The 64,535-nt window shown below is 42.4% G+C and overlaps 1 protein-coding gene across 1 annotated transcript; it reads right to left on the bottom strand.

Moving 5' to 3' along the window:
• Nucleotides 1–18,917: 18,917 nt before the first annotated feature.
• Nucleotides 18,918–32,401, bottom strand: LOC141112903 (vomeronasal type-2 receptor 26-like). The gene is made up of 5 exons (XM_073606007.1): nt 32,390–32,401; nt 32,051–32,278; nt 25,885–26,008; nt 20,958–21,584; nt 18,918–19,246 (listed from the first exon to the last, which is right to left on the bottom strand). Exons 1-5 carry the CDS (start codon nt 32,399–32,401, stop codon nt 18,918–18,920), a joined length of 1,320 nt encoding a protein of 439 aa, XP_073462108.1.
• Nucleotides 32,402–64,535: the final 32,134 nt, after the last annotated feature.

The raw sequence follows: 64,535 nt of genomic DNA, 5'->3' as shown, positions 1-64,535 counted from the left end.
GAGCTGCATAAAGGCGAGAAATCCACCCGTAGGATTGACCCGAATATATTGAACAGAGATCCATGCAGTATGGCGCTGTTAAGCACGGGGGTCAACAGTTAGTGACATGACAGACCCAAGTCCATTGATGTTTTTACATAGGAAGACATGTAATATCGCTCACCATTTAGGCGTCTTGATCTGAATGTCTTGTGGTCCGCGGAGTAGCCGTGCTGACACCGTCTCCTGGCTTGTCAGTGAACCATGCTGATAGCCTTACACTTCCGGCAGTACTGATTCCTCCAGACTACGCTTACGGTAGATCGCCAGGTACAAGGGTAGTCAGCTGGGCTATGGCAATCAGCTAAGTAGGCGGTATTGTAGACAGCCACATGAGGAAGCAGCGGAGAAGCAGGATCGCTGTTTAAATTTAGCGGTATTGGTCCGTCCAGGGGTGGAGATGGACTGAGGTGGTTCCGGGCTATTTGGTGGGCATCCAGAGGTCCCAGCCACCACACAGGTGATGGCGTGATGCTTACGCGTTTCACCTGGTCACAGGTTTCCTCAGAGCATACGTGCTGGGTCAGGATACGTGCTTTAAATAGTCCCACTAAGGATATCAATTACTAATCAAGGACACTCACACCTGGACACCATTCATTACGTCATTCACCACTAGTGCAGAATTAAAAACCATATATAAATGCAGTTAGTTAACGGACCTGATGGATATATTGAGAAAGCAATAATAAATATATAATTTTTCTCAAAAAATGGAAAGCATTCACTTCTGCTTAGCAGTGGCAGCTCACCAAGGGGATATGTGTACAGTTAACCTGTATATGGTAGTAAATGCATATAAGGTACTTTTGATAAGCAACCACAACTCCCCCTGGGGGATGCATGCCTAATTAGCCCATATAAGGTATGCTGATGTATACCCCTAATAGTGAATCTGTACAGTATGCCAATGTGATCTCGAAACCCCATAACCATATTAGGGGAGTATATACAGAGGCAGCCTATACAAACCCTATACAGGGGCAAAAAAACTTCTCAGGAAACAAGAGTAGGGAAAATAAATTTCCACGCAAAGGTCCATCTCATTAGCGTTCCAGAAATGCAGAAAAACTGCATTCATTATTCAAGCCCGAAGGCTGTAGGCTTTTTAAGTAGAAGATCCACATCTTCTCTTTTTGATATAAAATCCTATCATAGTCCCCCCTTCTAGAAGGCAAATTCAGTTTATAAATACCCTTGCATTTAAGGCCACTTGGATCACCGCCGTGGGCCTTCAGAAAGTGCAATGCAAGGGGATGGTCATCTTCTTTGTTGATGATACTTAGGACATGTTCACCAGTTCTGGTCTTAAGTTGTCTCTTAGTCTTGCCAACATAAATTAGTCCGCATGGACAAGTCAACATATAGATTACACGTGTTGTAGCACAATTAATAAAATTCTTAATCTTAAATTGGTTTTGGCCGTCGGAACTGGTGAACATGTCGGTCCTATCAACATACTTACAAATATGGCACCTGCCACACGGATACATGCCTCTCAGGGGGGGGAGGCTGGTAAGCCAGTCTCGTCTTGGAGGTCTACTATACTCAGAATGGACAAGGCAATCTTTTAAGTTCCTTGCCCGTCTGGCTGTCAAGAGTGGTCTATCGCCTACTATATCACCTAAGATTGGGGCCTCAGAGAGTATATGCCAGTGATGGCTCAATACCTTTCTGGTTTGTTCCCATTGTGCCCCATACCTGGTGATAATCCTAATTGGGGACGAATTTGCATTACCTGGCTTGTTCTTTTTGTTTCCAATCAGAAGGGACTGTCTATCAGACTGTATAGCTCTTTTTTTGGCCTTTCTTATAGATTCATGGGAGTATCCACGGTCCCGAAATCTCCCATATAGGTCCTGTACCTCAGAGTAGAAATCACTCTCACCCGAGCAGTTCCTTCTAGCCCTAAGGAACTGTCCCACGGGGATGCCCTGTATGAGGGACTTAGGATGATGGCTTGATGCCAGGAGCAATGTGTTGGCTGCAGTATCTTTTCTGAATGTCCTGGTCTGGAGTTTGCCTCCCTCAATACTGATGGAGAGGTCGAGGAAGGACAGGGTTTCGGAACTATAGGTATAAGTTAGTCTGATGTTCCTGTCGTTTTCATTTAGTTCTTCCATGAAATTAACTAGGTCAGCTGTTGTGCCCTTCCATAGCATAATCACATCGTCGATGTACCTTAGCCACAGTAAACAGTGGCCAAGGTACATCAGCGAGGGATACACACAGTCAAGCTCCCACATCCCCAGATGCAGGCACGCATATGATGGGGCCCATGGGGCTCCCATCGAGGTGCCTTTGATCTGTCTATAGTAGACCCCCAAGAACTGGAAGCAGTTGTTATCCAACATAAATTGTAGGAGGTCTATGATAAACTCATTTTGGGTGGCTAGAAGTGGGAATTTATGGTCCAAAAAGTGTTGTGTCGCTTTGATCCCCCAAACATGGGGAATTGATGTATACAGCGACTCAACATCAATTCCGACAAGGAGTACCTCCTCCGGTACCACAATATCATTCAGTTTTCCCAAGACATCCCTTGTGTCTTGTACAAATGAGGGTAACTCAACCACTAATTCTTTTATAAGGGCATCTACATATTTGCCTATTCTTCTAAGATACCCATGTTCTTTACGAGTAATGAGGCGCTCCTCCAAAGCCATATTGAGCTTAAAATTAAGATTAGCAACAATCTGAGAAAAGGGGTTTATAGAAAGGGAGTGATAAAGGTGGCAACACTGTACTCCTATCCAGCACTATGTATGAGAGACAAGCTCTGTCCCTCTTGCGGGATGAAACTACATATCGGAGGCTTTCTATAAACCCCTTTTCTCAGATTGTTGCTAATCTTAATTTTAAGCTCAATATGGCTTTGGAGGAGCGCCTCATTACTCGTAAAGAACATGGGTATCTTAGTGTTCAGGAATTTAATATCCCCACCTTTTACACAATACCCAAACTCCACAAATCTATGACCGACCCCCCAGGGAGACCCATAGTTTCTGCTATACAGGGCCCCCTTGAAAGAATAGGCAAATATGTAGATGCCCTTATAAAAGAATTAGTGGTTGAGTTACCCTCATTTGTACAAGACACAAGGGATGTCTTGGGAAAACTGAATGATATTGTGGTACCGGAGGAGGTACTCCTTGTCGGAATTGATGTTGAGTCGCTGTATACATCAATTCCCCATGTTTGGGGGATCAAAGCGACACAACACTTTTTGGACCATAAATTCCCACTTCTAGCCACCCAAAATGAGTTTATCATAGACCTCCTACAATTTATGTTGGATAACAACTGCTTCCAGTTCTTGGGGGTCTACTATAGACAGATCAGAGGCACCTCGATGGGAGCCCCATGGGCCCCATCATATGCGTGCCTGCATCTGGGGATGTGGGAGCTTGACTGTGTGTATCCCTCGCTGATGTACCTTGGCCACTGTTTACTGTGGCTAAGGTACATCGACGATGTGATTATGCTATGGAAGGGCACAACAGCTGACCTAGTTAATTTCATGGAAGAACTAAATGAAAACGACAGGAACATCAGACTAACTTATACCTATAGTTCCGAAACCCTGTCCTTCCTCGACCTCTCCATCAGTATTGAGGGAGGCAAACTCCAGACCAGGACATTCAGAAAAGATACTGCAGCCAACACATTGCTCCTGGCATCAAGCCATCATCCTAAGTCCCTCATACAGGGCATCCCCGTGGGACAGTTCCTTAGGGCTAGAAGGAACTGCTCGGGTGAGAGTGATTTCTACTCTGAGGTACAGGACCTATATGGGAGATTTCAGGACCGTGGATACTCCCATGAATCTATAAGAAAGGCCAAAAAAAGAGCTATACAGTCTGATAGACAGTCCCTTCTGATTGGAAACAAAAAGAACAAGCCAGGTAATGCAAATTCGTCCCCAATTAGGATTATCACCAGGTATGGGGCACAATGGGAACAAACCAGAAAGGTATTGAGCCATCACTGGCATATACTCTCTGAGGCCCCAATCTTAGGTGATATAGTAGGCGATAGACCACTCTTGACAGCCAGACGGGCAAGGAACTTAAAAGATTGCCTTGTCCATTCTGAGTATAGTAGACCTCCAAGACGAGACTGGCTTACCAGCCTCCCCCCCCTGAGAGGCATGTATCCGTGTGGCAGGTGCCATATTTGTAAGTATGTTGATAGGACCGACATGTTCACCAGTTCCGACGGCCAAAACCAATTTAAGATTAAGAATTTTATTAATTGTGCTACAACACGTGTAATCTATATGTTGACTTGTCCATGCGGACTAATTTATGTTGGCAAGACTAAGAGACAACTTAAGACCAGAACTGGTGAACATGTCCTAAGTATCATCAACAAAGAAGATGACCATCCCCTTGCATTGCACTTTCTGAAGGCCCACGGCGGTGATCCAAGTGGCCTTAAATGCAAGGGTATTTATAAACTGAATTTGCCTTCTAGAAGGGGGGACTATGATAGGATTTTATATCAAAAAGAGAAGATGTGGATCTTCTACTTAAAAAGCCTACAGCCTTCGGGCTTGAATAATGAATGCAGTTTTTCTGCATTTCTGGAACGCTAATGAGATGGACCTTTGCGTGGAAATTTATTTTCCCTACTCTTGTTTCCTGAGAAGTTTTTTTGCCCCTGTATAGGGTTTGTATAGGCTGCCTCTGTATATACTCCCCTAATATGGTTATGGGGTTTCGAGATCACATTGGCATACTGTACAGATTCACTATTAGGGGTATACATCAGCATACCTTATATGGGCTAATTAGGCATGCATCCCCCAGGGGGAGTTGTGGTTGCTTATCAAAAGTACCTTATATGCATTTACTACCATATACAGGTTAACTGTACACATATCCCCTTGGTGAGCTGCCACTGCTAAGCAGAAGTGAATGCTTTCCATTTTTTGAGAAAAATTATATATTTATTATTGCTTTCTCAATATATCCATCAGGTCCGTTAACTAACTGCATTTATATATGGTTTTTAATTCTGCACTAGTGGTGAATGACGTAATGAATGGTGTCCAGGTGTGAGTGTCCTTGATTAGTAATTGATATCCTTAGTGGGACTATTTAAAGCACGTATCCTGACCCAGCACGTATGCTCTGAGGAAACCTGTGACCAGGTGAAACGCGTAAGCATCACGCCATCACCTGTGTGGTGGCTGGGACCTCTGGATGCCCACCAAATAGCCCGGAACCACCTCAGTCCATCTCCACCCCTGGACGGACCAATACCGCTAAATTTAAACAGCGATCCTGCTTCTCCGCTGCTTCCTCATGTGGCTGTCTACAATACCGCCTACTTAGCTGATTGCCATAGCCCAGCTGACTACCCTTGTACCTGGCGATCTACCGTAAGCGTAGTCTGGAGGAATCAGTACTGCCGGAAGTGTAAGGCTATCAGCATGGTTCACTGACAAGCCAGGAGACGGTGTCAGCACGGCTACTCCGCGGACCACAAGACATTCAGATCAAGACGCCTAAATGGTGAGCGATATTACATGTCTTCCTATGTAAAAACATCAATGGACTTGGGTCTGTCATGTCACTAACTGTTGACCCCCGTGCTTAACAGCGCCATACTGCATGGATCTCTGTTCAATATATTCGGGTCAATCCTACGGGTGGATTTCTCGCCTTTATGCAGCTCTGATACAGTCAATTGTCCTGCGTATATGCCCATGGTACTCTACTTTTATCACTTTATATATCTGAGCAACATTTGAACAATATTTACTCAATAAGACCCGGGTCAAGGACTTTTTGTCTGTATGTGTATGCAAGACGAGTGATTGATGGAGGTGTGTATGTAGGGTAAGGTGGCCACCCAATGTCCCATGTAAGACGTCAGTCTTATTTTTAATTCTAGCTGGAGGGAGGATTATTTTCATCTTTAATTTCTGTATTATTGTTAATTTGTTTATATATGAACTTTTCTACCTGAGGGTTTCTAATAAAGATAGTTAAGCTTAATATCAGTGTGTCCTCATTGAAGAAACTGCTTTTTTGGAATCTTTTCCGACTTTTTTCTTTTGTATATGCTGTTGGTTAAGTTCAGAGGACAATTACCCTGTTTTATGTGGTTTTTTTCACGATCTATAGTCTGTGGTAATGATATACGCAGGTGTATATATCTGAGCAGGTAATCGGTAAGCCGCCAGTAAAGCTCACGCACACCTGCGCTTGATTGGCAACGTCAGTGGTCTTTTTTTCTTTTGTTTAAATCAGAAGCCCTACCCATCAATATTCCATCACAGGAGACCCAACATTTACAACACTGTTTCCCCTACCATTGGAAGACAACATCACTGAAATATCTGGGAGTACAGATAACTCCCTCTTATTCCACCCTATACCGAGCCAATTATCCTCCTCTCTTTAAAACCATTAGGGACCTTCTACTAAAATGGAAGGCTCATCATATCTCCCTGCTAGGGAGGATAGCGTCTGTTAAGATGGTTATCTTGCCGAAGCTGCTGTATTTATTCCAAACTCTCCCCATCCCAATACCACTAGCGGAGTTGAAAAAACTCCAAGCGGATTTAACACGATTGTTTGGAATTACAAAAGACACAGAATCTCACAATCAGTCATGACAGCGGCGCAATCAGACGGCGGATTATCATTCCCTGACCTAACTAAATACTACCAAGCCACCCAATTGTGAACCCTGGCCTCTTGGTTCACCCAACGCTCATATAATAAGTGGACAGAAATAGAAAAACTATGGATGGCCCCAGTCCATCCAAACAGCATGCTGTGGAATGCGGAGGTGAAGGTGGGGTCCACTCAACTTTTGGGCCCCATGCTCCACATTAGTACACTTTGGCGTAAATTATCATGGCTTTATAAGCTACGCTCAGAAAGCTCACTCCTCACATCGTTCCTCTACAACCCCAAGCTGCCTGCAGGTCTTACTCACCAGATGTCTTATCCGTGGGCGATGAGGAATCTGTTCCACTTTGGTCATTTGGTGCACCCATGCACGTGCAGACTGCTGTCCTTCACGGAACTCCAGAAAAAATTTGATTTACCGAGGCAAGTGTTCTATGAATACTTGCAGATTAGGCACTACGCTCAATCAATCGCCCCGAATCTACAGTTCTCGACCCCATCGCCCTTTGAGGGACCAGATACTGAACTCTTATAACTTTACAGACCATGGCAAACATCCGTACATGACCCGCTGGGAGAGATTCTTGGGGGAGGAGATCCCGGAATCTACCTGGAAGACGATTTGGACCCAGGCGGCTAAAAGCTCATTATGCACACTGTACAAAGAGAATGCCTACAAAGTTCTTTTCTTCTGGTATATGACGCCTGATGTTCTCCACACCATTTTCCCATCTAGTTCGGATAGATGTTGGCGGTGCATGAAGGACAGGGGGACCTTATATCACATCTACTGGTCATGTCCCAAAATAGCTCCTTTCTGGACGGAAACGCAATTATTGTTGAATCGCCTACTGGGCGTCCAGGTCCCCAAAGTCCCGAAATTGTTTCTTCTTGGTGTGTCTGGGTTACGTATATCCCGACACTCCAGGAAACTGCTAGGTCATGTTCTCACAGCAGCGAGATGCCTGGTAGCCCTCTATTGGAAGAAACAGATTCCACCCTCCCAAACAGACCTCTATACCAGAATAAAGGACATAGAGCTAATGGAGAAAATGACAGCCAGGATACAAAACAGATTGGAGGCTCAGGACATGGTCTGGGAGGAATGGCACAGGCGGGAGGACCCGCCCTAGGCCTGCGGCCAGACCCCCCCCCATCTCCCCTTCCCCCTCTCATCGCTCTTTCCTTCTTTCCTCCTTTATCTTCTTTCTTTCTGTAAAATGCTAAAACATATTCAGTCCAATGATGTTCCTTGCTGGTTGACAGTCTTAGATGATATGGAATGTATTATACCACTACTGTGTCTGGATGACTATCATCAGAAGCTCAATGTTTATTGGATGGACTGTCTACCAATTGCACTTAATTATAAACGACACTACTGTTCTATGCATATATATGTCTTTATGCTTAATAAAAATTGTTATTTGAAAAAAAAAAAAAATTAGACTTGAGAAACTTAACATTAATAAATCACCGGGACCAGATGGCTTGCATCCGAGGGTACTTAGGGAACTCAGTCAGGTGATTGCCAGACCAATGTTCCTAATTTTTACAGACAGTCTATTGACTGGAATGGTACCAGTTGATTGGAGAAAAGCCAATGTAGCACCAATATTTAAAAAGGGCCCAAAAAACATCCCTGGGAATTACAGACCAATTAGCCTAACATCAATAGTAAATAAACTCTAGGAGGGGATGATAAGGGACTATATACAAGATTTTAGTAATAAGAATGATATCATTAGCAGTAATCAGCATGGATTCATGAAGAATCGTTCTTGCCAAACCAATCTACTAACCTTCTATGAGGAGGTGAGTTGCCATCTAGATAAAGGAAGGCCCGTAGACGTGGTGTATCTGGATTTTGCAAAAGCATTTGACACAGTTCCCCATAAACGTTTACTGTACAAAATAAGGTGCGTTGGCATGGACCATAGGGTGAGTACATGGATTGAAAACTGGCTACAAGGGCGTGTTCAGAGGGTGGTGATAAATGGGGAGTACTCAGAATGGTCAGGGGTGGGTAGTGGGGTTCCCCAGGGTTCTGTGCTGGGACCAATCCTATTTAATTTGTTCATAAACGACCTGGAGGATGGGGTAAACAGTTCAATCTCTGTATTTGCGGATGATACTAAGCTAAGCAGGGCAATAACTTCTCCGCAGGATGTGGAAATCTTGCAAAAAGACCTGAACAAATTAATGGGGTGGGCGACTACATGGCAAATGAGGTTCATTGTAGAAAAATGCAAAATAATGCATTTGGGTGGCAAAAATATGAATGCAATCTATACACTGGGGGGAGAACCTCTGGGGGAATCTAGGATGGAAAAGGACCTGGGGGTCCTAGTAGATGATAGGCTCAGCAATGGCATGCAATGCCAAGCTGCTGCTAATAAAGCAAACAGAATATTGGCATGCATTAAAAGGGGATCAACTCCAGAGATAAAACGATAATTCTCCCGCTCTACAAGACTCTGGTCCGGCCGCACCTGGAGTATGCTGTCCAGTTCTGGGCACCAGTCCTCAGGAGGGATGTACTGGAAATGGAGCGAGTACAAAGAAGGGCAACAAAGCTAATAAAGGGTCTGGAGGATCTTAGTTATGAGGAAAGGTTGCGAGCACTGAACTTATTCTCTCTGGAGAAGAGACGCTTGAGAGGGGATATGATTTCAATTTACAAATACTGTACTGGTGACCCCACAATAGGGATAAAACTTTTTCGCAGAAGAGAGTTTAATAAGACTCGTGGCCACTCATTACAATTAGAAGAAAAGAGGTTTAACCTTAAACTACGTAGAGGGTTCTTTACTGTAAGAGCGGCAAGGATGTGGAATTCCCTTCCACAGGCGGTGGTCTCAGCGGGGAGCATTGATAGCTTCAAGAAACTATTAGATAATCACCTGAATGACCGCAACATACAGGGATATGTAATGTAATACTGACACATAATCACACACATAGGTTGGACTTGATGGACTTGTGTCTTTTTTCAACCTCACCTACTATGTAACTATGTAACTATGAGTGGGCACCCCCCCACCTGAAACATACCAGGCCATATGCCATAAACATGGGGGAAACCTCCTGACAAAGCACCTTGTCCCCACTAGGGATGAGCTTCAAGTTTGAGTCGAACTCATGTTCGACTCGAACATTGGCTGTTCGCAAGTTCGCTGAACAGCGAACAATTTGGGGTGTTCGCGGCAAATTCGAATGCCGCGGAACACCCTTTAAAAGTCTATGGGAGAAATCAAAAGTGCTAATTTTAAAGGCTTATATGCAAGTTATTGTCATAAAAAGTGTTTGGGGACCTGGGTCCTGCCCCAGGGGACATGGATCAATGCAAAGAAAAGTTTTAAAAACGGCCGTTTTTTCAGGAGCAGTGATTTTAATAATGCTTAAAGTCAAACAATAAAAGTATAATATCCCTTTAAATTTCGTAGCTGGGGGGTGTCTATAGTATGCCTGTAAAGGGGCGCATGTTTCCCGTGTTTAGAACAGTATGACAGCAAAATGACATTTCGAAGGAAAAAACCCATTTAAAACTACTCGCGGCTATTGCATTGCCGACAATACACATAGAAGTTCATTGATAAAAACGGCATGGGAATTCCCCACAGGGCAACCCCGAACCAAAATTTAAAAAAAAAATGACATGGGAGTCCCCCTAAATTCCATACAAGGCCCTTCAGGTCTGGTATGGATTTTAAGGGGAACCCCGCGCCAAAAAAAAAAAAAAAAAACGGTGTGGGGTCCCCCCAAAAATCCATACCAGACCCTTATCCGAGCACGCAACCTGGCAGGTCGCAGGAAAAGAGGGGGGACGAGAGTGCGCCCCCCTCCTGAACCGTACCAGGCCGCGTGCCCTCAACATTGGGAGGGTGCTTTGGGGTAGCCCCCCAAAACACCTTGTCCCCATGTTGATGAGGACAAGGGCCTCATCCCCACAACCCTGGCCGGTGGTTGTGGGGGTCTGCAGGCGGGGGGCTTATCGGAATCTGGAAGCCCCCTTTAACAAGGGGACCCCCAGATCCTGGCCCCCCCGTGTGAAATGGTAAGGGGGTACTTACCCCTACCATTTCACTAAAAAACTGTCAAAAATGTTAAAAATTACAAGAGACAGTTTTTGACAATTCCTTTATTTAAATGCTTCTTCTTTCTTCTATCTTCCTTCATCTTCTGGTTCTTCTGGTTCTTCCTCCGGCGTTCACGTCCAGCATCTCCTCCGCGGCGTCTTCTATCTTCTTCTCCTCGGGCCGCTCCACACCCATGGCATGGGGGGAGGCTCCCGCTCTTCTCTTCATCTTCTTCTTCTTCTCTTCTTCCTTCTTCTCTTCTTCATTTTCTTCTCCGGGCCGCTCCGCACCCATGCTGGCATGGAGGGAGGCTCCTGCTGTGTGACGGCATCTCCTCATCTGACGGTTCTTAAATAACGGGGGGTGGGGCCACCCGGTAACCCCGCCCCCCTCTGATCCACGGGACATGACAGGACTTCCCTGTGGCATTCCACGTGACGTCACAGGGAAGTCCCGTCAAGTCACCGTGCGTCAGAGGGGGGCGGGGTCACCGGGTGGCCACGCCCCCCATTATTTAAGAACCGTCAGAAGAAGAGACGCCGTCACACAGCGGGAGCCTCCCTCCATGCCAGCATGGGTGAAGAGCGGCCTGGAGAAGAAAATGAAGAAGAGAAGAAGAGAAGAAGGAAGAAGAGAAGAAGATGAAGAGAAGAGCGGGAGCCTCCCCCCATGCCATGGGTGCGGAGCAGCCTGAGGAGAAGAATATAGAAGACGCCGCAGAGGAGATGCTGGACAAGAACGCCGGAGGAAGAACCAGAAGAGCCAGAAGAAGAAGATGAAGGAAGATATAAGAAAGAAGAAGCATTTAAACAAAGGAATTGTCAAAAACTGTCTCTTGTCATTTTTAACATTTTTGACAGTTTTTTAGTGAAATGGTAGAGGTAAGTACCCCCTTACCATTTCACACAGGGGGGGCCGGAATCTGGGGGTCCCCTTGTTAAAGGGGGCTTCCAGATTCCGATAAGCCCCCCGCCCGCAGACCCCCACAACCACCGGCCAGGGTTGTGGGGATGAGGCCCTTGTCCTCATCAACATGGGGACAAGGTGTTTTGGGGGCTACCCCAAAGCACCCTCCCAATGTTGAGGGCATGTGGCCTGGTACGGTTCAGGAGGGGGGGTGCCGCACTCTCGTCCCCCTCTCTTTTCCTGCGGCCTGCCAGGTTGCGTGCTCGGATAAGGGTCTGGTATGGATCTTTGGGGGGACCCCACGCCGTTTTTTTTTTTTTTTTTGGCGCGGGGTTCCCCTTAAAATCCATACCAGACCTGAAGGGTCTGGTATGGAATTTAGGGGGAACCCCACGTCATTTTTTTTTTTTTAATTTTGGCCGGGGTTCCCCTTAATATCCATACCAGACCTAAAGGGCCTGGTATGGAATTTAGGGGGACTCCCACGTCATTTTTTTTTTAAATTTTGGTTCGGGGTTCCCCTGTGGGGAATTCCCATGCCGTTTTTATCAATGAACTTCTATGTGTATTGTCGGCAATGCAATAGCCACGAGTAGTTTTAAATGGGTTTTTTCCTTCGAAATGTCATTTTGCTATCAGACTGTTCTAAACATGGGAAACATGCGCCCTTTTACAGGCATACTATAGACACCCCCCAGCTACGAAATTTAAAGGGATATTACACTTTTATTGTTTGACTTGAAGCATTATTAAAATCACTGCTCCTGAAAAAACGGCCGTTTTTAAAACTTTTTTTTGCATTGATCCATGTCCCCTGGGGCAGGACCCAGGTCCCCAAACACTTTTTATGACAATAACTTGCATATAATCCTTTAAAATTAGCACTTTTGATTATTCATGTTCATGTCCCATAGACTTTAACGGTGTTCGCGTGTTCGAACGAACTTTTTTCCTGTTCGCATGTTCTGGTGCAAACCGAACAGGGGGGGTGTTCGGCTCATCCCTAGTCCCCACATTGATGAGTTGAAGCTGTCTCTTCTCCACAACACCGGCATACTGCAGAGTCGCTGATCGAATATAATCTTCTCAAAGTCTTACCATTCTCCAAAAAATACAGCCCTGAGGAAGAGGGAAGCAATTCCCCCAAAAAACACATTGACTTTACTTGTTTTCTTTTATCTTCAATAGACAACTATAAAACTCATCAAGTGAGACTTTTTTTTGGACATCGGGCATTCCTCTTCAATCACCCAAGTGTAAACCGTGCTAATGTAATTCCTCCATTGTCATTATGAGAAAGGTAGCAGCCCTAGACCCCACCTACAATTGGGATACAACCCATTGGAAGCAATTACTTCTCTACCCTCCACACAGTAACTTGCCGCAATTAGCCTTGAGCGGCACCAGTCCAGCGCTGTCTTGCACTCAAACTTGATACTTAATATGACAGGGATACCTTGCCTTCTCCACAACCCTGGCACGATGGTTGTAAGGGTCTGAGGATCCTTTGTTAGGTTCCCCACCAAAATCATGAAGCCTGGTAGAGCAGGAAAGGGGGAGTATGAGCGTATGCCTCTCCTTCCTGAACCATACCAGGCCACATACCCTCAGCATGACAGGGATACTCTGCCAGGGGGAAACCCTCCTAGCAAAGAACCTTGTCTCCATTTTGTTGAGTACACATTCCGCGTGGGGATATGCAGGATGTGACACTGATCAGAATTTGGCACAGTTTTTGACAAGTCCTTATTTAAAAAAAAAAAATATATATATATATCTCATGACATATTTCAATTGAAAATCACATTGCCCAGCGATGCAGATCCTCATTATAAAATTCACTGACTCATCTGATCCTATCACTCACTCATTGTGAATGAAAACTCCTGGGCCCTGCTACAGATTGTAAACCAAGGGGCGGGTTCCCCGAGGTGATGTCATTGACTAAATATGGGCATGACCCCACAGCTTTGTTTGCACGCGGCACGCTCTGTGATCAGCTGAGTCCACGAGACTGGACAGATCATAGATCGGAGTAGGGGGCCAATCCTGACTCCTTACCACATGATCAGCTGTCGTAACTGGCTGTTAGCGTGAGGAGAAAAAAAAGCCAAAGAAAAAATTCCAATAATTTAATAGTTAGTTATTATTAGTTAGTTAGTTATTATTTAGAATTTTTGGATTTTCACATTTTCGTTCTTTCAAATTTTCTGATTTTCATTCTTATTTGAGGATTTTAGAATTTTTGGATTTTCAAATTTAAAAAATTTCGAATTTCCGAATTTTCAGATTTTCTGATTTTCTAATTTTCTAATTTCCGAATTTTCAGATTTTGAAATTCAAATTTTCATCGAAGTTATGAATATATTCAAAATAACGAATTTCGATCATAACAAATGACTCGAAAAACGAAAAAGAAAAATGAATGAAATAAAAACGAACACATTTGTCGTCAATCAATCACGACGCCCACCGATCCTGAAAAAAAAAGCAAAAAAAACCCCGCTGTTGCCTCTTGGGAGGCCTCTGGCCGTCTTCCTCCTCTCCGCTTTGACAGTACTTATATAGGCAAAGGGCATGACCACCCAGCTACATCACTCGGTGGCACCCCCCATATGCCTTCATGAGGGGGCTGTGCCACCTGGTGACGTAACTGGGTGGCCCCGCTCCTTGCCTACATAAGAACTGGCAATGCGGGGAGACTGCTGGATTGCCTCCCTGGAGGCAAAAGCGCTTTTATTTTTTTTCTATTTTTTGGGTCGGCGGGTGTCGTGACTGACAATGGTTGTACATCAAGGGACAGTATTTTTTTACTTTTCAATAAAGGACTTATTAAACCCCCCCATGTTGAGGGCATGTGGCCTGGTATGGTTCAGGAGGGTGGTCACTCACTCGTCAGAATGCGGCAATAAATTGCAGCGATGAGCAAGTTTAAATGACTTTTTGTTCCTTAACAAATGTCAGTATTGCTGCAGCAGGTTCTACACATTGTACAGATGTGCCACTTTAAAGGAACAATATTTAAAGGAGTTTTTCATTTTTATTGTTTTACTTTAACCGCTTGCCGACCACCGCTTGTACATATACATCAGCAGAATGGCACGGCTGCACAAATGGGCGTACCTGTACGTCCCTTTGAATTTGCCGCCGTGTGGTTGGGTGCACGCTGCTGGCACTCGACGTCCACAGGGATACCCGCGATCATCTCACGGAGCTGAAGAACAGGGAAATGCTGATGTAAACAAGCATTTCCCCGTTCTGCCTAGTGACACTGTCACTGATCACAGCTCCCTGTAATCAGGAGCGGTGATCAGTGATGTGTCACACACAGCCCCTCCCTCCAATGGTTAGAATCACTCCCTAGGACACACTTAACCTCTACACTGCCAGTGTCATTTACACAGAAATCAATGCATTTGTATAGCACTGATTGCTGTATAAATGACAATGGTCCCAAAAATGTGTCAAAAATGTTGACAGAATGGCATGAAGAGGACGAACGGAGAGATGCTAATGTAAACAAGCATCTCCCTGTTCTGCCTGGTGACAGTGTCACTGATCTCTGCTCCTTGTGATCGGGAGCAGAGATCAGTGATGTGTCACATGTAGCCATGCCCCCCACAGTTAGTAACACTCCCCAGGACATACTTAACCCCTCCCTAGGCCCCTAGTGGTTAACCCCTTCACTGCCAGTGTCATTTACACAGGAATCAGTGCATTTGAATAGCACTGATTGCTGTATAAATGACAATGGTCCCAAAAATGTGTCAAAAATGTCCGATGTGCCTGCCATAATGTTGCAGTCCCGATAAAAATCACAGATCCCTGCCATTACTTGTAAAAAAATAAATAAAAATGCCATAAAACTAGCCCCTATTTTGTAGATGCTATAACTTTTGCGCAAACCAATCAATAAACGCTTATTGCGATTTTTTTACCAAAAATATGTAGAAGAATTCGTATCGGCCTAAACTGAGGGAAAAAATGTTTTTTATATACTTTTTTGGGGATATTTATTATAACAAAAAGCAAAAAATATTGCTTTTTTTTCAAAATTGTCGCTCTTTGTTTGTTTATAGCGCAAAAAATAAAAACCTCAGAGGTGATAAAATACCACCAAAAGAAATCTTTATTTGTGGGGAAAAAAGGACGTCAGTTTTGTTTGAGAGCCACATAGCACCACCGCGCAATTGTCAGTTAAAGCGACGCAGTGCCAAATCGCAAAAAGTACTCTGGTCTTTGGCCAGCCAAATGGTCCGGGGCTTAAGTGGTTAAACATCAAAAAATCACTGCACCTTTAAAAACGAAAGATTGTTTTAAAAAAATATATTTTGCATTGATACATGTCCCCCGGGGCAGTACCCGGGTCCCCATACACTTTATTATGCCAATAACTTGCCTATAAGCCTTTAAAATGAGGACTTTAGATTTTTCATATTCGTGTCCCATAGACTTTAATAGGGTTCGCATGTTCGCTAGAACTTTTTGCCTGTTCTCAGTGTTCTGGTGCGAACCGAATCGGGAGGGAGTGTTCGGCCCATTCCTATTAGGCATGACCAAAAATTGTAATAATTAACATGTCCCCTTTTTGATATATTTTTTCACAGGACCCTTATGGTCTTAAGAAATAATAATAATATCCCTCATATTAAATGGTTCCCCATCCCCAGTAAGTATCTCCACATGCAGTGTTTTCTATATATATTTTCTCCACATACTCCATTCCCCATTTTATTTGTGTAATTGTTTAATTGTCTTTATTTTACTGGTTCCAATCATGTTTTATTCATTTTATTATTAATTTTAACCTCTGTATATACTGTGATCCACCCATGACATTTTCCTATATACCATATGGCACTCGTATTTGTATCATGCCTGCTCGCTTGCCAGCGGTGTGTCTAGTAAGGACGGCGGCTGCCCTCCCCCATTGGCCCGCATGCCTGCCCAGCTCTATTTAGCCACATCAAAGATGTCCGATGGCACTGACTGATGAAGGAGCACACATGCTCTGAACGCATGCATAGACTCAGCCTCCCTCACACAGAGAATTCCTGCTGACGGCTTCCTCCTGCATCTCCTCCATCCAGCCTGGGACACCCGAAACCACCAGCGCCGCCGGGTACGATGACACCGCGCCCTCCAGCTGCCACCCCATATCTCTGCTATTACTTGGCTGACAGTAATGCCCTGTTAACACGACTGGACATTGATCAGACATTCCGACAACAAAATCCATGGATTTTTTCCGACGGGTGTTGGCTCAAACTTGTCTTCCATACACACGGTCGCACAAAATTGTTGGAAAATCCAATTGGTCTGAACGCGGTGACGTAAAACATGTATGTCGGGACTGTAAATGGGGCAGTAGCCAATAACTTTAGTCTCTTAATTTATTCTGAGCATGCGTGGCACTTTGTGTGTCGGATTTGTGTACACATGATCGGAATTTAACCAATCGGATTTTGTTGTTGGAAAATTTTATAGCCTGCTCTCAGACTTTGTGTGCCAGAAATTCCAACAGAAAAAGCCTGATGGAGCCCACACACGATCGTAATTTCCGACAACACAATCCGATCGCACTTTTTCTGTCGGAAAATCCGACCATGTGTACAGGGCATTACAGTGTGCCTAGAATCACCATTGTCTAATAAGTGCATTACCTTTAAATAAACTTGTTTTTTTTATATTGCTACACTTGGAATGGTGCTGCTCCATTCTCCTTGTGTCTCAGTACCTACAGAGTTTCTTCTGCCCTTCAGTGGGCTGCCTTTCCATTGTGTGCACAAGTGTGTCAGTGGCTGGTGCTCCATCGGTAGGGATGCCTGCAGACGCACCAGACCCCCCTCGTCGCTCCTGCCCCCACCGCGCACCATACCCATACCCCCCCGGTCACCAGCCCATTCACCCTGTGCTGACAGGTGGAGGCTTCCCCCCTCAGTCTCCTCCATGTCCTGGCTCTGATGGTCTGGTGCGACTCCTCAGCCGTACATCTCCTCCCTCCTCCTCCCCTTCCTCCTCATAGGCCTTCTCCTTTTGGCTAATTGGGAAACGGGTCTCATGACCCACTTCCTGATTGGCCGGAAGGAGAATCAGTGTGATAATAGCGAATATTCATTCGCTATTGGCACACAACTGTGTGGGCTTGGAGTGCCCCAAGCCCACCCTTTTTTGAAGCCCATTAGAGCCTTTGGCTCTAATAACATGCTTCAAACCCCCCCTGGAATCCATGCGTCCGGCGCCCTGCATGAAGATAAGGAGGCCAGATGTATGTATGGGCCAATGCGCCCCCAGGACATATGGACTTTTAGAATATATGAACTTTCCCTCCTCCCCCCACCCTGTATCTGGATTGATCTGTCCGATTGTGGGTGTAGCAATGTGCTGACATCACCATCTCTCTTTTCATGTCCCAACGATCGGGTTTGTTTAGATGTGTGCTGACCGACACACTAATCCTAAGGCTTTTAGATGTCAGCTCATTGTGTATTGCGGTGAGTGAGATCCCTAATAAACCTAAAGGATAATTGAAACTATGTGGAGCCATTTTGGTTTCTTTTTCAGTGACAACCCTCTATCCATTTCCATTTGATACCATCCAGAGTGTGGAGTGATCCTAAAGTGTGGAGAAAGGCCCTGGCTGGGTTTAAGCCGCAGGCGTTCATTGACCCCTGTGACAAGGGGTCCACTAGAGCTGTTAAGCCTTTCCATAGTTGGTGGTGGATTCACTGGGCTATTTGGTGATGGACACGGATATGAAACTATTCACTTTGTCACGTTAATCTGGACTATTTTTCACATTTATCATTTGTTTGGTACACATATGGACTTTAATTTAATTTGATTTGTATAGCGCAATTTGTTACCTATTTCTATTGTGATATTCATACCATACCCCCCCCAATAGAGGTGTCCTCTCATCAGCCATAGCGCTCCAAATACCATTGTTTTTTGGATTGATCTATCTACTACTTCTTTACTCTTCTTTGTGTTTCTTGCTGTAAGGCTGGGTTCACACTGCCGCATGGAGCGACTCACAGCAGGGGTCCGATGCATCCCTGTTCACCGCTTCAGATCCGATCTTTGGCTGAATTTGGACCTGAAACGGACCAGAAAACACATGGGACTCCTGTGCAATTCACACCGGAGCTGCTCCCTAGAGAGCCGGTCACAATCTCTTGACATGCGAATTGGATGCAGGGAAGCCAGCAACCATTTCCCAATAGAGTGAACACAGCCTAAAAAGTTATTTGCATCTGTTGTCAAGCAAATGCTTCCTTGAATTTAAGTTGGGCTGACAAAGAATTTTGTAACATTTTGGAAAAAAGATACAAACAAGCAGTCCAGCATTTGAGGTCAGGATGGCAAAAATCTCCACAGCCACCATACATTTCCCTTTGGTGCTCAGATAGGCCGGGATCATGGCAATCCAGACACTGCAGAACACCAGCATGCTGAAGGTGATGTATTTGGCTTCATTAAAACTGTCCGGTAATGTCCTGGCTATAAACGCTGTAATAAAACTGAAAGCAGCCAGGATCCCCATATAACCCAGAACAGAGTAGAACCCGATAACTGACCCTTCATTACACTGAATGATGATATTTGTTTCCCAGTTTTTAATGGTTCTACTGCTAACCCTGGGCCTTTCCAGGGAAGGCATCTTGTTTCACCCGCATGATTCTGCTGATGCATTGCATAGAATATGGGAATAATGTTTTGATGCAAATATTTTCTAAAATGTTTTCTCTAGAATTATTTTTCCTCCATGTTGCATATTTCCCAACTTTGTATGCAAACTCCTCAATACAAATACTGAACAAGAAAATCAGTGAAGATATCTGTTTTACAGCTTTTAACTGTGAACAAGTTTATTAACTTAAAAAGTTAAAACAAACACTACAAATGGTATGCATGCCTGTGGTGCAACATTGCAAAAGGAAAATATTCTACTTGGCGCATCATTCATTGTGTTCAAGCCTTAAAGTCAACCTTCCATGAAACAAAAGGTCAACTTTACTGACAGACCCAAAACACTTATTTGCTAGAAAAATGCAATTTGTTTTTGACAAGTGGTCAGTGGCAGCCCATCCATTAGGGGCACACGGGCGCCACCCCCCCTTTCCATGTGCCCCTAATCTACATGCAGGGTGCCGGCGCATGGATTACAATGGGGAGGGGGGTTTGAAGCACGTGATTAGAGCCAGAGCCTCTAAAAGGCTCCAACAAAAGGGTGGGCTTGCGGCGCAGAGCACTGAGCCTGAGCCCACCCAGTTGTGTGATGATAGCGAATCATCATTCGCCATTGTCACACTGATCCTCCTCCCGGCCAATCAGGAAGCGGGCCCTGAGAGCTGTCCCTTGATTGGCTGAAAGGACAGGCAATCCTATTGGATGCCTAAGTGGAGGAGGGAGGAGATGTATGGCGGAAGACTCCATGATGCAGATGAGGAGGGGACGCAATAGAAGCCTCCACCTACCACCTGCTGCCCATCGCCCATAGGAGCGTGGCCCGCCCGCAACCTACATGGGGTAAGTGTGGGGCTGGATGACTGCAAGACCCCCCAGAGGAGTGCAGGAAATCCACCGACAGTGGGGGGTGGTTGTCTTCCCCCCCCCAAAAAAAACAACAACTGCCAATGCAAGTGGTTTTAGCCAAAATGTGATTAGGGGGGTGGTAGACCATCGGTAAAGCAGACATTCGATTCTCCTGGAAGCCCCACATTAAGTTTAATATGTAGGTACAACTCTTAAATATCACTATAAGGCTGGGTTCACACTGCCGCATGGAGCGACTCACAGCAGGGGTCCGATGCATCCCTGTTCACCGCTTCAGATTCGATCCTTGGCTGAATTTGGACCTGAAACGGACCAGAAAACACATGGGACTCCTGTGCAATTCACACCGGAGCTGCTCCCTAGAGATCTCATCACAATCTCTTGACATGTGAATTGGATGCAGGGAAGCCAGCAACCATTTCCCAATAGAGTGAACACAGCCTAAAAAGTTATTTGCATCTGTTGTCAAGCAAATGCTTCCTTGAATTTAAGTTGGGCTGACAAAGAATTTTGTAACATTTTGGAAAAAAGATAGAAACAAGCAGTCCAGCATTTGAGGTCAGGATGGCAAAAATCTCCACAGCCACCATATATTTCCCTTTGGTGCTCAGATAGGCCGGGATCATGGCAATCCAGACACTGCAGAACACCAGCATGCTGAAGGTGATGTATTTGGCTTCATTAAAACTGTCCGGTAATGTCCTGGCTAAAAACGCTGTAATAAAACTGAAAGCAGCCAGGATCCCCATATAACCCAGGACAGAGTAGAACCCGATAACTGACCCTTCATTACACTGAACGATGATCTTTGTTTGATATGATCTTTTGTCCAACTCCTGGAACGGGGGAGAGATCGACAACCATGCAATACAGATTAAAGCTTGCAATGATGAGCAGATGAAGACAACAAAATTGGGCAGCTTTACTCCAACCCATTTTTTCCACACACTGCCCGGTTTGGTGGCTTTAAAAGCAAGCCAAACCATTGCAGTCTTGCCCAACACAGAGGAGACCGCTATGGTAAAAAGAAATCCAAAAGATGTTTGGCGTAGCCAGCAGGTTGTATCCATGGGATGACCCAGAAACAAGAACACACAGAGGAAACCCAACATGATGGAGACCAGGAGGACAAAGCTGAGGCTCTTGTTATTGGCTCTGACAATGGGGGTATCTCCATATGAAATAAATACAGTCATTGTCAAAAAAGTTAAAATGCAAAGGAATAAAGAGATAACCATGAAAAATAAAGATAGATTATCAGTATAAGACAAAAACTCTATCAGCTTGGGATTACATTCAGTTTTGTTCTCATTTGGCCATTCGTGGTCCAGACACCTCATGCAGTTGTCACTTCCTGAAAAATAAAACAATTGTGGAATTTTAGAACATGTTTGAATTTAGTTTTTAATTTACACAGAATAAAAAGTATTTTGGACAAAAACTATAGAAGTCCACACAATGTTCTCATATGGAAAAAGCCAACGTAATATAAATATTAACCAATTGACCTCTGGAAGATTTACCCCCCCCCCCCCTTCATGACCAGGCCATTTTTTGCGAAACGGCACTGTTTTATTTTCCTTGTCAAAAGAAGTTTATTGAGTATACAATGTTATAAAGATACATAAAGTAAGTTTACAAGGATCTATAAAGTAAGCTCATTGTTTTACAGTAGGGTTTATATAGGTAAATATCGTGAAATTTCAAATATTAAACATTGGGTTCACGTAAACCTAAATTAAAGATATATATCATTTCCTTAGTTACTTTTGTAGGTATTTAAATGATTTATACCTACTATACATATTGTTTACAAGTAGAGTGTATATAGGTCAAATAAATTCTGATAATGAGCTTTAATCGTAAGGTGGAGAAAAGGAAAGAGAAAGAAGAAAAAGGGTTGAAAGGTAGAGGTATGGTCCACAAGGTTGTCCCGCTCGTCAGTTTATTATTCTTTTTAGTTCTCTTTGAAGCCTTAGAATGGGTGTCTCTGTAAGTCATTTAATCTGTTACCATGGCAACAGGACAGAGTCATTGAAGTTTGACAGGAACTGTTGTTTTATCCAAGGATGCCAAAGTTTTTCAAATTTTGGAATTTGATTTTGATCGATGGCTACCATCTTAGCATGGGACAATGTAGGAGATTTCCATGCCTTGGCCACTGTTTGTTTTGCAGCCGTTATTGGTTGGATCATAAGTTTGAATTGAGAGAGTGTTAACCATTCCGGTTTTAGATTAAGTAAAGTTAAATATGGATCTGGTTGTATTATTTTTTTAAATATTTTAGATGCAATCACGAAGACTTCCTTCCAGAAGGTTTGGATTACTGGGCACGTCCACCATATGTGTAAATGTGTGCCTATTTCTGGGCATCCTCGAAAACAAAGAGCTGAGGTATTAGGTGAATATTTTGCCACTCTAGCGGGTACAAGGTACCAGCGAGTTAGGACTTTATAATTTGTCTCCAGTGCTAAGATGTTGGGTGAAGATGACTTAGATGTGAGCCATATGTTAGACCAGTCCGTGTCTTCTAAAGTTCGTCCCAGGTCCTCCTCCCACCTCTGAACGTAAGAGGGTCTATTAAGATTTGCTACTCCATATAATCGATTATAAAGTGATGAAATTGTACCTTTAGCAAATGGATCTTTTGTACAGATTGATTCAAAAATGGATAATTGGGATAATGGTGTATCCCCCTTTAGGAATGGTGTATAGAAATTTTTGATTTGGAGATATCTAAATATCTCAGAGTTTGGTAGATCATATTTTTCTCTAAGCGATGGGAATGAAAGGAATGATTTAGATGCTATGAAGTCATTTAGTGTCTGAATGCCTGATGTTGTCCAAGCTTTAAAAGAATTTGGGTAGATCAGCACTGTTTTATTTTAACTGATAGTTGTCATGCAATGCCAAATGAAAATGATGTCCCTTGTTTCCCACAAATAGGGCTTTATTTTGGCGGTATTTTTTTACCTCTGCATTTTTTATTTTTTGTGCTATAAACAAAAAATACCAACAATTTTGAAAAAAAAAAGAAACAATATTTTTTACTTTCTGCTTTAAAACATATCCAATTAAAAAAAATATAAAAATAAAATTTCTTCCTAATTTTAGGCCAATATGTATTCTGCTACATGTTTTTGCTAAAAAAAAAAAAAAAAAATTACCAATAAGCGTATATTGATTGGTTTACACGTCTACAAACTATGTATATATTTCAGGAATTTTTATTTATTTATTCTTTTTTATACTAGTAATGATCAGCGACTTATATCTGTACTGATATATATATATATGTACCACTGGGGTGGACAATCGGACACTAACTGATACTTTTGACACTTTGCGGGAACCAGCAACACTAATACAGTGATCGGTGCTATAAATATGCATGGTCACTGTACTAATGACATTGGCTATGTACATAGGCAGAACCCCGTTCTTTGTGGTTTACCAATGATCGACGAGTGCCGGAGGACATCGAGTGCCCGGCACCCACAAATCGGCTTCTGCTGTAAATAATCACAGCAGAAGAGCCCCCTGCAGGCGGAAGTGCAGGATCACGTACAGTATATAAGTAAAACTGCTATAGGGCAGTCAGCAAGTGGTTAGGAACTCCAGAGGAGTCATTGTATTCTTTCTATAAGGTTTCTGGAACTGCCCATAGGGAAGTGCTGCATGCATGACAGTTTGGTGGTGTGTATGTGACATCATCAAAGTATAATAAAGGTATATCTTTTTAAAGTGTAAGAGACTCTTCAGGGTTCTATTAATAGAGGATGAATGATGTTTAGAAAGAATAATTGTTAAATATGGTGTACAATAGACATGTGCAGTTAATTTTGTTCTGCATTTTCAGTTTTCGGAAATTCAGATGTATCCAATTTATTTAATTACAATAGTACCAGATTTAATGAATCCAAAATAACAAAAAAAAACATTTTTAAGGAACTTCTAATTCAAAATGATGTGAATAGTTTTCAAATTCAAAAAGTTTTCAAATTCAAATAGTTTTAAATTTGTTTTACATTTTCCAAAGAGACTACAATAGAAAAACATATATAGAATAGAAAAGAATAGAATGGAATAGAAAAAAAAATGGCATAAAATAGAAAAAATATATCCATCTTCTGAAATGTGAATTTCAAATAGAATAAATTTGAATTTGAATACATACATAATTAAAGAAAATAATAGACTATAATGAAATAGAAAAGAATAGAATTTAAAAATAGAAAGAATATAACCATTTCCCAAAATTCAAATAGAATCCATTCAAATTCTAATAGAATAGAGAAGAATAGATTAGAATAGAAAATTAAACGGAATAGTATAGAAAAAAACATCAGAATAGAATAGAATAGAACGACTAGAACCATACACGGAAATTCGAATAGAAAAGAATAGAATAGAATAAAATAGAATAGAATAGAAAAGAAAAGAATAAAATAGAAAATAATATAATACAATAAACAAATAGAAAAATACGAGAATTAAAAAACAATAGAATAGAATAAATATGATCATTTCCCAAAATTCTAATTTGAATTGATTCTTTCTGAATTTTGGGAAATTATTATATTCTTTCTATTCCATACTATTCTATTGTTTTTTTATTCCATTCTTTTGTATTCTATTCTTTTCTATTCAAATGTCAGAAGATGGTTATATTCTTTGTATTTTATTCTATTCTTTTTTTTATTATGTCCTATTCTGTTCTTTTTTTTTTCTATTCTATTCTGTTCTTTTTTACTCTATTATATTGTATTATTTTATTTTCTGTTATATTCTTTTCTATTCTATTACATCTTTTTCTATTCTATTCCTTTATCTTCTTTTCCATTTTATTCTCTTTGGAAATTGGAAAACAAATCAATAACTATTTCAATTTGAATTTGGAAAATTGGAATCGATTTGAACACGAATAAACAAAATGAATGGCGAAAACGGATTAAATAAATTTAATGAAACAAATTTATGTAAATAATGAACCGAAACAAAACAATTTTTTTCTGCACATGTCTGGTTTACAATGTGAAAGATTATCAAACAAAAAAAACTAACAAAAAAAAAGCAAACACAACTGATCTTATGGCAATATGCAGCTATATTTAATATTTATATTGCATTAATACAAAATTGACTTTGTTTCCAGTGCCTGCTATGGGTTTCCTTGCATTGCTTTTACCACCAACAGAAGTCTTATGCCGCGTACACACGGTCAGAATTTCCGACAACAAATGATCGATGTGAGCTTGTTGTCGGAAAATCTGACCGCGTGTATGCTCCATCGGACATTTGCTGTCAGAATTTCTGACAACAAATGTTTGGGAGCTGGTTCTCAAATTTTTCGACAACAAGCCTTGTTGTCGGAAATTCCGAGCGTGTGTACACAATTCCAACGCACAAAATTCCACACATGCTCGGAATCAAGCAGAAGAGCCGCACTGGCTATTGAACTTCATTTTTCTTGGCTCGTCGTACGTGTTGTACGTCACCGTGTTCTTGACGTTCGCAATTTCCGACAACATTTGTTTGACTGTGTGTTTGCAAGACAAGTTTGAGCCAACATCTGTCGGAACAAAATCCACGATTTTGTTGTCGGAATGTCTGATCGTCTGTATGTGGCATTAGAATGTAAAACTAAAACCCACCTGTTTTATTGGACATCTCTCCTTCTGAGCATGGGACACAACCATGACAACATTCATGTACATCTGAGCTCAGCACTTCTCTGTTTCCAGGTAAACAGTCCTCAGAACACTGCGATCTCGGGATCTAGACAAAAATAATTTTTTGTTAAACTACTTTCAGAAAAGATTTTAACTTGTCAACAACAAGTTGACAAGTTAAGGACCAAGTCTATTTTTCACACTTGTTATTGACAAGTTAAAATCTTTTTTTCTTGCTAGAAAGAAAATTACTTAGAACCCCCAAACCCTATAGTCTTTCTTTTTCAGACATCCTAGAGAATAAAATGGAGATTGTTGCAATACTTTATGTCACACCGTATTTGCGCAGCGGTCTTACAAACGCAATTGTTTTGGAAAAAATACACATTTTTGAATAAACAGTAAAGTTAGCCCAATTTTTTTCTATATTGTGAAAGATATTGTTACGCCGAGTAAATTGATACCCAACATGTCAGGCTTCAAAATTGCGCCCGGCATGGCAACAAACTTTGGCACTTAAAAATCTCCATAGGCGATGTTTGAAAAATTCTGCAGGTTACCAGTTCTGACTGGTGTGTGACAAACCCCTGTCCTCAACAGGACTATGTCCACTGTAAATGCTTCCTTTGTCCAGAACCAGCACTATCCAAGACCCTTTAGCCCACCCAGTCACCAACCGTAACAGTGTAGGGTGAAAAGCATCAGACTCTTTATTCAAACACATGTATCAACAGATATACAACTCAGGGACACTCCCCCCTCCCTTGGATTGAGGGCGGGGTAAACTGTCCAATAACAATAGACACATAGGTCAGGTGTATTCAAACTATTTTTCTACATGGGGATTATGGGTGGAATATTGTAGTTAAATATACATAGGAACATATTTAACCTATTTCTGATAAGAATATGCATAAAATTATTTTATCTACATGGGGATTATGTGTGGAATATTGTAGTTAAACATACCTAGGAAAATATTTAACCAATTTCTGATAAGAATATTTAACCCATCAGAAATATGATAAATAGGTTAAATATGTTCCTATGTTTGTTTAACTACAATATTCCACCCATAATCCCCATGTAGTAAAATAAATATATGCATATTCTTATGAGAAATTGGTTAAATATGTTCCTAGGTATGTTTAACTACAATATTCCACCTATAATCTCCATGTAGAAAAATAATTATATGCATATTCATAACAGAAATAGGTTTAATATGTTCCCATGTATGTTTAACTACAATATTCCACCCATAATCCCCATGTAGAAAAATAATTATATGCATATTCTTATCAGAAATGGGTTAAATATGTTTATATGTATGTTTAAATGTAATATTCCACCCATAATCCCCATGTAGCAAAATAATTATATGCATATTCATAACAGAAATAGGTTAAATATGTTTATATGTATGTTTAACTACAATATTCCACCCATAATCCTCATGTAGCAAAATAATTATATGCATATTATTATCAAAAATTGGTTAAATATGTTCATATGTATATTTAACTACAATATTCCATCCTTAATACCCATGTAGAAAAATAATTATATGCATATTCTTATCAGAAATGGGTTAAATATGTTCATATGTATGTTTAACTACAATATTCCACCCATAATCCCCATGTAGAAGAAGAAATATATGCATATTCTTATCAGAAATAGGTTAAAATTATTCCTAGGTATGTTTAATTACAATATTCCAACCATAATCACCATGTAGAAAAATAATTATATGCATATTCTTATCAGAAATGGGTTAAGTATGTTTAACTACAATATTCCACCCATAATCCCCAAGTAGAAAAATAATTATATGCATATTATTATCAGAAATAGGTTAAATGTGTTCCTAGGTATGTTTAACTGTAATATTCTACCCATAATCCCCATGTAAAAAAAATAATTATCTGCATATTCTTATCAGAAATAGGTTAAATATATCCCTAGGTATGTTTAACTACACTATTCCACCCATAATTCACATGTAGAAAAAAATATATGCATATTCTTATCAGAAATAGGTTAAATATGTTCCCATGTATATTTAACTATAATATTCCACCCATAATCCCCATGAAGAAAAATAATTATACGCATATTCTTTTTAGAAATAGGTTAAAAATGTTCCTACGTATGTTTAACTACTGTATTCCACCCATAATTCCCAGGTAGAAAAATAATTATATGCTTATTCTTATGAGAAATAGGTTAAATATATCCCTAGGTATGTTTAACTATAATATTCCACCCATAATCCCCATGTAGAAAAGTAATTATATGCATATTCATATTAGAAATAGGTTAAATAAGTTCCTAGGTAAGTTTAACTACAATATTCCACCCATAATCCCCATGTAGAAAAGTAATTATATGCATATTCATATTAGAAATAGGTTAAATAAGTTCCTAGGTAAGTTTAACTACAATATTCCACCCATAATCCCCATGTAGAAAAATAATGATATGCATATTCTTATCAGAAATGGGTTAACTATTTTCATATGTATGTTTAACTACAATATTCCACCCATAATCCCCAAGTAGAAAAATAATGATATGCATATTATTATCAGAAATAGGTTAAATGTGTTCCTAGGTATGTTTAACTGTAATATTCCACCCATAATCCCCATGAAGAAAAATAATTATATGCATATTCTTATCAGAAATGGGTTAAATATGTTCATATGTACATTTAACTGTAATATTCCACCCATAATCCCCATGTAGAAAATCAGTTATATATATATTCTTATGAGAAATAGGTTAAATATGTTTCTATGTATGTTTAACTACACTATTTCACCCATAATCCCCATGTATAAAAAAATATATGTATATTCTTATCAGAAAAAGGTCAAATATGTTCCTATGTATATTTAAGTGTAATATTCCACCCATAATCCCATTTAGAAAAATAATTATATGGATATTCTTTTTAGAAATAGCTTAAAAATGTTCCTACGTATGTTTAACTACAGTATTCCACCCATAATCCCCATGTAGAGAAATAATTATATGCAATGCATATTCTTATCAGAAATAGGTTAAATATATCCCTAGGTTAAAACCCTTTCATGACTAAGCCTATTTTTGAAATTTGGTGTTTACAAGTTAAAATCCGTATTTTTTGCTAGAAAATTACTTAGAACCCCCAAACATTATATATATTTTTTTAGCAGAGAATCTAGAGAATAAAATGGCGATTGTTGCAATATTTTTTATCACACGGTATTTGTGCAGCGGTGTTTTAAACGCAAATTTTTGGAAAAGTGACACTTTCATGAATTTTAAAAAATCCAAACAGTAAAGTTACCCCAATTTTTTTGTATAATGTGAAAGATGATGTTACGCCGAGTAAATAGATACCAAACATGTCACCCTTTATAATTGCACGCACTCGTGGAATGGCGATGAACTATGGTACCTTTGAATTTCCATAGGCGACGCTTTAAAAATTTTTTACGGTTACCAGGTTTGAGCTACAGAGGAGGTCTAGGGCTAGAATTATTGCCTTCGCTCTGACGATCGCGGTGATACCTCACATTTGTGGTTTGAACACCGTTTACATATGCGGGCGCGACTTCCGTATGCGTTTTCTTCGCTGCGCGAGCTCGCGGGGACAGGGGCACTTTAAAAATTTTTTTTTTTTTTTTTAATTTATTTTATTTATTTTTGTACTTTATAAATTGTGTTTAAATGTTTTTTTTTTTTTTACTTTTATTGCTGTCACAAGCAATGTAAACATCCCTTGTGACAGTAATATGTGTTGACAGGTACTCTTTATGGAGGGATGGGGGGTCTAAAAGACCCCCCATCCCTCCTTTACACTTCAAAGTATTCAGATCGCCAAAAACGGCGATTCTGAATACTGTGTACTTTTTTAAATTCGGCGCCATTGGCAGCCGAGTAAACGGGAAGTGACGTCATGACGTCGCTTCCGCGTTTACAACAGGAAGGCTGGAACGAAGCCACTCACAGCTTCGTTCCAGCCCGCCCCCAGCCGCCGAAGGCAGCCGAACGGACACCGGGTCTCCCGATCGCACGGGAGGCCCGGTAACAGTGGCGGGAGGCGGCGGGAGGGGGGGGATGTCCCCTCCCGCTCCTCCGGTATAACAGCCGAGCGGCTTTTAGCCGCATCGGTTGTTATACACGGGTAGCCGATCGCCCGCTGTAAACAACGGCACCGGGATGATGCCTGCAGCTGCGGGCATCATCCCGGTATAACCCCGGAAAGCCGAGTATGCATATCTGCGTACGGTCGGCGGGAAGGGGTTAAATACATTCCTAGGTATGTTTAACTACAATATTAAACCCATAATCCACCTATAGATAAAAATCATATGCATATTCATATCAGAAATGGGGTAAATATGTTTCTATGTATGTTTAACTACAATATTCCACCCATAATCCCCATGTAGAAAAATAATTATATGCATATTCTTATCAGAAATAGGTTAAATATATCCCTAGGTATGTTTAACTACAATATTCCACCCATAATCCCCATGTAGAAAAGTAATTATATGCATATTCTTATCAAAAATTGGTTAAATATATTCCTATGTATGTTTAACTACAATTCTCCACCCATAATCCCCATGTAGAAAATTAATTATATGCATATTCTTATCAGAAATTGGTTAAATATGTTCCTATGTATGTTTAACTGTAATATTCCACCCATAATCCCCATGTAGAAAAATAATTATATGCATGATCAGAATATGAGTTAGCCCCTTCCCGACCAGCCGCTGCAGTGGTACTGCGGCAGGTTGGCTCCCCTGGGTGAATTGATGATACCTAACGTTGGTTCGCTTTTTGACCTCTAGGGGGCGCGCGCATTCCACTGAAGGCACGCGCGCTGTGGCCGCATTTCACCACCGGAGCCGATGCGATTGCCCAGCAGGCACGATGACCGCCCGGCACCCGCGATCGCTCATGAGCGAAAACCCCGGATCTGTGTGTGTAAACACAGATCCCATGTCTCTCAGGAGAGAGGAGATAGATTGTGTGTTTATACTACGTATGAACACCAATTTCATTCTCCTCCTAGTCAGTTCCATCCCCCTACAGTTAGAACACACCTAGGGAACATAGTTAACCCCTTGATCACCCCCTAGTGTAAACCCCTTCCCTGCCAGTGCCATTTATACAGTAATCAGTGCATTTTTATAGCACTGATCGCCGTATAATTGTCACTGGTACCAAAAATGTGTCAAAAGTGTGCGATCTGTCCACCGCAATATTGCATTCCTGATAAAAATCGCTGATTACTAGTAAAAAAAAAAATAATAATAAAAATGCCAAAAATCTATACCCTATTTTGTAGACGCTATAACTTTTGTGCAAACCAATCAATATATTCTTATTGCGATTTTTTTACCAAAAATATGTAGAAGAATACATATCGGCCTAAACTGAGGAAAAAGTTTGTTTTTTTTAAATAAAAATTGGGATTTTTATTATAGCAAAACGTAAAAGATATTGTGTTTTTTTCAAAATTGTCGCTCTTCTTTTGTTTATAGTGCAAAAAAATAAAAACAGCATATATGATCAAATACCACCAACAGAAAGCTCTATTTGTGGGACGTCAATTTTGTTTGGGTACAACGTCGCACAACCACGCAATTGTCCGTTAAATTGACGCAGTGCTTATTCGAAAAAAAAAAATGGCCTGGTCATTGAGCAGCCAAACCTTTCAGGGCTGAAGTGGTTAAATATGTTCCTATTTATGTTTAACTGTAATATTCCACCCATAATCCCCATGTAGAAAATTAATTATATGCATATTCTTATCAGAAATTGGTTAAATATGTTCCTATGTATGTTTAACTGTAATATTCCACCCATAATCCCCATGTAGAAAAATAATTATATGCATATTCTTATCAGAAATAAGTTAAATATGTTCATTGTTAGGTGTTAACATGATATTCCACCCATAGCCCCCATGAAAAATAATACTTCTACCCATATTCCCATCAAATACAGGTCAGATTTGTGGGAAAAAATTACATCAATTTTGTTTGGGTACAACATTGCACAACCGCACAATTGTCAGTTAAAGCGACACAGTGCCGTATCACAAAAAAGGGCTTGGTCAGGAAGTGGTTAATCTTACCTCTTTTTGGTCATTCTTCCATTTTATTAAACTTGCATTGATAAAAATGCTCTGCTCTCTGGAAATAGATTGCTCAAATAATCCAACATCATTAGTGAGAATAGTTTTGTTGACTAATAAATGGTTTTGGATAACATATTGTGTAATAAATTCTCCATCTTCATTAAAGTATTGATGTGAAGTGTTTTCAGAAAAGTAGTATGAAGCTTGTATATATCGGTGCAACTTCTGCAGGAGAACAAAATTTGATTGAAATTATAATGCAGTTTTAGAGGACCCTTGTTGAGCCATGGACCTCGTGTTTCTGGAGGGCTGGACTTATTCCATGAGGTCACTAACTATGCTGTTCATACCTCGAGTACCACCTTACAGTATGTACGAAGGTTGCCAAGCTACTCTAAAATCCACCCAACCTAACATTCCAATTTTTTGTGAACAACAATAGGTTTGGTAGAGTTCCTCATGATATTCTTCCACTGGACAATGTATACTTATTCCCACTTAAAGTGCAGCTCCGGTCATTTTTTTTTTTTTTTTAAAGATAGTCGAAGCTTATGCCATTCAAATTGTCATAAGCTACATATGCAATTGTTTGTGTTCCTTGTAAATGCAATATGACTCACTGTCTCCTCTCGATTCTGTAGGCATCCATCATCAGTGTGTGCATCTGAAACTGGGTCAGACTTTCTCCCGGGATACAGTGCATGGCTACCCAGCATGCACCTCCTAATCACGCGCCTGCACAGTGTGAAGAAAGCGAGGTGCACTCGGTAAGGTGTGGAAGATCCCAGTTGACCGATAGCTACAGGGATATGTGTGTCATCAATCCCAAATGGGTGGGAGGATATGACGGACCTCGCTGCGGCAAGGTAATACGGAAGTGCAACGCTTCAGGATGTCTAAGGTATATAAACATTAGAATAAAACATTCCCAAACGTTGATGGCATAATGCCTGGGGCCAATAGGGTTCAATATTGAGTTGGCCCACCCTTTACAGCTATAACAGCTTCAACTCTTCTGGGAAGTCTGTCCACAAGGTTTAGGAGTGTGTCTATGGGAATGTTTGACCATTCTTCCAGAAGTGCATTTGTGAGGTCAGGCACTGATCTGGCTCGCAGTCTCCGCTCTAATTTATCCCAAATGTATGCTATTGGGTTGAGGTCAGGACTCTGTGCAGGCCAGTCAAGTTCCTCCACCCCAAACTTGCTCATCCATGTCTTTATGGACCTTGCTTTGTGCACTGGTGCGCAGTCATGTTGGAGCAGGTAGGGACCATCCCAAAACTGTAACCAAAAAGTTGGGAACATGAAATTCTCCAAAATGTCTTGGTATGCTGATGCCTTAAGAGTTCACCTCACTGGAACTAAGGGGCCAAGACCAACACCTGAATATCAACCCCCACACCATAATCCCCCCTCCACCAAATGATTTGGACCAGTGCACAAAGCAAGGTCCATAAAGACATGGGTGAGCGAGTTTGGGGTTGAGGAACTTGACTGGCCTGCACGGAGTCCTGACCTCAACCTGATAGAACACCTTTGGGATGAATTAGACTAGAGACTGCGATCCAGGCCTTCTCGTCCAACATCAGTGCCTGACCTCACAAATGCGCTTCTGGAAGAATGGTCAAACATTCACGTGCGTGTAAAGGCAGGTGTCCCAATACTTTTGGCGATATAAGTGCCTTGCAAAAGTATTCACCCCCTTGGCATTTTTCGTGTTTTGTTGCCTCACAACCTGGAATTAACATGGATTGTTTGAGGATTTGCATCATTTAACTTACAGAACATGCCCACAACTTTGAAGATTTTTTTAATTGTGAAGCAAACAACAAATAGGACAAAATAACAGAAAAAGTCAATGTGCATAACTATTCACCCCCTAAAGTCAATACTTTGTAGAGCCATCTTTTGCGGCTATCACAGCTCCAAGTCTCTATGAGCTTGCCACATCTTAACATTGGGATTTTTGCCCATTCCTTCTTGCAAAACTGCTCCAGCTCCTTCAAGTTGGATGGTTTGCACTTGTGAACAGCAATCTTTAAGTCTGACCACAGATTTACTATTGGATTGAGGTCTGGGCTTTGACTAGGCCATTCCAATTAATTTACATGTTTCCCCTTAAGCCACTCAAGTGTTGCTTTAGCAGTGTGTTTGGGATCATTGTCCTGCTGGAAGGTGGACCTCCGTCCTAGCCTCAAATCACACACAGAGTGGTACAGGTTTTGCTTAAAAATATCCCTGTACAGTCAGCGCATGCGCGGTAGCTTCCAAGATGGCCTCTAGCCTCTGAAGCTCCGCTCCACTCCGGCCCTGTTCGTTCCTCCAGCGCTGACAGAGCGATAACCGCAACCAAATAACGGCATCCCCGGGTGCACAACACCCCCAGGAATCGATCGATGCTGACGGGTACGGCCAAACAAAGCTTATCGAGCCAGATGACGGCCATGCCTGGGCCGCTCAGCTATGTCAAGATGGCCGCCGCTCCTCCGAGACACAGCGTGGCCGCAGCAGCAGAGGAGTCTATCGCTGACCAGGACTGTGATCCACCGCAATCACCAGGTATGGGGGGCTCCCCACTACCGCAGGCCCATTCACCTGCATCCACTGAATCCCTCCTTTTCAGCCTGCAAGCAGGCCTTCCATCCACTCCCATGATGGATTCACATACAGGCCTTTTGCTGTCTGTCAGTGAGGCACAGGAAGCCTCACCCATCCCCACTGACTTTCCTTCCATGATGGAGGCCTTTGCTCAGCTTCTTTCCAAAAGCCTAGCACAAAATGCAGCACAAATTACTTCCTCCATACATGCTGACATGCAGCAGTTTGGGCTCAGGCTAGACAATATGGAGAAAAAAGCAGATCAAGCTGGGGCTAGGATCAATCAGAATACTGCAGGGCTGCAAGACATGCATGATCAACTTGAGACAGCTTTCGCAAAGATCGATGATTTGGAGAACAGATCAAGACGATATAACTTCAGAGTTAGGGGGGTCCCGGAAGCTGAAAAAGAGGTTCATTCTGTCATCAAAGCCCTCATTAAAGATCTAGAGATCCCTGAGATTCCGGAGCACCGTCTAAAGCTCGATAGGGCCCACAGAGCTCTGCAACCTCCCCGGAAAGATGGACTACCAAGGGACATAATAGTGAAGCCCCACTACTACTCTGTTAAGGAGGAAGTCATGAGGAAAGCTAGAAATCTGAATGACTTAACGGTTCTTGGCCACAAAATTCAGATCTTTGCAGATCTTTCCCCCTACACGGTACAGAAGAGGAGGGCCCTAAAACCATTACTGCAGCTCCTACAAGAGAAAGAGATTCCTTACAGATGGTCTTTCCCATTGCGGGTTAACTTCACATATAAGAGCAGAAATTGCAGCTTCTCCTCCTTCGTGAACAGCGAAAGGCTTCTTCTCCAGTTGGGCCTCATTCCGCAAGATCCTACTGTGACACAATCAAGCAGGGGTAACTCTTCCTCCACTAAAAGACCCCCTCCAGCAAGCCCTCTCCAACCATCCTGGCTCAAACAAAGCACCAAGAGGTCAAAAGAAAACTTCCCCACGTGACTCTTTATCCTTTTTTTTTTGGATCAAAGATTCCCAAGGGTGACTGACGCCTGACTTTGGACCCATTGAAGAACGTTTTTGCTCCTTTTTGTTCCACTGGTCACGGGACATCTCATGGCTGGGTTTTGGCCCCCCTTTTTAGGGCCCTTTTTATTTTTGTTTTGTTCACCATGAGGTTGCATGGATAGTTAACCATACAGGGAATGGTTTTGGTTACTCAGTTTCTTTTTCAATGTGTCCGGGAAGGGCGGGGAGGAGGGGGGGTTTGTCAGGGGTCCCCTGAGGAGGTTGCCTTGCCCCTGGGGTTCCCTGGGGGGGCGGTCCTGTTCCGTGGCCTCCCACCCTCTCCCGAGCTACGATGGGCTTAGCCTTCTATTTTATATATAAGGGTGCAAGTTTACACCTCTGCTTGAAGGTTATCTCTGTAACTTAAGGTACTAACGGTTATTTTACATAGAGTTCTTACTCTCACTATACGCTCTGTCATTGGTTTATTATAGACCTGACTATGGTCTTCAGTTAGCTTTAACGAGGAACTGGGGCCGAAGAGGTCCCAGTGTGCTGTTCCCAGACCCCAGGAGTACCTCGGTTCCCCTGGGATCTACATTGACCTCCCTGTTTGGGGGAGGCACAGGCCTCAGTGGCCGCAAGGGTAGGAACGACAGTCCTTCCTACTCTTTGGGCTGGGTGGGTTTGGTGTTTCCAACTTCCTCAGTACACTTAGCTGATATGTTGAATATTTCATTGTTATTCTTCACTCACTTCAAATCTTTAATTGCATTTTTCCTTTTTCCTCTCTTTGCTCTTCCTTCCCCCTCCCTTTCTTTCCTTATGCTCTCCAGTATGGGTTCTTCTGAAATCAAGGAACTTCTCTGGCTCCTCATCCCAGGCTCCAGTGGACATCATGCTTCTCTAACAAGGCTTCGGTACGATTTACGCTCATCAGGAGAAGGTAAGCGGTGTTTTGGAGTGATAGCTTCCTCCCCTCTGGACTATGGCTAGCTTTAAGGATCCGAAACTTCCTCTTAGAATTATATCACACAACATACAGGGCTTAAATTCCCCAATTAAACGTAGAAAGATCTTTCAGTCCTATCACACTATGCATACTGACGTCCTGTTACTACAAGAGATGCATTTCCCAGTGAGTTACAAGCCGTCCTTTCTTCACCAGCACTATCCCCAAATTCTTCTTGGCCTCAGCGGAAAACAAAACCAAGGGGGTGGCAATTTGCTTCGCCAAGCATCTAAATGTTTCACAGCCAGAGAAGATAGTCGACCCCCAAGGGCGCTTTCTATTAGTATCGGGCTACATCGATGGCGAACTCTATACGTTCGTGTCTTATTACGCACCAAACAGAGGACAAAGAAAGTACTTTGACCTGCTGCTAAAAAAACTACAAGCGCACCTCAAAGGTACTGTATTTATAGGCGGGGACTCGAACATTGCCTTCGACTCCGCACTTGTTAGACTTGCTAACGGGGCATCTAAACCTAAACGCCCATCCAAACAGAGCACCAGAATAGCAGCTCTCCTATTTGATGAAGGTCTGGTCGATATCTGGAGGGAAACAAATCCACATAAAAAAGATTATACTCACTTTTCGGCTCCCCACAACTCTTTCGCCAGGATAGACCACATCTTTACCCGTGTGTGCACTATCCCACTTGTCCTTAGCTCTAAGACTGTTAATTCCCCTTTGTCAGACCAGGCCATGGTCCTGGTTTTGGCCCAGAAAGTAGGTCCCTCTAAGGGCCCTCCCTGCTGGAGATTACAGGAGTCCCTCCTCAGTGATCCTATAAACTGTCTGGATATAGCTAAGGCCATAAAAGATTACTTTCAAACTAACCAAACGGCAGATATCTCCCCCTCCACCGTATGGGCAGCCCACAAATCGGTTATTAGGGGACACATTATTAGCTTATCATCACATCTTAAAGTGGCCCACAAAGCAGACATTATCAAACTCACCTCAGAATACAGAGCAGCTGCCAGGGCCCACAAGAGGCTACCCACCTCTGACTCTCTAGAGACCCTTGACAAATCTAGGACCACTCTTAACCTAGCTCTGACCTCAGCTGCTGAGAAACACTTAAGATGGACAGGGGCAAAGTTTTATTATCAAACAGACCGGATGGGTTCCAGACTTGCAGCCAAACTCAACCCCAAACAACGCTCTTTAGCATTCCCCAAGATCAAGACACTATCTAGAGACTTGACTCAAAATCCCAAAAAGATTATGGAAGCTTTCTCTCAATTTTATGCTAACCTGTATAAACCCTCTGAGTCCCCTTCACAACCACAACAGGACCGTTTCCTCAAAGATTTGCCTCTTCCTTCCTTGTCTAAAGAACATAGGGACATATTGGAGGATTCGATTTCAGTAGAGGAGGTGTTGGATACGATCAGTTCTCTTAAAACTGGTTCAGCCCCGGGTCCAGATGGCCTTTCCACCAGATATTATAAAAAATTTGCCCCCAATCTAGCACCACACCTAACTAGATTTTTCAACTCCCTCAGGGATGGAGCCCTCCTGGGACCTGATCTTAATTCTGCATTTATCTCGGTTATCCCGATGCCGGGGAAAGATTCAAGCGAGCTTGGTAACTACAGGCCTATTTCAATCATAAATAATGATATCAAAATTCTGACTAAAATTTTAGCTAACAGGCTGGCGTGCTTTATTTCTAAATATATTCATAATGATCAGGTGGGCTTCATCCCTGGCAGACAGGGACCAGATCAAATACGTAGAACCATAGATGTCATCTCCCTGCTGGGGTCTGACTGGGATGGGGGCTCTAAACAGCAGGGCTTTCTCCTCTCCATAGATTTACATAAAGCTTTTGACTCTGTTGATTGGGAATACTTGTCTGATATATTGCAACAGTGGGGATTTGGCCCCTTTTTTCTGAACTACATCAAATCCCTTTACTCGACTCCAACTGCTCAGGTTCATCTTATGGGGAGGTGCTCAGAACAGTTTCCTATTGGCAGGGGGACCAGACAGGGCTGCCCACTCTCTCCTCTCCTATTCGCGATAGTAATTGAGTCACTGGCTGTGGCAATCAGATCAAATCCAGATGTTAAGGGAGTTAAATGTGGAGACAAAGAACATAAATGTGCGCTCTATGCGGATGATCTTCTCCTCTATATTACTTCCCCTCTCACCACCACCCCTTTGATCTATAAGATTCTCAAAGACTTTAGCACAATTTCGGGCCTCAGGGTTAACATGTCCAAATCCATCGCGTTGAACATTTCAGTCCCACAGAATCTACTCACTCAGCTCTCCACTAACTTCTCTTTCCCCTGGGCGCCTACGGAAATTCCCTATTTAGGAATCAAGATAACTTCAGACATTCAAGGGCTGTTCAGTGCAAATTATCCACCTATGTTTAGTAAATGTAGAGGAGACTTGGATGGGTGGGGGAGGTGTGGTCTGTCCTGGTTGGGCAGAATTCATGCCGTCAAAATGACTCTTCTTCCACGCCTGCTATATCTCTTTCGCTCCCTCCCGATTCCGATTAAGAAAAAGACCCTTCTCAAATTCCAATCTGAGATCATCCGCTTTATCTGGAACCATAAGTTGTACAGATGCCCTTCCAGTTTACTTTACCATTTAAAAAGCCAGGGTGGTCTCGGTCTACCGGACCTATGGCATTATTATCAGGCGGCTCAACTTTCCCAAATATCGATGGCCCTCGTTAAAGGCCCTAAACCAAGTTGGCTTTCGATGGAAAGATGGGCCACCCCATGGAACACTATAGACTACCTTCTCTGGTGTGATCCTAAGGTTAGGCCAGCAATTTTGTCCCTCACCCTCTCCCATTCTATAGCCATGTGTACAAAGCTCTCCCCACATTGTAACCTTATTTCACCTATCAGACCGCTAGAGCACCTTTTTCATAACCCAGAGTTCCAGCCGGGAATGGTAATTAAGGCCTTTAAATGGTGGACGGATAAAGGATTATATAGGATTGGTCATTTCCTCTCCCCAAATGGTCCAATCACGTTGACTCATTGTCGGAACGAATTAGACATGCCAGAATCTGAGTACTTTAGATTTTCCCAAATCAGCCATTTTCTACACTCAATCTGGAAACTCCACCAAAAGAATTCCGTATTGACTCCCTTTGAAAATTGGTGCTCCAACACTGAAGTCCAGAGGGGAGGAATATCATTAATTTACACCCCTTTAAAATCCTCCTCAGATAAGCCTGGTTATGCTCGGGCCTGGGAGGAGGACTTAGACAATTCATGGATGTTGCAGGACTGGTTTTGCAGGTTCGAAAGATCCTTTAAAGGTATACTAAACATCTCTTTAATAGAATCCAGCGCTAAAGTAATAACACGGTGGTATTATGTTCCTGCTCGCATCTCGGTCATCTTTCCGGGGTCATCCCTCCTTTGTTTTAGGGGATGCGAGCTGGAAGGTACTATGTTGCACATATGGTTGTCCTGTCCTCGAATCAGATCATTTTGGAGGAAAGTTTTTTGCACAATCAGTACTGTCTTGCAGCACACGATCGCTCCTGACCCCTCAGTTGCATTGCTTAATGGAAGGGTTAGGAATGTTCCTAAATCTTCACAGAAATTAATGTTCTTTATCCTATTAGGAGCTAAAATCTCTCTAGCAAAGTCCTGGAAGAAACCTAGCGTCTCGTTTAAGGGCTTTAAGAGGAAGGTGTCGTGGATTATGGCGCAGGAACAAATTGTAGCAAAAATAAATGACAAAAATGTAATGTTCTTTGCCATCTGAGAGCCTTGGGACAATTTTTGTAAGGTTCCCTTGTTCCCGTCCACACCACAAGCTCCTTAGACAGTTGGGTACTCATACTAAGCTCCTTCCCCCCCTCCCCCCTTTTTCTACACTCTACCCTTTTCACTCCTCTTACTCTTCTCTTGCCTGAGACTCTCTTGTCTCTTCTACAGGATGACTACTGAAAAGTCTTGATATACTTTTGAACGTCAGTAGGCGGTCCTCCTTTTTTTTCTGGTTTTTTGATTTCTCACATTATTAAATCTTTTTTTGTTTATTTTACGCTCTCATTTTTATTTCTTTTCTTTTGAAACAGACTTACTGGTTGGCACTAAATGTAAAGGCATGACAGCAGCCAGGCAGCTGGAGTGCACACACCACAGTCTGGTTATAGAATGAAGGGGGCTAGAGACATAGTCAGAGGTTGGTTATTGTGATGAGCCGAGGGGTCGGTGGCCTCTGTCCGGGGTTTGTCTGGCATTTCCACAGTATGATCCCATTGGGGTGGTATGCCGGTCGGCCCCAGGTATGAGGTTAGACTCACATCTATGTGGCTTGTCTCATAGATACTGCCACTTACCAGGACTCTATTATGCCCTACTAAGCTTCTATTTCATTTATAAACTTATGCTTCATGTATGGCCTTATTGTATCTGTCCCCGTTTGGGGAAGTTTACTATACTCATCTCTTGATATTAGTCTGTAATTGATTAATAAGTATACGGTTTGTAAGCTGATTTTGTTTCTGTTCTGGATGACATGTTCTTTTTACTTACAAAATAAAATTATTTACAAGTAAAAATATCCCCTAGTTTGTAGACACGATAACTTTTTCACAAACCAATCAATATACGCTTATTGGGATTTTTTTTAACAAAAATATGTAGTCGAATACATATTGGCCTAAATTGATGAAGAAAAAAAAAATATCCCTGTATTTAGCACCATCCATCTTTCCCTCAACTCTGACCAGTTTCCCAGTCCCTACTGCTGAAAAACATCCCCACAGCATGATGCTGGCACCACCATGCTTCACTGTGGGGATGGTGTTCTTTGGGTGATGTGATGTGTTGGGTTTGCGCCAGACATAGCGTTTTCTTTGATGGCCAAAAAGTTCAATTTTAGTCTCATCAGACCAGAGCACCTTCCTCCATACATTTTGGGAGTCTCCCACATGATTTTTCGCAAACTCAATACATGTCATTTTGTTTTTTGCTGAAAGTAATGGCTTTCTTTTGGCCAACTCTATGGAGCGTACGGCTTATTGTGGTCCTATGTACAGATACTCCAGTCTCTGCTGTGGAACTCTGCAGCTCCTCCAGGGTTACCTTAGGTCTCTGTGCTGCCTCTCTGATTAATGCCCTCCTTGCTCGGTCCTTGAGTTTTGGTGTGCGGCCGTCTCTTGGAGGGTTTGCTGTTGTGCCATGTTCTTTCTATTTGGTTATGATAGATTTGATGGTGCTCCTAGGGATCATCAAAGATTTGGAGATTTTTTATAACCTAACCTTGACTTGTACTTCTCAACAACATTGTCCCTTACTTGTTTGGAGAGTTCCTTGGTCTTCATGGCAGTGTTTGGTTAGTGGTGCCTCTTGCTTAGGTGTTGCAGCCTCTGGGGCCTTTCAAAAAGGTGTGTATATGTAATGACAGATCATGTGACACTTACATTGCACACAGGTGGACATCATTTCACTAATTATTTAACTTGTGAAGGTAATTGGTTGCACCAGAGCTTTTTATGGGCTTCATAACAAAAGGGGTGAATACATACACATGTGCCAATCATTAGTTTTTTTATTTCTGAAAAATAGTTTTCTGTATATATTTTTCTAATTTTACTTCACCAACTTAGACTATTGTGTTCTGATCCATCACATATAATTCAGATTAAAAAACATTGAACTAAAGGCTGTAATGTAACAAAATAGGTAAAAAGCCAAGGGGGGTGAATACTTTTGCAAGGAAGACACTGTAGTGTATATATTCAGCTTTCAAAAAATCAGCAGTACAGTACCTTCAATCATACAGCCAGGTACTGTGCTGTAGGGGAAGGCAGAGAACACAGCACACAGGAAGACACTTCTTCCTCATTTGCTTTCACTTTGCAGTGTCTTCACTGTCTGACGGAGCTCCCAATGCCGATACATGATGGGGAGTTTTGTCTGACAGCCTCTCTCTACTAGTTGTATGGGCCCCCCAGAGCAGAGTCATTGCGACCCATGCAACCCCTGTAGCTACACCACTGTGTGGCTGTGATTAGGAATACTGACTGGTGACAGTATGTTAAAAAAAATCTAAATATTTTTTTATTCAATTATTTTAAAAACTTTTATTTAACATTTTTTTCTTGTTTTTTACTTTTTTTTACATACTCTCATCAGAGTAGTTCAGTGTCACCATAGTAACACTGTACTACTCTGGGGGGATGATCAAGCTTTTTTTTTTTACACTTTGATTACTGTTACAATGGTGATCATAGTAACAGTAATATTTTCAACTGTCATGAATGGGTTAAATGTCAGCTGTGATTACTAGGGATCTGTGATTGGCTACAGCTAATCACATGGTACATGGTGCTGTGATTGGCCCAGGTACCATATGATAGCTGTGTGCCGATCACATCATCACTCTGCAGGAAACACAGCTGTTAAGAATGAAATTCATGCACAATAGCTTTGTTGGCATTGTGATCAGGTGATCGCATAGTGATTCCGGGACTGGGATCCACAACCTGCTGTGTCCAGGGAAGTAGCATGCTGCATGCCCCTTACCCAGAAAAGGGCTGGTTGATGTACATGTACGTGATCCAGGCTTTCCGTAAATGTATAGTGGGCTGCTGGCAAGTGGTTAATTAATAAATAAATCACAAAAAAAAATACAATTGCCCCTGATGTGAATCCAACATTAAACACATTGCCCAACTATGTAGACACATCATCCCTGATGACCTGCCAGACAATATGTCCCGTGCAAAAATGATCCTCTCCTGTTGATACTCCAATCACAAATGACAGCTCCCTGGCCACCTGCTGAATGTCAACCAACTGGCCAAGTGTCCAAGCATGGTCATGACCATATTTGGTCAATGACATCACTCGGGATACCCTTCCAATTGACATTCAGTGGCTGGCCTAGGAGCTGTCATATGCAACAAGAGAAGCGGAAGGATTATTGGTGGGTCATCAGGGCATCATTTATTGTGATCAATGTTGGGTCTACATAGCTGGACAGTATACATGGCATTGAATTTACATTGAGGGATGATGCTTTTTATTTTTGTATTTTTTTAATTCAGGATTTTTCACATTATCTCTGTGTTTATTTACCATTTTACTTTTTTTCATGAATGATAAACAAGGGGTACTATGCACTCCTTACTCACATAGGGGGTCCCAAAATTTTAAATTCCCCCATCTTAAAGGGGCATCCAGATTTCTATAAGTCTCCTCCGCAGACCCTCACATCTACCTTGCCTTTTCTCCCAATAACATGGGGACTGGGTGCACTTCCAGGGGAGCTTAGCAAGGTACCCATGCAATGTTGATAGCATGCAATTCGGTATGGCTCAAGAGGGAGTGGAGGCTGCAAGCTCACTGCCCCTCCCTTCCCTGGACACCCAGGCAGCGTGCTAAAGTTGGTCTGGTATGACATTGTCAGGGGGGGTATTGTGATCAATACCTGGAAGTGTTATATCTAGGCATGTGCAATTCATTTAGCTCCGAATGAATCGAAATTATGAACATTTTTTCGTTATTTGGAAATTCAGATGTATCTGAATTTCTGAATTACAATAGTAATGAATGTAAATTAATCCAAAATAATTAGACAAAATTCAGCCAAAATTCAAATTCGAATTGAATCGAATCTAAAAATGAATTTGAAATAGAATTTGAAAACAAGAATAGAATAAAATAGAATAGAAAATAAAGGAATAACATAGAAAAGAATAGAATACAGTAAAACAGAACATAATAGAGAAAAATATAACAATATAAAAAAATATAATAGAAAATAAGGAAATAGAATGTAAAAAGAATAGGATAGAAAAACAATAGAATAAAAAGAATATAACAGACTTCCAAAATTTGAATTTTGAATTGAATACATTTGAATAGAAAAGACTATATGTTCTGCACACATCTAGTTAGACTTGTTCATTACTTAAGCACTTGCCGACCAGCCACCGTCGTTATACGGCGGCAGTTTGGCTCTCCTGCGTGAATCACCGTAGCTGTACGGCGGATTGCACAGGCGCAATTGCGGGCGGCACGTGCTCGTGTCCGCTGTGCGCTGTGAGAGCATGCCCACCGGTTGGGTGGACTCGATGTCCTCTGAGGGCCCGCGATCGCCTAGTAGAGATGCTTTGTAAGCACGGCGGATCCCCATTCTGACAGGGGACATGTCAGAGATCTACTGTTCCCAATCATCGGAAACAGTGATCTCTATCATGTTGCTGCCAGGCGATCCCCCCTACAGTTAGAACACACCCAGGGAACACATTTAACCCCTTGATTGCCCACTAGTGTTAACCCCTTCCCTGCCAGTGTTATTTTTTTCATTGATCAGTGCATTTTTATAGCACTGATCAATGTAATAATGTCACTGGTCCCCAAAAAGTGTAATTTGAGGTCAGATTTGTCTGCCACAATGTCGCACTCCCACTAAAAATCTCAGATCGCTGCCATTACCAGTAAAAACTATAAAAGAAATAAAAGTGCCTAAATCTATCCCATAGTTTGTAGATGCTATAACTTTTGTGAAAACCAATCAATATACACCTATTGCGATTTTTTTAAACGAAAAATATGTAGAAGAGTGTTCCGTATTTATTGGCGTATAACACGCACCGGCTTATAACACGCACCTTAACTTTAAGAGGGAAGTTTCAGAAAAAAAACCTTACATTTTAAAATAAGGGTCAGTGCTCTGCAGCCTCACCAGTGCTCATCAATGCAGCCTGATCTATGCCCATCTGCAGCCTCTAATGTGCCCATTATTGCAGCCTGTTTAGTGCCCATCTGCAGCCTCTAATGTGCCCATTATTGCAGCCTGTTTAGTGCCCATCTGCAGCCTCTAGCATGCCCATCTGCAGCCTCTAGCATGCCCATCATTGCAGCCTGTTTAGTGCCCATCTGCAGCCTCTAGCATGCCCATCATTGCAGCCTGTTTAGTACACATCTGTAGACTCGCCTTTGCCGATGATTGCAGCCGCGCCAGTGCTGGATGACAAAGATCCGCCTATCTCCTGTGTATCCGGTGCTCAGTCACCGCCCGGCTCATATGATGGACAGAACAGTGGTCCAATGCCAGGCCAGGGGTGCGGGACTGTGTGTGATTGAGCGCCAGACACACAGGAGATTGCGGCTGTGTGTAATCCAGTGGCGCTCGTCCCCTACTTACACTCCAAGGCAGCAGGGATTGGCATATAACACGCACACACGATTTTCCCCTGATTTTAAGGGGGAAAAAGTGCATGTTATATGCCGATAAATACTGTATAGTGGCCTAAACTGATGAATACATTTGTTTTTTTATATTTATTTTTTGGATATGTATTATAGCAAAAAAGTAAAAAAAATTTTTTTTTTTCAAAATTGTCGGTTTTTGTTTGTTTATAGGGCAAAAAATAAAAACCGCAGAGGTGATCAATTACCCCCAAAAGAAAGCTCTATTTGAAGGAAAAAAAGGATATAAATTTTGTTTGGGTACAGCGTCGCACGCCTGCGCAATTGTCAGTTAAAGCGGCACAGCGCCATATCGCGAAAAAATGGCCTGGTCATTAAGGTGGCACATTCTTCCAGGCCTAGTTAACATGCATGGTTAAGGACATTAAAATATATTAATAAATGAAATGTATTGCAGTTTACCAGTCCTTGGATGTGGTGGCTGCATTAGTTTTTATTTTCAGCAAGAACAAAAAAAAAAACCTGTTGATCTTGCCAGAAATGTGATGTCGTTGTCATTTCTCATGAACTGAGCTAGAAGCAAAACAATGTTATCTTTCTTATGTAAACAGCACTGACTTCCAAAATGTAAGTTTTGAATTGAATAGATTCAAATAAAATAGATTAGATTCGAATGGAAAAGAATTGACTAGAACGGAATAGAAAATAATAGAATAAAAAAATAGAATATATTTCAATAGAATAGACTAGAATAATAGAAAGAATATAACCATCTTTCGAAATACAAATTTTTAATAGAATTCAAATTCGAATAGAATAGTTTAGAATAGAAAAGAATAAAATAAAAAATAATAGAATAGAAAAATAGAATAGAAAAAACAATAAACTAGAATAGAATTGAATAAAAATAGAAAGAATATAACCACCTTCCAAAATTCTAATTTTGAATAGAATAAATTTGAATTCAAATAGAATAGATTAAAATAGATAAGAATAGAATATTAAAGAAAAGAATAGAATAAAATAGAAAAAAAAAGAATAGAATTGAATAAAATAGAAAGAATATAATCGTCTTCCAAAATATAAATTTTGAATAGAATAAATTTGAATGCCAATTCAAATTTTTTGAATTTGGACAAATTGAATTCAATTATTTAAATAATGAATCAAAAAGAAACAAATTGTTTTCGCTCTGCACATGTCCAGTTACACTTGCACATTACGTAACATGCATTGTTAAGGACATTAAAATATATCAATAAATGTAATGTATTGCAGTTCACCAGTCCTTGGATGTGGTGGCTGCATTAGTTTTGATTTTCAGCAAGAAAAAAAAAACTGTTGATCTTGCCAGAAATGTGATGTTGTTGTAATTTCCCATGAACTGAGCTGGACATGTTTCAAGTCTAGCCTGGCTGGCAAGCATGAATTCCTCCATAGATACAGTGGAGAACTTATTGAAGCCACCCAGGGACAAGTACTGTGAGTTATTTGCTGGGTTACAAAGATAAAAGGGGAAAAAGTGATTCAGATATACTTTACTCTATGTAGGCTGCACTCACCTGGTGATTAAAGTCAGATAAATGGCTTCCAGATGTCTTCATGAATCCAAGCATATCATGTAAGGCGGCGGCCATAAAGTAAACCGCAAGATACACTTGGTGGGCATTACCGCCATGGAAGAAGTGTTGGATATCAGTAATATGTTCTGTGCCATTGCACTCATGAAGTGACCTTTTATAAATATTTTCAAAGAGAAGATTTTTGCGTTTATCTACAGAAGAACAACCAAATTCAATCATCGTCAGATCTTCAAGTAATTTGTCGGCTGGCTTTTTTTGAGGTTGGAATTCAAAAACAAAATTCAGAAATTCTGCAATACTTGTGGACTTGGCCCCAAAGGACAAACTACAATTAAATATTTCTGGGTATTTACCAATGAGGACAATGTTTGCTGCCCAGACAGGAGTAAGGATGATTGTTCCGTCTTCTACATAACCTCTTATAAAATGTACAATGTCAGTGTCAAAATCAAACAACGTCCCACAGATTACAATGACATTGACAGATCCTTTTTTAATAGAATGTGCTTGTTCATCTAACTCTCTAAGCATGGATGCCCGGCCAGAAAATTCTAATTTAAAAGAAATGCAAATTTTATAGAGATTCATGACTTCCCTCAAAACCATATACTCTTCGCTCCCGCTGTCATCATCAGATATAATAATTCCTATCCAGGTCCACCCAAAGTACTTCAGCATTTGAGCCAAGTTAGAATAAATTACAAAATCATTTCGAAGCATCCGAAACAAGGTTGGGAAAACCCTCTCGTCTTTCAGTGATGGACTGGTTGCACCATAACTGATCTATAAAACATGAATTGACAATGCTACAAAGCTTCATGATATATAAAAACATGGTGGACCTGGCTGGCCAAACATTACATTCTGGTTTTCAGCAGAAGCGTTTTGTAATTAGTGATTTCTAGTGAGTTCTAATTAGGAATGAGCTTAGTGTTTGGTCTGAACGCTAATTCAGACGTTCACGCAGCCAAACATTTAGGGTGTTCAGCGTGGATGGGCGTTCAGTGGGTGCTAAGGAAGCAGCAGCTGCTTTCACCCGCTGCCTCCTTACCAACCACTGTCATAACCCATTAATGTACAGTCCACGGCCATGTAAGCAAATGGGCGGGTAATGGAGCGGGTTACATCATTACCTTTATATGGCCACATGGTTAAATTTGGGAAATTACAGGACAGGGAATGTGGGGATGGGGCCCTTGTCCTTATCGATAGAAAGACAACGTGCTTTGCTGAGATGGTCTTCCCTGGCAAAGCTCAATCCACATGTTGAGGGCATGTGACTCTTGTCCCCACCGTTCTTGGCCAGTCAGGCTGCATGCTCAGGTTAAGGGTCTGGAGCGGATTGTTAGAGGGACCTCACGCATTTTTTTTTTTTTGCATGGACTTCACTTCACAAGACCAAGGAATTCCTGAGGGACCTCACACCATTTTTAAAATTGTATTTTTCATTTTTACCCCCTTCCTGCCCAGGGCAATTTTCAGCTTTCAGTGCTGTCGCACTTTGAATGGCAATGGCGCGGTCATGCAACACTGTACCCAAACTAAATTTTTTATCATTTTGTTCACATAACTCAAACTTTCTTTTGGTGGTATTTAATCACCACTGGCTTTTTTTTTTTGCTAAATAAATGAAAAAAATACTGGAAATTTGGAAAAAAAAATCTTTTCATTTCTATTACAAATTTTTTGCAAATAACAAATTGTTCTTCTACATTTCTTTGGTGAAAAAAACCCAAATCAGTGTATATTATTTAGTCTGTAGGAAGGTTAAAAAATCCACAAACTATGGGATATATATCTGAAAATCGATCAATCCTCTCATTTCTTGAGGCCCAAAAATACCAGGACAGTACAAATTCCCCCCAAATGATCCATTTTTAGGAAGAAGATAGTCCAAGTTATTTAGTAAGTGGCATGGCCGTTTTTTTGAAGTTATAATTTTTTGTCATAAGTTTTTGGAAAATGAAGAAACTAAAAACAAAAATCATTTTTTTTTCTACATACTGTCACCAGTGCAGTACTGGATCATCATATAACTGGTGTGGCGGTAATCAGGGAACTGACTGGTGACAGTGTGATTTTTTTATTACATTTTTTTTCATTTTTTTTTTTTTTTACAATTTGTTTTTTTTAAACACTGTGACCAGAGCAATATAATGTTACCATAGTAACATTATACTACTCTGGGAAAGTGATCAGGATTTTTTTTACACATTATGTTTGCTTATAACAGTAAATTACATTACTATATGCAAGCATTTTACTGAATGAAAATTATTCATTCAGTTTGTTTTGTTGTGATTAGCTGTGATTGGTCAAAGCTAATTACATGGTACAGATGGGCTGTGATTGGCCCTGTCTGTACCACGTGATCAAACTGACCAATCACAACTAGCCACACAATTATACACATTGGATAGAATGAAAGGAAACCATCAATTGTGTACAACTGTCATGTGACCTGCTGTGATTGGTCACGGCGATCACATGGTACCGGCAGCGAGATGGTAATCTGATCAGCCATCAGCCGGTGACAGATTGCGCTGCTGCACGTCCCCACTATATGATGTCCTGTGAGGATCTTAAAGACACCGCTCGGCTGTTAGACATGTGCACTGCCAAAACATTCATTAGTTTTCGTTTCACAATTCGTAAATTTGAAAATTCGAAAATAGGCAAGGAAATCCGAAAATTCGAAAGCTTAAGTAACTAACTAATAATAACCAACTATTAAATTATAGGTATTGGAATTTCATTTCAAATTTGGCTGAAGGCAATGAAAACGAATTTATCCGAAGTTACGAATTATCCGAAATAACAAATGCCGCATCTAAACAAATCAAATGGAACAAATTAATAATAAATAATAATAATAGTAATAAAATGTTATGAATTTTCAAATTTATGAATTTCCGAATTTTCGAATTTACAAAATTTCCGAATTTTCGAATATACGAATTTACGAATTTACACATTTTTGATTTTATGAATTTACACATTTTTGAATTTACTAATTTACACATTTTTGAATTTACGAATTTATGAATATTCAGAAAAATACGTTAAACGGGTTTTCTTTAATTCGGATATTTCCGAATGAATGAATTTGTCGAAATTCGTTAAAAACTAGTTTGAAACTAAGTGCACATGTCTACTGGCTGTCATTACGCAGGTGCGCCACCCCCTATCTATGCGTCTGGTGCCCTAATCTACATGCTGGCCGCCGAACGCATGGATTCCAATGGGGTTCTTTTTCTTTGATTAGAGCCCAAGGCTCTAATAGGCTTCAAAAAATGGTGTGCTCAGGGCGCAGAGCACTGCACCCCAAGCCCACCCAGGTTTGTGACAATAGTGAATGAATATGGAGCCTTTTTCTCACTTTGTCTAAAATACCCCTGACAACAAAATACATTATAAAGCAGGAAATACACAAAGGAAAGTGTGACGGGAGGGCCCTTGGAACTCAGAATCCCTTTGAATGTAGGGGATGCCCTTGTTTCAGCTCCCCATACACCTCTTATGTCTAATGCCGCGTACACACGAGCGGACTTTACGGCGGACTTTGCCCGGCGGACTGGATTTCGTCGGACAATTCGATGTGTGTGGGCTCCAGCGGACTTTGTTTTCTCAAAAGTTGGACGGACTTATGCCGCGTACACACGGTCGGACTTTACGGCGGACTTTGCCCGGCGGATTTTTCGACGTACTTTCCGACGGACTTTGTGAATGAACGGACTTGCCTACACACAATCCACCAAAGTCCGTCGAATTCGTACGTGATGACGTACGACCGGACTAAAACAAGGAAGTTCATAGCCAGTAGCCAATAGCTGCCCTAGCGTGCCTTTTTGTCCGTCGAACTAGCATACAGACGAGCGGACTTTTCGACCGGACTCGATTTCAACGGATAAATTTTAAACAAGTTTAAAATCTAAGTCCGTCCAACTTTTGAGAAAACAAAGTCCGCTGGAGCCCACACACATCGAATTGTCCGACGAAATCCAGTCCGCCGGGCAAAGTCCGCCGTAAAGTCCGCTCGTGTGTACGCGGCATTAGATTTTAAACTTGTTTAAAATTTATCCGTTGAAATCGAGTCCGGTCGAAAAGTCCGCTCGTCTGTATGCTAGTTCGACGGACAAAAAGGCACGCTAGGGCAGCTATTGGCTACTGGCTATGAACTTCCTTGTTTTAGTCCGGTCGTACGTCATCACGTACGAATTCGACGGACTTTGGTGGATTGTGTGTAGGCAAGTCCGTTCATTCACAAAGTCCGTCGGAAAGTACGTCGAAAAATCCGCCGGGCAAAGTCCGCCGTAAAGTCCGACCGTGTGTACGCGGCATTAGTCACCCTGTGCTATCCTGGCACAGGGTGAGTGAGAAAATATATCTTGGACTACTTAAAATGGGACAGTAATATTTGTCCACAATATCTCCCAGGATGTATGTAGAGACTATTATTGGTTTGTTTCATTCTGAACTCAACCTGTTAATTGAGTGAGCTGATCACATTAGCCTCTAGGAGACGAACAGTCTAGTCTGGCTTCTAAGGGTATTCCACACATTGTTGTTTGTTCTAATTAACCCTGTGTTGATGTTTATGGTAATGTGTATTGAATAGTCACCTAGTCTGGGTAAATGATTTAGTAAACTAGCTCATGTTAATTAGGTTAATTAGGTTACAGGTGTATTGTTATGCCCCGTACACACGGTCGGATTTTCCGACGGAAAATGTGTGCTAGGACCTTGTTGTCGGAAATTCCGACCGTTTGTAGGCTCCATCACACATTTTCCATCGAATTTTCTGACACACAAAGTTTGAGAGCAGGCTATAAAATTTTCCGACAACAAAATCCGTTGTCGGAATTTCCGATCGTGTGTACACAAATCCGACACACAAAGCGCCACGCATGCTCAGAATAAATAAAGAGATGAAAGCTATTGGCTACTGCCCCGTTTATAGTCCCAACGTTCGTGTTTTATGTCACCGGGTTCAGAATGATCGGATTTTCCGACAACTTTGTGTGACCGTGTGTATGCAAGACAAGTTTGAGCCAACATCCGTCGGAAAAAATCGTAGGATTTTGTTGTCGGAATGTCCGATCAATGTCCGACCGTGTGTACGGGGCATTAGAGTAATATGAGCAGTCTAGTCTGGCTTACCACAGCTTCTAAGGGTATTCCACACATTGTTGTTTGTTCTAATTAACCCTGTGTTGATGTTTATGGTAATGTATATTGAATAGTCACCTAGTCTGGGTAAATAATTTAGTAAACTAGCTCATGTTAATTAGGTTAATTAGGTTACAGGTGTATTGTTAGCGTAATATGAGCAGGAGGGGGGAACCTCATCTTCTACTGTATATAAGACTGTATTCTGGTTCTAATAAAGAGATAGTCCATGTTAGCAGTGAAACAAGTGTCGCCTTGTTTTATGCTTGGGAGCGGTTGGAATATCTGATATCTAGATTCAAACTGAGAGGAAGTGGTATACTGAAGGAAACACTCAAGTGGAGTGTGGGACGTTCCGTGACATTGGTGGCAAGCAGCGGGAAGCTTCCGGCAGTCTGGGAAATCTAAACCTCCACCTGGATCCAAGATTAGGATAGCAGACTTCAGTCACCCCAGCGGAGATATGGACCTGGCATCAGAGTTCCCGGGGCTGCTGCGGATCATCCTTTCAACATACACCAGGACTGTGTCTGAGGATGAATACCTGGAGCTTAGGCAGCAAATTCGGATGGAGCTCTGGATTGGAGCCCTCCAGCTCGCTGGTATAAAACAGGGCAAGTGCTTTCCAACCCAAGAGCAATGGGCCAGTGACCAACGGGCATTGCGGATGGCATTCCCGGGAGAGCGACCCCAGGAGCAATGGGTGACTGAGTTGGACAGGCTGGTCGAGCAGGAGATAGAGCTGGACAATCATTATTGGGCTCTGCAATGGCACGCAGAGCAGGGATATTTAGGGGAGACAACAGAATGCTCTCCGGAGGGATATGACTTTGGCGGCCCTGGATTGCTGTGGTAGAGCCTTACAGATCGTTTTGTGTTTGGCGATGAAGGGGAACCTACCCTTGAGGACCTGCGAGATTATAGAGAGGCTATGCTCAGTCTTGCAGGGGTTTCAGAGCTTAAACCTGATCTGGACCATTTGCTAAGGAAGGAACAGCATCTGGAAAGGGCATACAGGAAACTGCTAGAACACGTTCAGCAGCATGCCAGAGAATCGGCAGTGGAAAATCTGGAGATTGCCGTCCCCAAACCTGAAGTGCTGACAACAGGGCAGAGCTCTGCTAACCTCTGCCCAGCACTGATAGCATCTTCTGGGTTCAATGGACAGGAGATGGTGAACCTCTATCCCCAGACATTAGTTGCAGAGACAGGGGATTTGATAGACTTTTCTGCTGAGGAAGAACAACCTGATGAGCCTCCAGCAGAAGAGCTGCTATCAGGGCCAAAGTTCACTGTGCTCTGCCCAGCACCAACAGTGGCTTTGGCCTTCTTGAGAGAAGAGGTAGTCGGCCTTTCTCCCACAACACTGACAGGGACATGTGATTTTCTGACAGCAGTATCTGTGGAGTTACAACAAACTTCTCCAGCTGAAGATCTGGTAACTAAACAGAGGGTCCAAGATCTCTGCCCCACACCTGTGGCAGTTTCGGAGGCTCAGGGTGAGAAGGTGGCAATCACTTCCCAGCAGCAGATACAGGGGGAGAAGGGAGAGGAGGTGTGTGTTGTCCCTCCCCAACAGTTGGCCAGGGTGGAGGAAGCGACCTTTCCTCCCCAGCAAAGATCTGTGCACCTGGGAGACAGTACAATAGACATGTCGTCCAAGCAGCCAGATGAGGGAATGGAAAAGGAAGTAGCCGGCTCACCTCCCCAATGGCAGCTACACAGTTTGGGAGTGGAGGAAGCCAGCCTCCTGCCCCAACGGTTAGCTGGAGCGGAGGATGCGGAGTCCCCAGCAGAAGTGCTGGCAACAGGGCAGAGTGCTACCAACCTCTGCCCAGCACCGGCAACAACTACAGAGTTCCAGGGAGGCGGGGCAGTCGGCCTCCCTCCCCAACATTTAGCCGGAGCAGATGGTGTGGGGTTTCCAGCATAAGGGCTGGCAACAGGGCCGAGTACTGCTGCACTCTGCCCTCAACTAACAGAGGATGGATTTCCTGTGAAGGTGGATGGGACTTCAGTCTCCACCTGTATACCCCAGGGATGCTGGGCAGTCGGCGCAGATCCCCAACAGCATGACAGAGTGAGCCCAGTCACCCTGTCTTCTCTCCAGCAGCAGAAAGGACTCCAGGGAGAAGGGACAGTCCAGGCCTCTCCCCAGCGGCAGATATGTTCTCTGAGAGAGGCAGAGGTTGGCTGGGTGAGTAATGCTTTGTTTGGAACAATTTATTTGGGGTACTGTGTGGGTACAGGCATTAGAGGACTGGAACCACTGACTAACTTCAGAGTCAACCCGTCTGGGGTCTCCTCCTGTGTTAGTCTTCTGCCGAAAGGGGAGAGATGTGACGGGAGGGCCCGTGGAACTCAGAATCCCTTTGAATGTAGGGGATGCCCTTCTTTCAGCTCCCCATACACCTCTTATGTCATCCTGTGCTATCCTGGCACAGGGTGAGTGAGAAAATATATCTTGAACTACTTAAAATGGGACAGTAATATTTGTTCACAATATCTCCCAGGATGTATGTAGAGACTATTATTGGTTTGTTTGATTCTGAACTCAACCTGTTAATTGAGTGAGCTGATCACATTAGCCTCCAGGACTGGCTAGGAGACGAACAGTCTAGTCTGGCTTACCACAGCTTCTAAGGGTATTCCACACATTGTTGTTTGTTCTAATTAACCCTGTGTTGATGTTTATGGTAATGTGTATTGAATAGTCACCTAGTCTGGGTAAATGATTTAGTAAACTAGCTCATGTTAATTAGGTTAATTAGGTTACAGGTGTATTGTTATGCCCCGTACACACGGTCGGATTTTCCGACGGAAAATGTGTGCTAGGACCTTGTTGTCGGAAATTCCGACCGTTTGTAGGCTCCATCACACATTTTCCATCGGATTTTCCAACACACAAAGTTTGAGAGCAGGCTATAAAATTTTCCGACAACAAAATCCGTTGTCGGAATTTCCGATCGTGTGTACACAAATCCGACGCACAAAGTGCCACGCATGCTCAGAATAAATAAAGAGATGAAAGCTATTGGCTACTGCCCCGTTTACAGTCCCGACGTACGTGTTTTATGTCACCGGGTTCAGAATGATCGGATTTTCCGACAACTTTGTGTGACCGTGTGTATGCAAGACAAGTTTGAGCCAACATCCGTCGGAAAAAATCGTAGGATTTTGTTGTCGGAATGTCCGATCAATGTCCGACCGTGTGTACGGGGCATTAGAGTAATATGAGCAGGAGGGGGAACCTCATCTTCTACTGTATATAAGACTGTATTCTGGTTCTAATAAAGAGATAGTCCATGTTAGCAGTGAAACAAGTGTCACCTTGTTTTATGCTTGGAAGCGGTTGGAATATCTGATATCTAGATTCAGACTGAGAGGAAGTGGTATACTGACGGAAACACTCAAGTGGAGTGTGGGACGTTCCGTGACAGAAAGGATACAATTGTTTATTTGTGTTTGTTTTTGAAATCTTGCATATGATGAATGATCATGATTACAAAGGAGAGATTGGAGCTAGATATCCGCAATGCGTGGCACCACATCCAAAATGTATAAGTAGAAAAAGTGAAATTGGAAAACGGACTTTAAAGGTTGCCACTATAATCCCAATGGGGAAAAAACGGGGTACTTGAAAGTATAAATAAAATATCAAAATTTGCCCTTTCCTGAATGGCTGTCCTCCTGTTGAAGTTTCGGCGTCTGCCAATTATTCTTGCAAGGGTGTCCTGGCCCTAACCCTCTCTCCCAAAGTTCTGTTAATAAAAATAAAATCTCTTTTGCATTCAAGAAGTGTCTGGCGCCCAACACCTTGCATTACACCCACTATGCCATGCAACCCACCATATACAGAAGGATGCCAGCTATCTCTGGCCCTGGAGGTTCTCATTAGACTGAAGGAGGCCTTGGACCTTGTTACACTTACATAGTATTAATTGATCACTAGGGATGAGCTTCGTGTTCGAGTCGATCGCATGTTCAACTCAAACATCGTGTGTTCGGTCATTCGCCATATTACGAACGTTATGGGCCATTCACGCCAAATTATAGTGGCGCATCACGGCCCATAATTCACTGTGGCATCGCAGTGCATTGCTGGCTATGACCCGCATGCTTGGCCAATCACAGCGCTGTGTGTACAGAGAGCCGTGATTGGCCAAAGCCAGCGAGGCTTTGGCCAATTATGGCTCAGGGGGTTTAATACACACCCCACACTATATAAGGCCGCCTGCGTGGCGGCCTTGTGTAGTGTGTTGCGGTAGAGAGAGATAGATAGACAGAGAGACAGTGTCATTTGATTTAAGTTAGAGTAGGCAGGTCGTGTCAGTTAGCTGCACTTACAGTGTATTGTGTATATATATATATATATATGCATCCCAGGTGTTGTGTATATATATATATATATATATATATATATATATATATATATATATATATATATACTCTGTATGCAGTTTAGCTAGATCTGTTCCTGTTATTCTCTTCCTAATATACTGACAGGCAGGTGTTTTTACAGTGTTTCCAGTTAGTGTACTGTCGGCAGTCGGCCTCCCTCCCCAACATTTAGCCGGAGCAGATGGTGTGGGGTTTCCAGCAGAAGGGCTGGCAACAGGGCCGAGTACTGCTGCACTCTGCCCTCAACTAACAGAGGATGGATTTCCTGTGAAGGTGGATGGGACTTCAGTCTCCACCTGTATACCCCAGGGATGCTGGGCAGTCGGCGCAGATCCCCAACAGCATGACAGAGTGAGCCCAGTCACCCTGTCTTCTCTCCAGCAGCAGAAAGGACTCCAGGGAGAAGGGACAGTCCAGGCCTCTCCCCAGCGGCAGATATGTTCTCTGAGAGAGGCAGAGGTTGGCTGGGTGAGTAATGCTTTGTTTGGAACAATTTATTTGGGGTACTGTGTGGGTACAGGCATTAGAGGACTGGAACCACTGACTAACTTCAGAGTCAACCCGTCTGGGTCTCCTCCTGTGTTAGTCTTCTGCCGAAAGGGGAGAGATGTGACGGGAGGGCCCGTGGAACTCAGAATCCCTTTGAATGTAGGGGATGCCCTTCTTTCAGCTCCCCATACACCTCTTATGTCATCCTGTGCTATCCTGGCACAGGGTGAGTGAGAAAATATATCTTGAACTACTTAAAATGGGACAGTAATATTTATCCACAATATCTCCCAGGATGTATGTAGAGACTATTATTGGTTTGTTTGATTCTGAACTCAACCTGTTAATTGAGTGAGCTGATCACATTAGCCTCCAGGACTGGCTAGGAGACGAACAGTCTAGTCTGGCTTACCACAGCTTCTAAGGGTATTCCACACATTGTTGTTTGTTCTAATTAACCCTGTGTTGATGTTTATGGTAATGTGTATTGAATAGTCACCTAGTCTGGGTAAATGATTTAGTAAACTAGCTCTTGTTAATTAGGTTAATTAGGTTACAGGTGTATTGTTATGCCCCGTACACACGGTCGGATTTTCCGACGGAAAATGTGTGCTAGGACCTTGTTGTCGGAAATTCCGACCGTTTGTAGGCTCCATCACACATTTTCCATCGGATTTTCCGACACACAAAGTTTGAGAGCAGGCTATAAAATTTTCCGACAACAAAATCCGTTGTCGGAATTTCCGATCGTGTGTACACAAATCCGACGCACAAAGTGCCACGCATGCTCAGAATAAATAAAGAGATGAAAGCTATTGGCTACTGCCCCGTTTATAGTCCCGACGTACGTGTTTTATGTCACCGGGTTCAGAATGATCGGATTTTCCGACAACTTTGTGTGACCATGTATATGCAAGACAAGTTTGAGCCAACATCCGTCGGAAAAAATCGTAGGATTTTGTTGTCGGAATGTCCGATCAATGTCCGACCGTGTGTACGGGGCATTAGAGTAATATGAGCTGGAGGGGGGACCTCATCTTCTACTGTATATAAGACTGTATTCTGGTTCTAATAAAGAGATAGTCCATGTTAGCAGTGAAACAAGTGTCGCCTTGTTTTATGCTTGGAAGCGGTTGGAATATCTGATATCTAGATTCAGACTGAGAGGAAGTGGTATACTGACGGAAACACTCAAGTGGAGTGTGGGACGTTCCGTGACAGAAAGGATACAATTGTTTATTTGTGTTTGTTTTTGAAATCTTGCATATGATGAATGATCATGATTACAAAGGAGAGATTGGAGCTAGATATCCGCAATGCGTGGCACCACATCCAAAATGTATAAGTAGAAAAAGTGAAATTGGAAAACGGACTTTAAAGGTTGCCACTATAATCCCAATGGGGAAAAAACGGGGTACTTGAAAGTATAAATAAAATATCAAAATTTGCCCTTTCCTGAATGGCTGTCCTCCTGTTGAAGTTTCGGCGTCTGCCAATTATTCTTGCAAGGGTGTGCTGGCCCTAACCCTCTCTCCCAAAGTTCTGTTAATAAAATAAAATCTCTTTTGCATTCAAGAAGTGTCTGGCGCCCAACACCTTGCATTACACCCACTATGCCATGCAACCCACCATATACAGAAGGATGCCAGCTATCTCTGGCCCTGGAGGTTCTCATTAGACTGAAGGAGGCCTTGGACCTTGCTACACTTACATAGTATTAATTGATCACTAGGGATGAGCTTCGTGTTCGAGTCGATCGCATGTTCAACTCAAACATCGTGTGTTCGGTCATTCGCCATATTACGAACGTTATGGGCCATTTACGCCAAATTATAGTGGCGCATCACGGCCCATAATTCACTGTGGCATCGCAGTGCATTGCTGGCTATGACCCGCATGCTTGGCCAATCACAGCGCTGTGTGTACAGAGAGCCGTGATTGGCCAAAGCCAGCGAGGCTTTGGCCAATTATGGCTCAGGGGGTTTAATACACACCCCACACTATATAAGGCCGCCTGCGTGGCGGCCTTGTGTAGTGTGTTGCGGTGGAGAGAGATAGATAGACAGAGAGACAGTGTCATTTGATTTAAGTTAGAGTAGGCAGGTCGTGTCAGTTAGCTGCACTTACAGTGTATTGTGTATATATAAATATATGCATCCCAGGTGTTGTATATATATATATATATATATATATATATATATATATATACTCTGTATTCAGTTTAGCTAGATCTGTTCCTGTTATTCTCTTCCTAATATACTGACAGGCAGGTGTTTTTACAGTGTTTCCAGTTAGTGTACTGTGTACCCTGCACAGTTGCACCTACAGTATAGCTACCTGAAGCCAAGTGCTTGTGTGCTTCTTCTGATCCTATTAATAGCACAGGCAGGCTCTTGAAGTATTTCCAGTTAGTGTACTGTGTAACCCTGCACAGTTGCACCTACAGTATAGCTACCAGGGACGTTTTTTTCGATTGGGCACGATGGGCAGTTGCCCGGGGGCCCCATTTGCATGTAGGGCCCCACCAAGGGCCGATCCTTAGCGCAGGGCTGCCGTCAGGTGGGATACAGCCTATACAACTGTAAGCGTCCCTAGGGGCCAGAGCGGGAACAGCTTACATTCCCTCATATCCCCAATGGACCGGCATGGCAATGAAGCTCTCTGTGACAGGTGTCGGCTGCTTATCACAGCAGCACACCATCACCTAGCCGATGGAGCCAGTCCCCTCCATTCTGATCAGGGGCGGACTGAGGTCCCAGGGTAAGTGGATGGGGGGGTACACTTGTCACTGTGGGGAGAGCAGCTTCTAAATACATACACTGTGCCGGCTGTGTTTGTATTTAGAACCTCCAAAGCAGCTCTTCTCTCCCTCCGTCTCCTGCACTGTGAGATCTCTGACTCCACCCCCTCCCTCCCCCTTCCTCCAATCACCAGTGCGGTGTGCTGAGGGGCGGAGCTCACTGTAGCTACCGCTGGCCGGGATGTCTGCTCACACTACAGGGAGGAGGTGAGATCATTTTTTTACTGAGTAAAGTCTCTTTTTAAGAAAAGCTTCAAAAGTTTCTGTAGGATTTGTCTTGTAGGTATTGTGATCAGTGATAAGAAGAGGAGAATGAAGAGACAGCCGAATGTGACAGATCTCTCCCAAACTGGCACACAGCCCTATCTATATAAACATCCCCCAATCACTCTGTACAGATAAAGTGAAGGTCATTTATGACCATTCATGTAACTCTGTGTTTACACAGGGTTACATGAATTGTCATAAATACATTTCAAATTATCTGGACATACATAGAGTGCTAGGAATTGGATTATATAGATATTTACATCTTATAACAGGAGGATGCTTTCTTTACATACCAATTCTATATTATGTATTGTTGTATATATTGGTAGATGAGCACAATAGGTTTTTTAAAATGATAAACATCACTATCTGACCACATCTCAGCCCCCTATTCCCGCCATCAAAGCTTCCACTGTGCCCACCAAACACAGCCACTGTGCCATTAAACGCAGCCACTGTGCCCATCAAACGCAGCCACTGTGCCCATAAAACGCTGCCACTGTGCCCATCAAATGCTGCCACTGTGCCCATCAAACGCAGCCACTGTGCCATTAAACGCATCCACTGTGCCCATCAAACACAGCCACTGTGCCATCAAATGCCACCACTGTGCCCAAACACAGCCACTGTGCCATCAAAGGCAACCACTGTGCCCATCAAATGCTGCCACTGTGCCATCAAACGCTGCCACTGTGCCCATCAAACGCTGTCACTGTGCCCATCAAACGCAGCCACTGTGCCATCAGACGCAGCCAATGTGCCCATCAAACGCAGCCACTGTACCCATCAAACGCAGCCACTGTGACATCAAACGCAGCCACTGTGCCCATGAAAGCTGCCACTGTGCCAACCAAACACAGCCACTGTGCCCATCAAAGCTGCCACTGTGCCAAACGCAGCCACTGTGCCCATCAAACGCAGCCACTGTGCCATCAAACGCAGCCACTCTGCCCATCAAACGCTGCCACTGTGCCCATCAAACGCAGCCACTGTGCCCATCAAACGCAGCCACTGTGCCATCAAGTGCTGCCACTGTACCCACCAAACACAGCCACTGTGCCGATCAAAGCTGCCACTGTGCCAAACACAGCCACTGTGCCCATCAAATGCAGCCACTGTGCCATTAAACGCAGCCACTGTGCCCATCAAACACAGCCACTGTGCCCATCAAACGCTGCCACTGTGCCTATCAATCATTTCAATCTGTAATTTCTTGTTTTTCAATTCCTTGCTTTTCAAGGTCATATTATATTGTAATGTTTAAACACTGATTTTGTTGGAAGTACCAATAAATATAGCCTTATTGATAATTTGCATTTTTATTCTCGTGCGTGATTGTGTAGACAGGGCCCCAGTGCAATATATTGCCCAGGGGCCTATAATGCTCTTAAGATGGCCCTGATAGCTACCTGAAGCCAGGTGCTTGTGTGCTTCTTCTGATCCTATTAATAGCACAGGCAGGCTCTTGAAGTATATCCAGTTAGTGAACTGTGTAACCCTGCACAGTTGCACCTACAGTATAGCTACCTGAAGCCAGGTGCTTGTGTGCTTCTTCTTTTTTTTATTTAATTCTTTATTTATATTTTCAAAATACAAAAATCCATATATTGACATACATATAGATAAAATCCATCTTTAATGACCCACAACCTAGAAAAAAATACCCACCCCCCCTCCCTTCCCAATCCTGCTGAGTTACTATAATATAATTCAATAACCTAATTCCCTCACGTAGTTCCCTTGTTTTATACCCGTTAAACGTTTAGCCAGTAATCTCCTCCACATAGCTCCAGGTATTCTTGTACCTTCGCCACCCTGCCCATTTATCTTTTGGTTCAGTCCCCTCCTCAAACTCTACTTCGGCACCCTCCTCACTCTCCATTATGTAAATTTCATTAACATAGAGCAACCATTCACGAATTTTAGGGGTCTCTGGCTCCATCCATTTTTTAGGAATCTGACTCTTGGCAGTATCTAACAAAATGGGAACTATCGATGTTTGATATTGCTTGATTGCCCCCTCAGTCCCATGGAATAAACAAATCCATGGGTCTTCCTGAATCGTCTTATTAGTAATTTCCTTTATTAGGCGTATAATTTTCTTCCAATACACTTTGCTGGTGGGACACTCCCACCATATATGGGCCATTGTGCCAATATTTTTACAACCTCTCCAACATTCCCCAGATTTCTCTGGTTGGAATTTGCTAAGTTTGTCTGGGGTCGCATACCACCCTGCCAAGCACTTGAAATTTGTTTCCGTCATCCTTGTGCTAACTGAGGAGGTATGCAGCATTTTCAGAATTTTCCCTATCACGTGATTACTACATTGTGTCCTCAATTCCCTTTCCCATTTCTTGATGTAAGGAGGTACATCCAGTTCCTCACTAGTCATTAAAATTTTATACAGCCAAGAAATGATATTTCTGGATTCCTTTCTCAAACAAAGCTGCTCAAGCGGCCTATAATCTTCTTCGCCTCTAATTGGTTTCTAAAGTTTCTTTACAAAATGTGTCAACTGGAAGTACCACCACACATCAATCTCCATTAAATCTGTCTCAGTTTTCAAATCGTGGAATGTGCGGATTTTCCCTTCTTTAATTACGTCTTTTAATTGTGTATTAACGTTCTTAATCCAATTCCCCCCCACCTCCTCATACCGGGTACAAAAAATGTATTATCCTTCAAGTAAATCAGAGGAGAGTTATAACTCCATTTATTTTGAGTGTGAATCTGATCCCATAATTTTAGTGTATAAAGTGTTAAATCGGATGTGTTTGTGCTAAGTGCTCTGTATTTTGGGGATTCCCTATAATGTGCCCTAAGTGTGTACTACTCAAATTGTATTCGATATTAACCCATCTTTTTTCTGATGCCGCCTTTGACCATTCCATCACCCGTGAAAGCGTCACTGATATATAATATTTACTTAAATCCGGTAGGGCAAGCCCACCCTGTTTTTTCCCCCTAGTCAGAACTAGGGATGAGCTTCGTGTTCGAGTCGAACCCATGTTCGACTCGAACATCGTCTGTTCGCCCGTTCACCGAATTGCAAACGATGTGGGCCATTCGCGCCAAATTCGTGTGGCGCGTCACGGCCCATAATTCACTGCGGCATCGCAGTGCATTGCTGGCTGATGATTGGCCAAGCATGCACTATGACCCGCATGCTTGGCCAATCACAGCGCCGTCTGAACAGAGAGCTGTAATTGGCCAAAGCCAAGGAGGCTTTGGCCAATTATGGCTAAAGGGATTTAGTACACGCCCCACACTATATAAGGTCGCCTGCACGGCGGCTCTGTGTAGTGTGTGTTCCGGCGTTGAAAGAGATAGACAGAGAGACAGTGTCATTTGATTTGAGTTAGATAGATTAGGCAGAACAGTCAGTCAGTTAGCTGCACTTACAGTGTATTGTGTATATATATGCATCCCAGTGTTGCATATATATATATATATATATATATATATATACACTGTATTCAGTTTAGCTAGATCCCTTCCTGTTATCTTCCTACTGACAGGCAGGCTTGTCTTGTTACAGTATTTACAGCTACCTGAAGAAAATTGCTGGTGTTCTTTTGATCCTATTAGTACCACAGTCAGGCAGCTAGACTATTTACAGTTAGTGCAGTGCGTCCTGCTCACAGTGTTCAGCTAAACCTACAAGTTAGTGTGGTGCGTCCTGCTCACTGTGTTCAGCTAAACCTACAAGTTAGTGTGGTGCATCAACCTCACAGTGTTCAGCTAAACCTACAAGTTAGTGTGGTGCGTCCTGCTCACAGTGTTCAGCTAAAACTACAAATTAGTGCTGTGCGTCCTGCTCACAGTGTTCAGCTAAACCTACAAGTTAGTGTAGTGAGACCTCTGCACAGTGTTCATCTAAAGCTACAAGTTAGTGCAGTGCGTCCTGCTCACAGTGTTCAGCTAAAACTATAAGTTAGTGCTGTGCGTCCTGCTCACAGTGTTCAGCTAAAACTACAAGTTAGTGTGGTGCGTCCACCTTACAGTGTTCAGCTAAACCTACAAGTTATTTTTTTGC

Source organism: Aquarana catesbeiana, linkage group LG11, assembly GCF_042186555.1.
Source record: "Aquarana catesbeiana isolate 2022-GZ linkage group LG11, ASM4218655v1, whole genome shotgun sequence".
In the NCBI taxonomy this organism is placed as follows: domain Eukaryota; kingdom Metazoa; phylum Chordata; class Amphibia; order Anura; family Ranidae; genus Aquarana; species Aquarana catesbeiana.
Note: the sequence above shows the minus strand (reverse complement) of the source record. Positions and strands in the feature narration are given on the sequence as shown.

What these genes read in the sequence shown, in the direction of transcription:
- LOC141112903 (XM_073606007.1), bottom strand. An exon ending in AGAGATGTCCAATAAAACAG is followed by an intron (nt 21,585 to 25,884) that starts GTGGGTTTTAGT and finishes TTTATTTTTCAG; the next exon opens with GAAGTGACAACTGCATGAGG. An exon ending in GGGGATCCTGGCTGCTTTCA is followed by an intron (nt 19,247 to 20,957) that starts GTTTTATTACAG and finishes ATGAAGGGTCAG; the next exon opens with TTATCGGGTTCTACTCTGTT.